The sequence below is a fragment of the Boleophthalmus pectinirostris genome, unplaced genomic scaffold (genome assembly GCF_026225935.1).
Source record: "Boleophthalmus pectinirostris isolate CB_2022bp ecotype Guang Dong unplaced genomic scaffold, ASM2622593v1 HiC_scaffold_15, whole genome shotgun sequence".
In the NCBI taxonomy this organism is placed as follows: Eukaryota; Metazoa; Chordata; class Actinopteri; order Gobiiformes; family Gobiidae; genus Boleophthalmus; species Boleophthalmus pectinirostris.
This window is the reverse complement of record NW_026571070.1, coordinates 34,415,763-34,485,258: the sequence shown is the minus strand read 5'-3', so window position 1 is coordinate 34,485,258 and position 69,496 is coordinate 34,415,763. Positions and strand designations below refer to the sequence as shown.

At 40.9% G+C, this 69,496-nt stretch overlaps 3 protein-coding genes and 1 long non-coding RNA gene across 5 annotated transcripts; all 4 read right to left on the bottom strand.

Annotated features, from left to right (window-relative positions):
• Positions 1 to 17,881: 17,881 nt before the first annotated feature.
• On the bottom strand, positions 17,882 to 38,524 carry LOC110174639 (holocytochrome c-type synthase). Of its 2 annotated transcripts, XM_020940743.2 has the most exons (8): positions 38,392 to 38,524; positions 35,651 to 35,756; positions 26,069 to 26,116; positions 25,277 to 25,386; positions 23,324 to 23,472; positions 20,797 to 20,916; positions 20,107 to 20,193; positions 17,882 to 18,628 (listed from the first exon to the last, which is right to left on the bottom strand). In XM_020940743.2, exons 2-8 carry the CDS (start codon positions 35,754 to 35,756, stop codon positions 18,430 to 18,432), a joined length of 819 nt encoding a protein of 272 aa, XP_020796402.1. In that variant the 5' UTR covers positions 38,392 to 38,524; the 3' UTR covers positions 17,882 to 18,429. The 2 variants fall into 2 exon arrangements, with proteins under 2 accessions (XP_020796402.1, XP_020796403.1); XM_020940744.2 differs by lacking the exon at positions 26,069 to 26,116 and having other exon boundaries at positions 38,392 to 38,433.
• An 11,550-nt stretch (positions 38,525 to 50,074) lies between these two features.
• LOC129408092 (stonustoxin subunit beta-like) lies at positions 50,075 to 53,209 on the bottom strand. The gene is made up of 2 exons (XM_055150841.1): positions 52,915 to 53,209; positions 50,075 to 50,825 (listed from the first exon to the last, which is right to left on the bottom strand). Exons 1-2 carry the CDS (start codon positions 53,207 to 53,209, stop codon positions 50,272 to 50,274), a joined length of 849 nt encoding a protein of 282 aa, XP_055006816.1. The 3' UTR covers positions 50,075 to 50,271.
• Positions 53,210 to 53,718: 509 nt separating this feature from the next.
• On the bottom strand, positions 53,719 to 58,034 carry LOC110174637 (protein NLRC3-like). Its single transcript, XM_055151064.1, has 6 exons — positions 57,992 to 58,034; positions 56,546 to 56,615; positions 56,246 to 56,450; positions 54,373 to 56,158; positions 54,129 to 54,302; positions 53,719 to 53,964 (listed from the first exon to the last, which is right to left on the bottom strand). Exons 1-6 carry the CDS (start codon positions 58,027 to 58,029, stop codon positions 53,757 to 53,759), a joined length of 2,481 nt encoding a protein of 826 aa, XP_055007039.1. The 5' UTR covers positions 58,030 to 58,034; the 3' UTR covers positions 53,719 to 53,756.
• Positions 58,035 to 58,615: 581 nt separating this feature from the next.
• LOC129408140 (uncharacterized) lies at positions 58,616 to 60,334 on the bottom strand. Its single transcript, XR_008631836.1, has 3 exons — positions 60,260 to 60,334; positions 58,776 to 58,923; positions 58,616 to 58,684 (listed from the first exon to the last, which is right to left on the bottom strand). It is a non-coding gene; the product is annotated as an uncharacterized LOC129408140 (long non-coding RNA).
• Between the last annotated feature and the right edge of the window lie 9,162 nt (positions 60,335 to 69,496).

Here is a 69,496-nt window from a genome sequence, read left to right as displayed (position 1 = left end):
ATCAGGACGCCCTTGGGTCATTCAGGGTGAGTCCCATCCCTTAGCAGTTAATTTGTGCTGCCAGGCACTCGTGGAGGGCAGTGAGCTTCTTTAGCCAATATGCATGGATCACGTCAGGGCCCGGTGCGGTCCAGTTTTTCATACCTGAGATTTTTTTTTTTTTTGATGTCTGCCACTGTGATGGTGACTGGATTTATATATATATATATATATATATATATATATATATATATATATATATATATATATATATATATATATATATATATATATATATAATAAAATCTCAGGTATGAAAAACTGGACCGCACTGGGCCCTGAGCCTTCAATTTGAGGTATTTAAATTTAAATTCATTATTACATTATTGTGGCAGACTGATAAAGACTGATATAGAACAAAAAAAAGTGACTTTATAAAGTCATTTATTGTTTAACAAACTTTAACAGATGCAGTCACTTACATTCCACAGTATCATCATTATTATTACTATTACTAATCTGCAGTGTTGGGAAGGTTACTTTTAAAATGTATTCCCCTACAGATTACAGATTACATATCCCAAAATATAATTTGTAACTTAATCCATTTAATTACTTAAAGTAACGTAATTTGAATACTTTGGATTACTTGATATTGTCATGCTTTTTAAAACTACATGAATGTAACACCGCATCCTGCAAATGTTGCTCTTGTTTGTTCTCTTCAAATTGGCTGTTGAGCCCAAGTCTCCGTGAATAAGAAACTGTTTGCTGTAAAGTAGCAAAGACGAGGAAATCTGAACATAATAACTTTTGTCTACTTAAAGACAATAAAAAGTCCAGTCTTTCCTTAACCATATTAAAAATATTATTGATAGAGAAATGCTTTATATATGAGATCACTGGTTTTAGTCCTGGTTTAGACCTGCTTTAGTCCTGCTTTAGTCCTAGTTTAGTCCTGGAATGGGTTAGTCCTGGTTTTAGTCCTGGTTTAGTCCTGGTTTAGACCTGGTTTAGTCCTGGTTTAGACCTGGTTTTAGTTCTGGTTTTAGTTCTGGTTTTAGTTCTGGTTTAGTCCTGGTTTAGTCCTGGTTTAGTCCTGGTTTAGACCTGGTTTTAGTTCTGGTTTAGACCTGGTTTAGTCCTGGTTTAGACCTGGTTTTAGTTCTGGTTTTAGTTCTGGTTTTAGTTCTGGTTTAGTCCTGGTTTAGTCCTGTTTTAGTCCTGGTGTTAGTTCTGGTTTAGTCCTGGTTTAGACCTGGTTTAGACCTGGTTTTAGTCCTGGTTTAGTCCTGGTTTAGTCCTGGTTTTAGTTGTGGTTTTGGTTCTGGTTTAGTCCTGGTTTAATCCTGGACTGGGTTAGTTCTGGTTTTAGTCTTGGTGTTAGTTCTGGTTTAGAGGCGCACAGGAGGAAGCGCGGTTTACGCAGCGTACGCGAGAAAACGTAAGCGGTGCACGGGAGGACAGCGGTGTCCACGCAGTAACTACGGAAGGAAACGTGGTGGTGAAACGTGATGAAGGTGTGTGTTTTGTGTGTGTTTGTGTGTGTTTGTGTTTGTGTGTGTTTGTGTGTGTTTGTGTTTGTTTGTGTTTGTGTGTGTTTGTGTGTGTTTGTGTGTGTGTTTGTGTGTGTTTGTTTGTGTTTGTTTGTGTGTGTTTTGTGTGTGTTTGTGTGTGTTTGTGTTTGTGTGTTTTTGTGTGTGTTTGTTTGTGTGTGTTTGTGTGTGTTTGTGTGTGTGTGTTTGTGTGTTGTGTGTTTGTGTGTGTGTTGTGTGTTTGTGTTTGTGTGTTGTGTGTGTTTGTGTGTGTGTGTTTGTGTGTGTGTGTGTGTGTGTGTGTGTTGTGTGTGTGTTGTGTGTGTGTGTGTGTGTTGTGTGTGTTTGTGTGTGTGTGTGTGTGTGTTGTGTGTGTGTGTGTGTGTGTGTGTGTGTTTGTGTGTGTGTTTGTGTGTGTGTGTTTGTGTGTGTTTGTGTGTGTGTGTTTGTGTGTTGTTTGTGTGTGTTTGTGTGTGTTTGTGTGTGTGTTGTGTGTTTGTGTGTGTGTGTTGTGTGTGTTGTGTGTGTGTGTGTGTGTGTGTGTGTGTGTGTGTGTGTTTGTGTGTTGTGTGTGTTTGTGTGTGTGTGTTTGTGTGTGTGTGTTGTGTGTGTGTTTGTGTGTGTATAGGACAGTAGTGCAGACATCATGAGTCTATGCAGGTTGTTTTCACCAGTGACATTTAAGTTGTAGGCGATTTTATATTTGTTATTTTCTTTTATATTTCACGTCGGGAGAAGAATTTCCAAGACACGAATGTGTTTTTACCTGTGCACTGCTGCCTCTGTTCTACTGGCTCTTCCACCTCGTCCATTGTGCGACTGACGCCGCCACCGTTAACATGACGTTTACGTCGTTCTTACTGCGCGCGTTTTGTGTGGGTTTCAGGCAATGAGTGGAATTACCGAAATAAAAAAAAATTATAAATGTGTTATTTTTGTGTGTGTGTTGTTGTCCCAACAACACATAAAAACAGATTTTATAATAAAGCAACTCGCATACAGAAACAGTAAAGTTAGAGATTAAAAATGAGATTAACGCGATTAAAAAACATAACGCGCTAAATATGACTGTAATTAATTAATCGCAATTAACGCGATAATTTGACACCCCTAATATATATATATATTAAAATTGTTTCACCTGTAGTTAAACAGAATAATTAGAAAAAACAAATTCATGAAACTGTCCTGAACAAAAACTGATGGTACCTATAACTTAATATTTTGTTGCACAAGTTTTGAGGAAAACTCTGTAAACAAACGATTTCTGTAAGTGTCAGTGAGACTTCTGCACTGGTCAACTGGTATTCTGGCCCATTTCTCGTGAGCAAACTGTTCTAGTTTTCTCAGGTTTGAAGGGTTCCTTCTCCAGACGCATGTTTCAGCTCCTTTCACAGATGTTCAATAGAACTGAGATCTGGACTCACAGAACACTCCAGAACAGTCCAGTGTTCTGTTCTTAGTCATTCTTGGCTGTTTTTCGCTGTGTGTTTTGGGGCATTATCCTGTTGGAAGACCCATGACCTATGACTGAGACCAAGTTTTCTGACACTAGGCAACATATTTTGTTCCAAAATACCTTGACAGTTTTGAGATTTCATTGTATTTTGCACAGATTCAAGACGCCCTGTGCCAGATGCAGTAAAACAGCCCCAGAACAAAACCAAACCTCCTCCATGTTTCACAGTAGGACAATGTTCTTTTCTTGCTCTGCTTCATTTTTGTGTCTGTGAACATAGAGCTGATGTGTCTTGCCAAAGAGCTCCAGTTTTGTCTCATCTGTCCAAAGAACATTCTCCCAGAAACTTTGTGGCTTGGCAATCTGCATTGTGACAAATGCCAGTCTCAGTTTTTAATGATTTTCTCTCAGCAGTGGTGTCCTCACATGAAGGCCACTTTGCTCAAACACTGATGGATGGTGTGATCTGACACTGATGTACCTCGCCCTTCGAGTTCACATTTAATTTGTTTGGAGGTTGTTCTGGGTTCTTTGGTTCCATTCGTATGATCCATCTCTTCAATTTGTCATAAATGTTCCTCTTGCAGTTGCGTCCAGGGAGGTTGGCTTCAGTCCTGTGGACCTTAAACGTCTGAAGAACATGTGTAACTGTAATCACAGGAACATCAAGCTGCTTGGAGATGGTCTTATTGTCTTTATCTTTAACCTGCTTGTCTATCATTTTCTTTCTAGTCTCCTGACACAGTTCTCTTCTTCTCTTTCTCTGGTTCATGTTCAGTGTTGTGTCCATCATGTCTCCAAACAGCACAATGACACATGTCCCCCTTTAAACAGACAGACTGACTGAGGACAAGTTTGAAGAACCTGTGATGCAGATTAGAGACACACCACAGTTTAACATGTCCCTATTGTTCAATTATTTACTATCTTTTCTAGGGGAACCATCATCAGACCAGTTTCATTAGTTTGTTTTTTTAAATAATTCTGTTGAACAACAATTCAAAAACTGTGTCTGATTTTCATTGGTTATTTGTCAGGAAATGTTTATTTATTATTGCTTTTCTTATGTTGATTTTTCTTTCATTACCAGAGGAGTACCAACAATTTTATCCACGACTGAATGTAAATATATATATATATATATATATATATATATATATATATATATATATATATATATATATATGCCCCGTGGCACAGCTGCCACAGGGCACACTGACAGAAGAAGCAGTGCTGCCAATCTGTGCCACTGGCCCCTCCCACCACCAACAACGCTCACACGCTCACACACACACACACACACACACACACTCCACTTTCATACTAGGCAATGTGGGTGAAGGGTCTTCCCTTTTTTTTATTTTTATTTTATTTTTTTTTTACACTTGCAGCTCAGGTTTTCAGTAGACTAGCACTGTGTACCTTTACAATTCAGGAGTGTTACACCAAAACATCTGAAAGTTTCCTCAAAGAGTTGAGATAATTTTCAGTACATGAGTAATCAAATTAAGCATTTTGTTGAGTTGAAGCTGTGTGTCAAATATTCAGTGTTTTCTTAACTTCTGAAAGTGTCTTCATAGTCCATGAATGCTCTGCATGTTTGCAGACACCACATTTTCAAACATTCATTTTGCAAAAATAAGGCTGAACATTATCACAAATTTTGGATATGTTAAAAACAGACGTCTAGTCTTTTTAAAACAGTCCATTTGATGTTGGCGGGTGCTGTCATTTTTTTGTATAACATGGTAAAGATGCACCAAATGTATTTTTTCAATTTTTAACACTTAATATCTTGTAGAGCGTCATCACAGAGGCTCAGTTTTAAAATACAAAATACACAGTGTCATGTGTGGGAAGGTGCATGTTCAATATCAAATCTCTGTCTTTGAAACTGCACTTTCCACAGTCCTTCAAAGATGCCCTCACATTTGAAGAGTAAAATTTTTGAGTAAATTCAAGCCCCAGAAATCAGTGATAAATCAAAAGCACATGTGTAAAAGTCCATATTCTACAAGTACATTTTCCAAATTTTAACCCTTGAAAATTCGAAGGTCCTTAAATTGTTTTTTTTAGATATGGCAATCTGAAAGTGGCTCCTTGGAAAACTCTGCTCAGAACAGGTCAGGGCAGAGTTGACAAAATATCTTTTAATGTCAAAACTAAAAGGAGTTGGGAGCTAAAATCTGGGACTTTTCTTGTTGGAAAGTGTGTGAAGCTCCTAGAATTTTTTCAGTCAAATCTGAGATGGTTGGGCGGGGCCATTCGGAGATTTGTTGTGGAATGACCCATAACAATTACTAGAAAAGCACTCAGAGAGCGCAGACCTCCGCCAAGGACTACAGTCCCCCTCATATTAATTGTGTTTTCCATAAATATTTGTCTCATATCTTTCAATTTGGAATATGAAAGAGGATCCGATTGTCCATCCCTGAGTCAAATTTCATGGGGTTTGGTCAATAATTAATTGAGATGTTGAGAAACAAAATTTTTGGCCCCATTTACCACAATGTTAACTAAAATTTCAAAGTGATCCAGAATCCAGGATTTCTTCCAGATCACCCCCAAAATGAAATCAGTTCTTCCTTTTCACATTTCCAACAAATCCTGAAAATTTCATCAAAATCGGTCCATAACTTTTTGAGTTATGTTGCTAACAGACAAACAAACAAACAAACAGACAGACAAACGCCGGCAAAAACATAACCTCCTTGGCGGAGGTAATAAGGTTATAACTGGAGCATGGGGACAATAATTGGTTTGAAGTGCCCCAACAAACAAGGCGACCCCAAGTGTACCATGGATATAGTTATTGTGTCTTCTCTGGGATCCAAACTATAACCTACGAATAAATAACTTATTATTCATGTTGTCATTCTGACTCTGAAGGTCTAACATGTGGAAAACTTCCCAAGATACAAACTTTTTGGGAAAAAATGTGTCAGTCAGTTGGGGTATAGTGTGTAATGAGAGACTGAGAGATTGAATCTTTGATTGGGCTTAACTTTATTACTGTGGTGTATTCATGTTGGTGATCCCTGGAGTGGAAAAACCCTGTAGTTTGTGGCAGCCTTTACTAAATAAATGGATCTGGGTAAAACCTGGTTGATGTATCATCACACAGTGCTCATATTCACTGGGAAAATCCATGTTCCCTCATTGGTTCTAAATTAGAGACATTAGTTGAAACCAAAAGAGGCAGACACAGAGAGCATCCATCCCCTCCATGTCTGTTCCATTGTCCTCCCTCAGTGCTACAGTTAGTCTCCTCCATGCTCTCCTCTCACAGACCCTCTCACAGAGCCTCCCCCATTTGTGTCTCTTCATTTTCTCTAACTCTCCATGCTCACTGATCCTCTCACATCTCTGATCGCCTCAGCATTTCATCTCACCCTGTGGTTCCCTGTGGTTGCTGCTGTACACGCTCATGGGAGAGAAAAGCAATCCTACAACTGTGTGTTCTGCTTCAGTTGTAGTAAGGATGCACAATAATATTTGCCATAATAATTATTGACCAGTGAGGGCAATTATGACATCACAGCGATATTCATTAAAAAAATAAAATAAAATAAAAATTCCCCATCAATTTGATCTAACCATTTTAACTAGTGATGGGCAAATGAGTGGAGCTCTGGAGCACGTCTCGTTCTTTCTGAAACAAATCAGTCTGAAGCACTGCCTCGGAGCTCGTCTCGCAGCAGCCGCTCACGTGACCAAAGTGTGGAAGTGTCGGTCCCTCCCCCTACTGCTTCACTCTGCGTGTCAGTCGCTTCAGTGTATCGAAGCGTTTCATTGGCTCAGCGAATGTTCCGCTCTGTGATTGGTTCAGAGTGTTCAGTGCACTTCTGTGGTTTGACAAGCGCTAAACTGCTACAGTATAAAAGATGCTCCAATATTTCTTCAAAATGTTGGTAGTGAGGAGGATTGTGTGACGTTAGAGGTGATTTTGGCGACTTTTGGCATTTGTTTCATTTTCGATGGCATCTACAAGTGGAAAAAATTATCCATGGTTTGGGATCACTTTGATCTAATTCCACCTAACAAGGTAACACCTATTTTCTTATTTTTGTTTTGTCTTATTGTTAAATTTGTCCACTAGAGGTCAGTGTTTCTTCAAGGTCTCAGACACATCCAACTATTTGAGACAATACTGAGACTGAGGAACACTTCACGAGGCTCCATTCGCCCATCATTAATTTTAACCCTTGGATGCATGAAGTACCAGTACCTACACTCTTCCATGAGTGGGGTCAAAAATGACCCCAATTAGAAACAATGCATTTTTGCCATAAACTTTAATTTTGGTTAAAGTTTTGTATTACATTTTGATCAACAAAAGAGTGATTTCATTTTTGACATTTTCATTTACCACTTTGTATTCACATTTTATCACAAAACAATCAATCAGGTATCAAAAAAATGTCAAAATCTATTGTGTATTTGTCTAATAATAATAATAATAATAATAATAATAATAATAATAATAATAATAATAATTTTTATTATCATTATTATTATGCATGTGGCACCGTTATGGACACCCTTGTGCTCGAACATGGTGATCGTTATGGACAAACTGTGACTAACACAGAAGTCCAATAACAACACTGCGTGGGTTCAGATCAGGGAGGCCGTTCCTCCCAGTCACCCCTCTCCAGGTGTCACTGTCACTGCCCACATGGGCGTTGGTTGGTGCACTGTCTAGTACCCCTCCCAGGGACTCCAAGAAGACCGGGTACACTGCACTGCTGTTTGGCCCATAGGCCGACACCACAGTGAGAGACCTGTCCCTGACCTGAAGGCACAGGAACGTGACCCTCTCGTTCACTGGGGTGAACTCCAATACACGGTGGCTGAGCTCTGGGGCAATGAGCCCACACCAGCCCACCGCTGCTCCCCGCAGCCAACACCAGAGAAATGGAGAGTCCAGCCCCTCTCAAGGAGTTGGGTTCCAGAGCCCAAACTGTGCGTGGAGGTGAGGCCGACTATATCTAGTCGGTAACGCTCAACCTCCCGCACAAGCTCAGGCTCCTTCCCCCCCAGTGAGGTGACATTCCATGTCCCCAGAGTTAGTCTCCATGTTTGGAGATCTGGTCGTCGAGGCCCCTGCCTTTGACTGCCGCCCAGATCTCTCTGCATCCTGCCCCTGTGGATCCTCCTGCAGGTGGTGGGCCCACTGGAAGATGGCTCCACGTCACTTGTTCGGGCTGTGCCCAGCCGGGCCCTGTGGGGAAAGACCTGGAACAATTTTTGATTCCTAAAGTTTCTCCATTTTACCTGTCAATTGATTTACCTGCAGTCCTTTTGCTCCCCTGAGCTGAAAAACATAAAACTATGTAAATTAATTAAGAGGGAGCTCTGATTGGGGTTGCTGCAGTAACGGCTGGACCAGTCACAAGCTCCGCCTTCAGGATGCAGATCATTGTGGTAATGATTTTGTTTATGATCTGTGTGTACTGTCTCAGATGGTGTCCATGTTATGAGTGTGTATCATGTTCTATCTGATGGTACAGTACTAGTGCTAGTCCTACAGTCACACTGTAGTGTTTCTTTAATGCTGTTATTATGGTCTCTGCTCATTATGACACCAAACAAGACTGTAAGTCACATTTTCAGTTACACTACAATATGTCTTAACCTTTAAGAGCTCTAAAATTTAGAGCAGTAGAGCACTCAAAATAGTCTAAAACAGCAGAAGAAACACTGGTAAATTAAAGTACACACTGACTGGCTGAGTGACGAGCACTTAGACAAACTTTATTTATCCACAAGGAAAATTAATTGGACACAGCAGGTCACACATCACAATGTATTACTATAACAAGTAAAATTAAATATATAAAAACTGTAATAATAAATTCTAAATATGTAACAATAAAAATAACAACTAGAGACTGGTGCCAAATAAGGTATAATTATATAAATGTATGTGTACAAGTAAAGTTAAAAAAAAAAAAGAAAATAAAAGAAAAAAATCTGAAATATCATAATGTAAATACAGTATATCACAGTTATATACAAGAAGTTGTAAGGAAAAGAGCACAAAGATGATATAAGATGATATATGTGTTCTATAAAGGTAAACTGTAGAGTACAGTCTGGATGTAGAACTGTATCTGTCTCTGTTTGACCAGAGCTGTAGGAGCCTGTTGGAGAATGAGCTCCTCTGTCCCTCTACAGTCTGGTGCAGTGGGTGAGTTGTTGTACAGTTGTAGGGAGTATTATCTGTCCCTCTACAGTCTGGTGCAGTGGGTGAGTTGTTGTACAGTTGTCATTCATGCATGCATGTGTCTCTCTTAGGTCCTTTCAGAATGTAGGAAAGAGTTACACTATAACAGGGTCAAGTTAAACCTGTGATATTCTTTCAAGTTGTTGACAAAATATGTAAAAACTCATGTTGGTAACGGAGGGAATGAAATATGCAGCACTTTTTGGGCAATAAATCCAAACAGTGATAACTCTTGGTTCTCACTTCCATATCCTTAACAAACTGGTTTGAATATTTGCTTCATATAGTTTTCTACCATATGGTACAAGATTAGGTTGAAAAACCTCTTACTTTCTGAGTAATGAGATTTTTTATTAAGAAAGGTCATGGTAATGGAGGGAAAATTGTGCAAACAAGTAGAAGGTGCAGGATTTTACATAATTTGTCAACTTTTTTCTTCCGAAAACTTTAATATTACTTCAGAATGAAAGGAAACTATTTCTATAAAATATGTCAGTCCTTCCAAGCAAATTTTTATCATTTTAAATACTTTTTTTTTTTTTTAAATCATGTCCCTTCATCAACAGTTCAAAGATGGAATAACACAAGATATGATGAAATACATCCATTTATTGACATGATTTGCAGGTCTTTGAAATTTGGGAAATAATTTTTGTTCCATGTTTCATACATGGTCTGTTTAAAACATATGGAACTTTAGAACCAAAAATGGTACGGAAAAAAGGTCAACAGTTTCATAAACTAGAGTACATATGTATCTGTTGAATATGTTTTTTATATCAGATGCATTAAACTTGATTTTTTGGCCTTGATGTTTACTTTTGCTTGACTGGGCCCAGCTGTAACATTTTTCCAGTGCTCCGGCCACAATTCACAAAAGCCTGATACTGAACATTACACTACAGCTTTACAAATCTGATGCAATGTGCAGTAGTATGATGTGTGATGTGATATGGTGTGAAGAGGGAGTGACTTTTGATTCAGCAAAATCTAAAGTGAAACTTATGAAAATGTATGTACTTTCCTAACTTAACTTTCCTAACTGGTTAACTTAGCAGTTTCACAGCAATAAAAGTGATCTAAATATGTTATCTATTAACAGTTACCAAGTACAGAAATAAAAAATAATAATAAAATACCCCCTCTCTAAAAAAAAAGAGTGGACGTTTTAGATTGAGCACAATAACAGTAACAATAGCAGCGATAATAAGTGATTGTTATATTCAGAAAGAAAGACGGTTCAAAGCCTAGAGGTGCTTGTTTTGTATTCCCTATTAACTGGTCTATCAGCACTATGCAGTAATTGACTGTTCATTAATGACAACAGCATTACCACCATGGAGCTTGGTCAAAATTTCATTAGACTTATTACAAATTAATTTCCCTGCTCACATTGCGCTTCAATGATTGAATTGTGAATGCCTAGTCGTACATTCAGTTAATTGAGATTATTTGAACCCATTGAGCACAGGGCAAAACATGTTCACACCACCAACAAATCCAACTATAATCTGGTTATGGTTATTGTCGTCATGGAAACCAGCGGGCAGGAAGGACATAGCCTATGTCTCTCTCTCTTTCTCTGGGCAGAATGAGAGAAGCACGCCTGCACCGATAACAGTCACCTCATCGCCACACACGCTCCACTTAGAGGAGCTTCAGTAGAGCAAGAGTGCCCTCTCTTGTGCGACTAAAGGTAACTTCAACTCATCAGTATTAGAAACAGAAATTCTGAATTTAAATCAGTAAGCACTGGACTGAAACTGGACTGTTGCTTAAGTGTTCCAAAGTCCTCTTTTCAGATGATAGTACATTTTGCATATCTTTTGGAAATCAAGGTCCCAGAGTCTGGAGGAAGAGTGGAGAGGCACAGAATCAGTGTAGTAAGAATATTCTGTAAAAGTGCAAAAAAACAGGAGGCTCATGTACACGAATCCAAAACTGAACATAACACTAACATAACTCAAAGTGCACTCGTACATGTCTGCATTTACTCTTCCTTTAACCAGGTGCTCAGGTAAACAACCTTATTGACATTTTCAGATGACAGTGCTGATCTCTTTTTTTGTACAAAGTGGCCTGTCAATGAAAAAAGTCTTTCACAAGGTACAGTGGAGGCAAAGGCAGCTACTGTATGTACGTCTGTACAAAATGTGCAAATGTGCCATTTCACTGTAGGCACTATATATATATATATATATATATATATATATATATATATATATATATATATATATATATATATATATATATATATATATATATATACACACACACAAAATAGTTGGTACCCCTCTGGCAATGAAAAAAATGACAATAATCACTGAAATAACTTGAAACTGATAAAAGCAATAATAAATAAAAATTTACTGAAAATTGTCCAATGAAAATCAAATATTGTTTTTCACCTGTGGTTCAACTAAATTATTAGAAAAATCAAAATAATGAAACTGGCCTGGACAAAAATGATGGTTCCCTTAACTTTATATTTTGTTACACGATCTTTTGAGGCAAACTCTGCAAGGAAATTATTTCTGTAAGTGTCAGTGAGACTTCTGCACTGGTCAAATGGTATTTTGACCCATTTCTCGTGAGCAAACTGTTCTAGTTTTCTCAGGTTTGAAGGGTTCCTTCTCCAGACGCATGTTTCAGCTCCTTTCACAGATGTTCAATAGAACTGAGATCTGGACTCACAGAAGAACACTCCAGAACAGTCCAGTGTTCTGTTCTTAGTCATTCTTGGCTGTTTTTCGCTGTGTGTTTTGGGGCATTATCCTGTTGGAAGACCCATGACCTATGACTGAGACCAAGTTTTCTGACACTAGGCAACATATTTTGTTCCAAAATACCTTGACAGTTTTGAGATTTCATTGTATTTTGCACAGATTCAAGACGCCCTGTGCCAGATGCAGTAAAACAGCCCCAGAACAAAACTAAACCTCCTCCATGTTTCACAGTAGGACAATGTTCTTTTCTTGCTCTGCTTCCTTTTTGTGTCTGTGAACATAGAGCTGATGTGTCTTGCCAAAGAGCTCCAGTTTTGTCTCATCTGTCCAAAGAACATTCTCCCAGAAACTTTGTGGCTTGGCAATCTGCATTGTGACAAATGCCAGTCTCAGTTTTTAATGATTTTCTCTCAGCAGTGGTGTCCTCACATGAAGGCCACTTTGGCTCAAACACTGATGGATGGTGTGATCTGACACTGATGTACCTCGCCCTTCGAGTTCACATTTAATTTGTTTGGAGGTTGTTCTGGGTTCTTTTGGTTCCATCCGTATGATCCATCTCTTCAATTTGTCATAAATTTTCCTCCAGGGAGGTTGGCTTCAGTCCTGTGGACCTTAAACCTCTGAAGAACATGTGTAACTGTAATCACAGGAACATCAAGCTGCTTGGAGATGGTCTTATTGTCTTTATCTTTAACCTGCTTGTCTATCATTTTCTTTCTAGTCTCCTGACACAGTTCTCTTCTTCTCTTTCTCTGGTTCACGTTCAGTGTTGTGTCCATCATGTCTCCAAACAGCACAATGACACATGTCCCCCTTTAAACAGACAGACTGACTGAGGACAAGTTTGAAGAACCTGTGATGCAGATTAGAGACACACCACAGTTTAACATGTCCCTATTGTTCAATTATTTACTATCTTTTCTAGGGGAACCATCATTTTTGCCCAGACCAGTTTCATTAGTTTTTTTTTTTTAAATATATATATATATATATATATATATATATATATATATATATATATATATATATATATATATATATATATATATATAATTCTGTTGAACAACAATTTGAACAGTGTCTGATTTTCACTGGTTATTTGTCAAGAAGTTTTTATTTATTATTGCTTTTGTTTAGTTTCAAGTTATTTCAGTGACCATTGGTGAGTTTTCTTTCCTTACCGGAGGGGTCAGTTTCTGTCAGTTGTCCTCAGAGGCCAGAACTCAGATCTTGAAATCAGTACCGTTGTTCCTCATTACGCACATTATGTACAGTGCATAGGGCAAGTGCTTGAGGGATCCACATTTGTGAATCCTCGCAAAACTACTGGCGCAGCATTCGGCGGTGTGGTCCAAGTTACACATCGGATGCTCGTTCCTGTTGGCAAATCGTCCAAAATAATGACCAGTATATTACTAAAGACTTTGGCTCTGTCACAACACTGTCATTTATTGTGAGCACGGAGAAAGGATTTCAATCATGTGTCAAACAAGGAGAAGAGCTTCAGAAGAGAATACAAACTGTACTCGTATAGAGAGGTCTATACAGAGACATCTTATGTACAATATATATCCAGTGTCTTGTCTAATTTTATGTAAAAAAAGTTTCATGCGGCTCTTCAGGAGCTTTCACATAACATGCGTCGAATATGCTTGGCTGGCGTTACCATTCATTCCCCCTACGGCTAGATGGCACGCAATGTTAACTGTTGAAAAACAACTAATATTATCATGTTGGTGTGGTTATTTTCATTAAATCTGGCTGAGCATAGGTCTGTGTGTGCGTGCGTGTGCATGCATACATGATTAAGAAATGGGATGATGTGTACCCATGTGTATGATGTGGCTCTTTGCAGTAACACAGAAAAAAAAGTGGCTCTTAGTCTTCTACTAGTTGGCCACCCCTGGTTTACATCATCAGTCTCCACTGGAAAACATCTGTGTTCACCACGGAATGATCCTTGTCTGTGCTGCTCCTCTCTGCATCGGCTTTTGGATCGAGTGGTTTGTTCTAACTGTGGAGGCATCTCAGGTAGTAATCACCAGGGCGGACAGCACTGCCCACAGCCAGGAGGTCCAGTCTGGTGTCAGTAGAGCTTCTCTGCCTTGTTTTGTTCTGCTGTAAAAGGGACGCCGCAGAAACTACGATAATATGAATCAAGACCCAGGAAATAAAATCACCAGAAGAAAACATTCTCAAGTCTGTATTACAAAGAACATTGTACACCAAAATATTATTCACTTTATCTCGTTATGTATTTATTTTTAAAGCAAACCTAATCTACAGAATTGACTTTTCTCATTTCTCATTTACCCTGGAGTGATGCACAGTTGTGTGTTTGAGCAAACTTTCTTAATCAGTGATAAACATAGTATTTAGATTTAGCTTGTCTCGTCATTTTGGTACAAATAAAAATACAATCTGCTAACTGCTTAGCATGATATGCAGCTGTTCATCAGAGGTGTCGACAGCTTCAAGGATCTTTTTGTGATGACATTTACACTGACGTCACCTTCCACTGGGCACTGCAGTTTTCTAACATAGAAGTCAGACAACTTGATTCTTTCATTAATCTTTTTAAATGAAAATTCAGATTTAAAATGTAAAAAAAATATATAACATTGAACCACAAGTGTCATAGATTATATATAAATAACACAATATATGTGATTTACAGTGTTGTGCATGAACAAGTTCAAAAGAACATGTTTATTGAACAAGTTCATTTTTCAGTGAACTTTGAACACATTTGTAAATCAAGAACTTGAACATGAATTTGTTCAAATTATGTGAGATGAACGACGTACGTCACTGTTGAGTTTAATTAAACGTCTGAATTTGTTTTCACCTGACGAGTGACGATCTGCTCGCACTTAACCTTGTGAAACCACAGCCGCGCGTCAACGTGAATGCAGCTCCACCGACAGCTCTAGCAGAACGTATTGACTCTTGTGTCTCTCAGTGGGAAACCCGATCAAACTTGACACTGAGCGTTTAGCCACTACTTTCTGTACAGGCTGACCACGGCAAACGCAAGGATTTCAAAAGTAAATTTTAAAGCACTAATTAACAGTCTATGTAAGTAAGTAAGTAAGTAAGTAAGTCTTTATTTATATAGTGCTTTCACAGACATTTTCTGTCCCCAAAGACGCTTTACACAGCATTATTCAGCACTATTCATTCAGCATTCATTCATACAGCATTATTCATTCACTCTAAACCCTGATGATGGTAAGCTACTATTGTAGCCACAGCTGCCCTGGGGCTCACTGACAGAGGCGCGGCTGCCATGCCACTCGGCGCCATCGGTCCCTCCGACCACCACCAGCACTCACACACACACCACTTTCATACTAGGCAATGTGGGTGAAGTGTCTTGCCTAAGGACACAATGATTGAATTGAGGATGTGGAGCTGGGCTCTTTCACACGACACAGAACTGCCCCAAGAGCATGATGTGCTGATGGTAAACGCACAAATACAACAATAGATCCATGCTCTGTGTGTATTTTAACGGGGATACACGTCTGCGTTCATCTAGATCAGGGTGCTCACACTTTTTCAGCATGTGAGCTACTTACAAAATGACCAAGTCAAAATGATCTACCTAATACAAAGCCAAACAAACTGCACTGAAACACTCTGTGCTCCTTTTTTGGACCCTCACCCACAGTTTGAGAACCTCTTCTTTAAGAGAACTTCCTCTGGTACTTTACACAAAACTGTGGAAAAAGTGATGGAAGTAGGTAAGATTTTTAAACCTGTTTTTTAAAGTTCCAAACTGGAGTTTCATTCTTTTCTGGTTTTGCAGTGATATTTACCAGCCTCTGCACGTTTACCAAACATATATGCTTCACTTGTTAGTAGCCCCATACATGAACCTAAAGTAGTGACCAACCAAAACACACACTTCTCAATCCACGAGGCTCGTGGACACCAAAACCGAGCAAACAGTGGACAGTGGCTAACAGTGGCGCTTGTAACGATCAACAGCAAATACACACAAGAGCTTTACATAACGAGCCACGACTCAGACCAGGCGCATCAGGACTGGAGGAGCAGTGGTAATATAATAAAGCCATATGTTAAATTATAAACTTGCAAACTGTAAATATAGAACAGAGGTTGCTGTGCACGACAATCCCAGAAGTGAGCTGAGGTCAAAGAGCGAGACACTTTGGGGAGTGCCCTTTTATAAGCCCATGTGCCACCTGGTGGCAGAAGGCAGCAGGCGCACACTGCTACATCAGGAACCATTAGCAGAAGGCATTAGAGAGCATCTAAAATGTGTCTCCAAGTGATGCACCCGCCCTCTTACTCTATCAGAAGTGCATCAGCTGTCAGACAGTGAGTGACAGCACAAGCCTGGGCTACAAGGGTCTGTGTGGCAGGTATCACTCCAGTTTAAACCCCACTAACACCATCAGATACACTTCACAGTTCAGCTTTTGTTTAACACATCAGATAAAGTAAAGTCATTCAGGATTAGCCTGAAATCAAATGCATTTCCTCCCAGCACTATGTTTAAGATTGATGTTTGTGGTAATCATTCAGTGATTCCTGCCACATTTGGAGATTTGAGTCTGTCTGGCTGCTGATAAAGCCTCTCCTAAAGATGATGACTTTATGATTTTATTTGGTCTGTTTCTCAGCTTCAATCCAATGCACTCTGAGCAGTCAAACCAGCCGCTCCCTCACTCCAGATTATCAGCCTTTTAGCCTTGTTGCCCCCTGTGCCATTCATAATGAAAAGCCTGCTGCCTCAGGCCAGTTTGGATCTATCTTTGACCCATCACTGCTGCTCAAACCATGCTTAGAGTCAATCAATAAAAGTGAGGTGTGCTGGGACAGGCAGCCCACTCATCTGTCTACAGTGTCCAGAAAAAGGAAGAGGCAGGCCATGGGGAGAGATCAGAGTTAGTTGAAGGTCTAAACTGGACACGCCAACCATGGACTGTGACACTATTTGTGTCTGTGTCAGTGAATCATGAAGAGTAGATACTTTATATTATCATCCAATCAAACTCAGTTTAAGTGTCATGTGCTTTTCATGCAAAACATGTAGCACACAGTACAAAAAAAGCAGCCTGTAATAAACCAGTCCCATATGCCCTTCCACACAGCCACTCTACCCCCATTACACACACAGGCACAGTCACATGAACATAGAGCTCATATGTGTCTCCCATGTCCCTCCTCAGAAGAGCGGATAAAGCAGAAACACCAAACCTCCAACAGGGGCCCACAAGATGAAAGAAAAGGCCCTCGGTCTTCCTCTTCAGTGTCGGGTGATGTTGTGACGCATCTGCTCAGCTGATTTGAACAGATTGTCTTCCTAGTTGAAGCAGTAGAACAACAGCACCATCTGCTGTGAAAAGTACTGAGGTGATGTGAAATGATGCTGGGCCACCAGCACAAACTAGATTTCTGGTCTTTTTTCTTTTTTTCTTTTGTATAACTGTTTTTATTTACATTATTCAAGGAACCCCTGATAATTTACACAATGATACAAGAGATATTCTTAAATAATCAAGCAAAACAAAAACAATTTACCACATACAACACAGAGACAAGTACGAAACCACCGCACACACACACACACACACAAAGGCAAACATCTTTTCATATTTAAATACAAGATGGCCCCACACACCTGATGATATAGTTTGCTCAATACTTAAATAATATTTCATTAACAATTAAAAGTTCAAAGACAAGCCATGTTCAAATTGCACATTAAACGGTGCATAAAGCAAGTCTGTGGGACTTTAACTGCCCTTTACTGTTAACAAGCTTAACTGTCTTTTTTGTGAGGTTTTGTAAGTGTTTGTTACCTGCCTACAGACAACAGATGGAAGTTACCAAGTTTGCATTAATTTTGCATAATCACACTTCACTAATGAAGTCAATGTTTGATTACAGCTTTAGATCAGAAGACACACATGACACATTTATAGTGAAGCAAAAGATAGTTTTATTTATACTTTTCAGTAAATCCATTTACATCATACCTTCAAATAAATACTCAAAGAAATGAGTGAAGCAATAATTCAAAGTTAATTTAAAACCATGTCCAATGTTAAGTGTGACAGTAAAAGACCTGTGAACATCTGCAATGACGCTCACTTCAAGTCTTAAACATGCATAAACATATTTCTTACTATTTGTAATAATCATTTCTGATGGAATATGTTTTGTGAATGAAGTTACAAAATATAACACATGCACAGCTATAAGAAAAATAATTCACTTTTCAGACACATTCATTGAGCAGTTTTTTTCCTCATATATTACAGTCTGGAGTAGTTTGCTCTGCTATATTTGCAGATGCAGTTAATGTGACAGAATCGTTTTTCTGAAGATGAAAGATTATTAGTTTCATCGCCGAATCAAAGTTCATAATCCACCAAAAGCAGGAACATCATCCTGAGGCAGTGTCTAATTTGTTGAGTTGTTGAGAAGCTTCTGAACACAGTTTCTGTCCACAAGAGTGTGTGATTAGGAGGTCCAGCGCCACCACGCCACCCTCATCCGGTCCCACACTGCCCCAAATGAATCAAAAGCAGGTCGTACATCCAGGATGGAGAACTGGTAGTTGTCTTTGTTAATCTCTCCATCATAGTAGTCGATGACATAGCGCACCTCTTTGCCACAGCGGTCTACAATCCAATCATGGCGGTCAAATGGCAGCTCATACCTACAACAAGAAGAATGTGCATTCAAACTCGGTACTGATTCTAATCTGAACACCAGTTACATTCAAGTATTGCTTTAATTAGTGCTGTCAAAAGATTAAAAAGAGATTAATTCATTAATTAATTATGATCTGTAATTAATTCATCTATTATTTTATTTTTTTTTTTAAATCTCACCTAAAAATTGCTGAGAAAAGCCTCAACTTGAGATATTTTCATCTGAATTCATTATTACATTATTGGGCAGATCAAAAAACTAAACATGTATATAACAAAAAAAATTACTTTATACAGTCATTTATTGTTTAGCGAACTTTAACAGATGCAGTCATTTACATTCTGCTGCATTTTTGGTCAAACTCTAAACAATTAGAAAATACAAATAAAAATATAACCGCACGCGGCAACGATCAGCCCTTGCGTGTGTCTATGCCGTGTCCCTCAAACGCCATGTCCTGCACTAACCCTAATATCCCTAGGCTTAAACCTAACCCAAGTAGTAATCTTAACAACAGACCCAACACTAACCATACCTCTTAACCTAACCCTGTCATTTTCAGGCAAAAGGACCGGCACAGAACTCCGAGTGCCCAATCGCACTTTGCCGACACCTGCTCCGGGTGCTCGTGCTAGGGGTTCTCTCTCTTAAGTCTGCGGGTACCTGAGTCGGTGCAGGACTCTGACCCGAGCTGCCACAGTGAGAGCTGGAGAGATGCAGCGGCACTTGTTCCACTTGTCCCACGCTACACAAGCTATATCCAAACGACAACCAAGGTAGATGTGCATCTGCGCAACAAGCACATCATCGGAGAGAGTTCTCAGTGCCGCTGGAAATACTATAACACTCTTTCTCCCGATGCGATATCATCACATACTGCGCTGTTGAGCCGCTATACTGCACCGCAGGAGAAATTCCCTAACCGCGACAGCCCTAACAAGCACACACTTCAACAGGAGCTTATGCAATCTGGTCAATCTACTTTTCTTGCCTTTATAGCAGCTCAGGTCAGAACAGAGGACAGGACTGGGAGGCTGTGTGCTGTGATGGAAAAGTGAGAAGAAATGCAGCAAGATGTATATCCATTTACCGAGGAGAGCCACTTTAAACATCAACAAGAAGCACCACTGTGAAGCACCACTGACCCATGTGCATCCCTGAACTCGTGAAGAGGCTAAAAGTGAAGGCTTAGAATTGGGCTCAATAACCACTAGTACACTGCTGGTATAAAATAATAAGTCGCACTGTTCCTTTATTACAGTACAGCCACAAAAAAAAAAAAAAAAAAATGTACCCATTATAGAAAATAAATACTGACCAAAATTGTTAAACATCATGAGAAGCCTACCCCTCACCACCAAGCAGCACAGTCAACTACAACACCATCAGTTGCAAGAAGACTTAATTCCAGTCTGAAGAACAGAACAGCCAGGAACAGCTAATGCAAAGGTATGAATGTAAACAGGAATCAAAAGCACTGACCCCATCCAGTGGCGCAAGCGAGCCCTGGGGGAGTACTCTTTGGCCTTCCCTCCAAACCTCTTCAGTGTAGGGCCACACGGGCACTCTCTGTAAAAAGCACAACATTAGACATTAAACATCAAGACTGATTAAAGAGACTGGCTGCAACAACTTAATGAAGTTGTTGTTAATAATAATAATAATACATTTAAATATTACATCTACATATATAGCAAGAATGTTAATTAATATGCATGTAATAGACATTATTCTATTTTGATCTACTGATCTATTTTGGGGAAAAAAATGCTGTATGGTTTTGAGTCATACTCTATTCAAAACTCTATTTAGTTTCACACGACTATTAAAATGGTTAAAATAAGGGTACTATGTGTAGTTTCATTGCAAGAATTAAGTGTTATGTATTAAAACATTGTAATGTCCCATCTTTTAGTTCTGTTTTACCACAGTCCTATAGCACACCCTGGACCCGATCACTCAAAACTGAATTCAGCTGACTGGCTTAAAGAGGCTTAAAGTGGATAATAAAACCGTAAATCAACTCACCAGTACAGATATAGATTCATAACACGGTAAAACAAAACAAAACACTACACATAGCCCCTTTAATCAACAGTCAAAAATAATAGTTAGTTGCAGCCCTACTACAGAATTCACAGCACTGCAGACAGTATATATTACTGTACTAACTGGGAATGCAGAGCCTCCCATTTGAGGATCTCCTCCCAGGCCTGCTCATTGTTGCGATTGTGAATTTTGATTATGTTACTCATATCTTCTTGAGCCAAGTCATCTTCTCTCCAGCGCCACCTGCAGCACACAGAAAGACACATCTTGTTCAACTAAGCCGTAAACTTCTATAGAGCTTTTATTACCCCCCATCCCCCCAAAAAGAAAATGTGGTTGTAATCTTATTTCTGAAATCTTGTTTACCAGGTTGTCATTATCAGAAAACACTATATTGCAAAAGTGTGCAGATTCTTACATAATACATATTTTCCAGACTATAACCCTGCAGCTTATACAACAATGCAGTTAATATATGGATGGATTATTTGTTTGGAAACAGGGCGGATGCGTGCGCAGCCCGAGTGCAGAAAGAGCCACTGTCTGTGCATTTAACATGAAGTTACAGCATTACTAACGCTGATGCTGAAGTGCAATAAAAATAAGTTATCATGCAAAATTAACATTAGTGAGTAAGATAAGCCTTACTGACCCATATGTGTTAAAAATGTTAAATGATGACAAGAAATGTCTTAAACTTCAGTAGCTGGACATCCACCCATACCTGATCGATACAACTAACCCATGGGTGGGCAAACTACGGCCCTTTAAACCTTTTCTGGCCCATCGAACTTGAATAAATTATAGTTATAAACCTCGTTAATGTTTTATTTTTCCTGCATTTCCGGCGTTTCCCAGTAGATGGCGCACTCTAGATACATTGACCTTTGCTGAGATGCGGTGTATTAAGTTGCGTTCATGTGGATGGAGTTCTTTTTCCGACATGTGAAATTCCCCCCCCGGAAAAGTCATTTTTCCGATCATTCTGACACGACATGAACACATCCTGAGAATCGCACAACAAAACTAACTCCAGACTTTGATGCGCTGGCTAAAAAGGGACACCAACAATACTGTTCCACTGAAATCAAAAGCAAGTTTCTCTGCTGTTATGTAAAACAATGCATTTACGTTTCATGTCATTTCTGTTAAGGTGTGCATGTGAGTGGTGTGCAGGTGCATGTACGTTCTCATTGAGTGCGTACACATGCACATCAGTATTCCAGTTATTGCCATATCCCGGTTATGTCAGTATTCGGGATACTGGGTATACATGCGCGCTGAGAAACCAGGGCACTCATATCCCTGTGTACGTGATTAAATGGAGTATTCAGCTGCTTTAGTAGAGGAAGCTCTGGAGGTTCTAACCTGTGGTGAGGAGCTCTGATCCACTGCCCAGATTAGACCCACAGATCAAACCCAACGTTTCCAAACATTGTACAAGTTACACACACACACAGACGTAAACTCAACTTTACAACATATTAGGGCCCGACAGATATGGGTTTTGTTGTTGCCGATATGAAACCGATAAAATGGGAGTTGGAGCTGCCGATAGCCGATATAATCGCAGATATATTTAGTGATGTAAAAATTAACTGTAAATCTTGAATTGTTTAAAAAACAGAGCCAGAAGGTTTGGCTCTAGTGGATTTTAAATTGGGTTTACTTACACAACATTTGTTGTTATTGTGACTCTCTACGTCATATTTACAGACAGTAGTTCGGCCTAATGGCATTTTTGCATCACATTCTAGACACTAGTGAGGGTATTTCAGTTCTTTTTAGAGAACTGGCTCTTTTGGCTCGACTCACTAAAAGCAGCAAACTCTTTTAGAAAGAACCAAAACTAGCTTCAAAGTCGACACATTTCCAACACTCAGCGCTCACCCAGGCTCCTCTCACATCACAAGTCTGCACTAATAAATGTGATGTAAACAAGCGCACGTGAGTGACGTGACTCTGGATGTGTTCAGGGACAGTACTGACACACACACAGACAAATGACTCCGCAGATAAATACTGATGTGGAGTCACATACTAGGACATTTATCTGTCTGTAAACTGGATTAAATGAACATAATGTAGAGAGTCTAAGATTTATATTTATAACGACATATAACATGCCCACGTGATATATCCGCAAGATTTTCGGCAAGATCAGCCAATCACCGCCAATGATATCGGTCAACTGATATATCCAGGCCCTACTGCTAAGTCCCCTGACCTGAACCCCACAGAGAATCTCTGGGGTATTGTAATGAGAAATGAAATGAACATCGTTTTCAGAAGATTGATATTTCAGTTTAAAATTTTTTATTATGATTATATATAATAATATATATATATATATATATATATATATATATATATATATATATATATATATATATATATTACATACACACAGAACTATTATCTGTGAACTGCAATCAATATTCACAAAATTCAAGAAATAAACTTCTATTTCACTCTATGTGTCATGAGTCTATATAATATGAATCTGACTTTCTGAAATGAGTGAAAATATTGAACTTTTTCATGCTATTCAAATAAATTGTGATGGACTAGTAGGACTTTCATATACTTCCTTCATGTGACTTATACTTTTTGGCAGCACTAAGGTGACAGACGGTGACGACAGGCATACCCTTTGCGAAGCATGGCGTTCCAGAACATCTGCTCTGAGGGGTAGACCCACTTGTTCTCAGTGCCATGGCGGGGGATATTGGACTCCTCCCGAACCACAGACAAGGGGAAAGGTTGGTCTGGGGCAGGGCTCTGATTGGGAGGGGGCATCTGTGAGAGAAGAAAAATAACTTGGTTATATGAAACACAATACATCACAATAATGACGGCAAAGAGAATTTTTATTATAATTCTGAAATTTCTAGCTGGTGAAATGGTCAAAAATGTGTTAAGACAAAAATGATGTGTTCATGGATCGCCCAACGGTGGAGAGGAAGAACCCAATGCGGCGTCTTCCACCGAGTGAACCCTCTCTCCCAGCACATGTCAGAAGAACTGCAGTCATGGCTTGCCCAGCAGAGCAGCGGCCCTCTCAACAGCTCATTCTGCAGTTAATCCTGCCTCACCAAACCAGGAGACAAATGCACGAGTGGACACAGCCCAAAACTACAGAAATCTGACTTAAAAAAAAAAAAAAGCTAAGCTTTTAACCCTAGGGAAAAAAACTCTCTGGCCTTGTTTGTTATGAAAAGTTAATGAGTTTTGACCTTATTGAAAACGGTTCTTGGGTTGGTGGTTGTTCACAACAACAATTATGCACAGTGTAGTGCATAATTCAACACCAACACAGCTGGGCATATTTCCATGAAAATCCGCTTCAGCTGGACAGAGGCTAAATACACCATAAGAACTACGCATGCTGGTGAAAGCACAGAAAGTTTTTTTTTGTTTTTTTTTACAATACACAGACAGACCCCCACCCACCTGAAGTCGATTCAAATTTTCTCATCAGGTGAACTTGTCAAACAGCATTCATACAAATATACATGAGCAGAGTGTTTTTGTTTGTTTGTTTTTTGCCTAATTCCTAGTACTTTTACTTGCATTGCAGACTGTGTAGACCGGCCCAAGGTGTGCTACTTTAAAAAATTCTGTTGTAATGCGAGTAGGGCAGAAATGTGCCCTACTATATATCTATAAAATACAACACAATAAATGTACTGTGTGATAACAGTAGGGATTTCCCGATCACATTTTTTTGCCCTTGAATCCGAGTCCGAGTCCTTTGATTTTGAGTATCTGCTGATACCGAGTCCCGATCCGATACTTCTATAAAACATTATAAAATGAACTAAGAGTAAAGAATAAGATCCAGGATGTGTGCAGGATCAGACTGTGTTGATTTCAATGTGTTGTATTTGGACTGAACTTGTGAAAAATCAAATGTCCAAAACTTAATTTTTTAAATTAACTTTTCTAACCATTCACCATCATTGTTGAAAATCTAAACTTTTCACAGTCTGGTCTTGGAATGTGTAACTTAGTAAACATAATGAACTGGACAAAACGGGAACCAGACCAGAATCAGATCAGACCTGAGACTCGACTCTGCACAATCTACACTTTGTACATTTGATATTATATGTTTGCATGTGTATTACATTTGAAACATTTAGGCTCGTCCATGAAATCAAATAAAAATGAGATGACAGAAGCCCCACAGCCTCTCTCCCCCTGCCGTCCTCACTCCCCCACACCGCCACCACAAACCCACAGCGATGCGCATCATAACATCGGTCCCACCGCTCAATACACACATGCCCCTGGACGGACCCTCACCGCCAAAAGCGCCAGTTCCGCTGCACAACATGCACACATACAACGACGCTATCGGCCGCGCAGGTGTGAACACGGACCACAGAACCACAGGTAACAGTGCCCGAGCACTTCACATCCCAAAAGTCCCAGCTTTCCGGTCACGTGATCCGATCGGGACAACCCTAGATAATAGTGTTTGAGTTTCAAACCTATTCATATATCTCTTGGCCCCAAGGTCTGTCCAATGCCAAAGAGGACTGAGGAGACATGTGAATGAGTAACTTGAAACACACAGTGAGTACTTGCATGTAGTTACCATGTTGGCCGGATCAATGTCACTGGCTCCTTTAACAAAGTCATAGGCACGCTCCTGGTGGGCGGGGCCTGATGATGACTGGTGCATGGGACACTCTGAGGGAGGAGGAGCTGCAATAAGGAAACAGATATGTACATGACCAATTATTACTGAAATCCAGATACAGAGGGCCTTAGTTATCAATCCAGGTGCTAAACTGAGAGTATAAATTGAAAGATATTATGCCATTTGTGAGCATGTTACATGTGACTTACTATTTGGAAGTGTGAGTTTTATTTTGGCTGCTACTGCTGATACGTGAATGACAGTATACAGTGAGTGCGGGAGTGGAAATGGCAGGTGAACCTGCGCTGTTAAACTGGGAAGAAATTTTTGCTTTGGTCTTTAAAACAGGATGACTGATCATCTTAATACATGTCTTTACTGGTGTAGCAGCTATCCAGTGTAGAAAGTTTGAACCTGTCTCTAACATAATATCACAGTTTTAACCTGATACTTTTGATAAATCTGATCACTTGTAATCAACTTCATTTAAATTTCAGCAAAGCTGCTCTTCTTCAGAATACACATGGAATCGTTAAAACATTACAAGGAGGAGAGGTTTAGTAACTTTACATGCGGGCAGCCTTGCACTGCATTGGCAGTATGAATCAGAAGCAGAGCCATGCCTCAAAAATACATTACTTGATTATTCTAGCAGATGTAAAACAGGACAAAAATGCATGACTACTAAATTCAGGACAACATTCATACTACACTCCACACAAGTGTACAACAGGCCTCATCACTTACCTCTGACAGCATGGGCCTGATGCATGGGACACTCTGACGGAGGAGAGGCTGTGACAGAGACATGTTGGTATTAATATAGAGGACTGCAGTATTCTTACCTCCTAAACATCATTAATGCCTCCTCTAGGAGACTATTCAGGGTTAACAAGGTGAACTGTCCAAGAAAAACTGTTTCAGTGGCCTAGAGAAGGTACCGTATTTTCCGCACCATAGGGCGCACTCTTAAGCCTCCAACCTCATCCTACAATCCAGAGTGTCCTATACACGAAGCCACTCGGGTGTCCAAGCACGACTTCAGTAAACTACAAAGCCACACCACCCACAGAACACACAAACACACACGGAGCAGACAGCGACCGCACAGCGACAAACACCCACAGACACACTCATCACTCCACGCCGATGAGGAACGAACGGAGGAACGAACTGAAAAAGCTAGTGCAATGTGCCACTTCTAGACACAACTGAACAACTGAGTCACTGCGAACACACCGATAATCCGTTGGTCCCAGACAGCACCCTCCCTACACACCACAACTGAACAAAGCCCAGAGTCACCGTGAACACGACAAACAAACAAAACCACTCACCCAACACACTGTTGAGTTTCCTTTAATGTGCCTTACACCCAATTCACACCAAAGCGCAAAGGCGCATAAGCGCAGCAGCACAGCACACGAGCAGCAGACACGCTGCTTTAGAACTCCATTTTAACCGGTCTGACAGTGTAACACCGACAGTGTCATACGCGCGTCCAACGAGCGTCTGACGCTGACGCGCTGCTCGAGATAGGTTGGAGTTCTAATTTTGCAGTGTCAACGTCTCCAAGGTTTTTTAGCAGGGGAAAGACAGGAAATAAACACGCGGTGTCAAAATAAACTTCCGATGCCCTTTCAAAATAATTTAACCAAAGTCAAGACAGCGACGTAAACAACGCGCGCGTGATTTATGATGTCAGACACCAATTCTACAAGGACCAAGGACTCAGGACTAAACCAGGACTAAACCAGGACCAGGACTCACTGTCGAAATGTGCTCGGAGGTCCTTCCGTGTAGACCCCAGTGTCCGGGGGTGAAAGGACCGGTGCAGAGCTTGGAGAAGAGGTACGCGCAGCCGTCGCGCTTTTCGGACACCTGCTCCGCGGGGCTCAGGGTTCGATATCTCTCTCTCTCTCCAAGATTAGACCTGATTTAGTCCGGGTTTAGTCATGGTTTAGTCATGGTTTAGACCTGGTTTAGACCTGGTTTAGACCTGGTTTAGACCTGGTTTAGACCTGAATTAGTCCTGACCCGCCCTTAAAATTCCAGAACTTTAAAACTCGCCCGTTTCAGCGACTATTTTCCCTTATCCATCGGTGCAGGACTCTGTATCAACATATAAATGTATAGGCCTTATTACCTGGACGGACATATGATTTTAATCACACTCATAATGTATGTTAATTATACGTGATTTTACCTTATTAAGGGAAAAAACTGAGGTGTTTAATGTGCCTGTTAATAGATTTAAACCTCATTAAACGCAAATGCGTTGCAGTTGTACACTTAATTCATAATACACTTAATACACATTCTAACTTAATACACTTTAACATAAAATAAATGATAAAAAGCAAGTACAAAATGTGATGTCTGAAAACAGTGAGAAGATGTGCAGGCTGCGTAGCAGGAGCGTCTCTGATGCTCTGGTGTGAATTGAAACTTTGAAATTTACGCGTACGCGCAGCTCCGCCTATGTTAAGCGCTGCTGCAGCTCCTGGTGTGAATTCGGGGTTACAGTCTAGTGCGGTTTATATGTGAAAAAAGTTTGAAAATAGACTATTCAATGACAGTGCACCTTATAATCCAGAGCGCCCTATAGTGCAGAAAATACGGTATTCAATATTTGAGTATGTGTTAACTCTTCTTCACTTCTGAAGTAAATAAACCCATTGCTATGCATTAAGGCACCTTTTTATAGAGGAAATAGTACAAGCTAGTCTGATTCATCAGCCAGTTTCACTTTGTGGAAACCATCTGACCTTAAAGCATTAGGATTCGTTCCCTCAACGTTAGGAGGATACTTTTTGGTCGTGACATATGTAATCTGCCAAATCCCATAGGAAGGAGAGCAATAAAGTCTTTCCCCTTGATAAAATTCACCAAACATTTTCTTTGTTCCAGCTTTAAATCCTCGATCTGGGGAATCGTTGCCAACACTAAATGTCTGTCTTCGTCTACATCCATCTCGACACTTTGTTTACTGTTGTGCTGTTCCACAAAAGGGACACAGAGAGACACTCAAGTTTGACATCATGGCTTCACAGCTCTTGGCTGATTGGCCGGTGCACGGTCTACAACTTCCAGAGTTCTTGCAAACTGCCTAGTGTATTCTGATTCCTGACCTAGTCACTGGAGAGAAATTAAATTGAGCAGAGCTACAAGGTGGCACCAGCCTGGCTAAGTAAAAGCCCTGAGGATGTGAAAATATCCTAAAGCCCTCAGATGATTAATTCCCTCCTTTAGGTTTTCTATCTGCAGCTAAACTACTGCTGGGACCTTTGTTTGTTTCTCTAGATAACTCTACACTGCCTGATGATGTGTGTAAATGATCACACTCAAATCATACACTAACCAGGCTTTACTCCAAAATGATGTGCACAACTAAATCAACCAACCACATTAAAAGTACCTGAGATGCCCAAGATGTCATTTAGTATGAATGGAAAATAATCTGTCAAAATCTCAATTGAGAAGAATCAAATAGAGTTCAAAATCACTTTTATTGGACACCAGCTAGGTTATATAAACTTCACTGATACAGACCATTAAAACCTCTAAAACTGTTAAATATTATACAAGGCTCCATACTATTTTTTTCTCATTAGTTTAGTATTTAGTATTTACTTCTTCTAAGTGAAATTAACTGAACAGGGGACAGAGGAGGAGCTGCTGCTTTAATAGAAGAGGTACAGAACAAGACTGATAAATAACCTAAATAAAATAAGAAAATGACAGATGGTGATGATGATGAAAAACACATATTATCATCAGCCTGTAAACATACTGGCATTGTAAATGTGTTCTAAATGGTTTTATAGAAGTTATGTTAGAAATTAGGATAAAAATGGGAAAAAGCGGTGGTAATTGGTTTGAACAATTAAACCAATTACCACAGCTATTCACCACTACCACAAAAAGGAGGAAAAAAAAAGACATTATGCGGGCACTACTAGAAAATAGTAATATTTCGACATAATTCTCATAAAATTACGACTTTAAAGTCACAATTTTACCAGAATAAATGTGCAATTTTACAAGAATAAACCTGAGTTTTTATGAGGATACAGTTGTAAGGTTGTAATTTTATCTTTAATGCTGAAGTGCAGAGAGACAGATTAATGCAGAAGAGCAATTTATCATCATGACCAGAGTGTAAAAGAATGGTACTTATTCAAGGTAAAAGTTTAAATACAAACCTATGTATGATGAATGTAGAACATTATATTGCTGGTCTTTAAAACTGCTGAATCATTTTCCACCAAGTGCGCCTCTGCACACAGCTGACTGCTCCTGGGCAGAACACCAATGGTGCTCCCACCCATAGCCAAAGATGAGAAGAAGGAGACTAGGCACAATTTTCACCATTATATGAAGACTGAGTGCTGCCTAACCTACAGTACAGTCAATTAAAATTGAAAAAAAAAATTGTATTTTTTTGCTTTGAAAAAAAAAAAGAAAAAAATAAAGGCCTTAGTTTGGTCATACTTCATACTAGGCATTTGTGACTCACTACACTCATTGTTCAAGTTGTTGGCAAAAACTGTGTAGAATTTCAGACCTCTCGGACAAAGGGTTTTGATGCTGTGAGCCTTTGTGTATACAAAATGACAATTCGGCACAAGATTGCCAAATTTGTGCCAAAATAATAATAATAATAATAATAATTGTTATTATTATAATACTAATTCTTCTGAGCTTTAGGCATGTTTTCTCAAGAAAAAAAAAAAAAAGTAGCCAAAATTGTCCTCCAAGTGGCAGATCTGCCAACTATGGCCCCTCCCGAACCGCTTGTCTGTGTCTCTCTTGTTGCGCTTGTAAACACAGCACCTGTTTCAAAGACTGTCTGCATGTCCCACCCACCGTTTGAAAGCTCTGGTGATAGGCTAAAACAATATGTCAATCACTTTCTGGAAGATCCAATGACTGAAGAGATTTCCCGTAAACAAACTGATGACGCGTGCGTAAAGCCAGGAAGTACATGGGTGCGTTAGCTTCTTCAGCGGCTTGTCCCAGCTAAACCCCGCCACCGACAACAGCGGGGAGGGTCTCATTTTGAAGCTAAGAGTGTGAGGAAAACAAGCGTACCCAAGAGCACCATGAGAAACGGAACTCAGAGAGGGAGAAGGCTCGGAAAGGCAACATATCATATTCATTCACGCTTTCATCCATTCCTACGGATGAGGATTTTCTGGATTATTTACCCACATGGAATTATTTTATGGAAAAAACAAGTTGATATTCTTTTTCTGTGGATTATTACGGACTTATTGAGTACAACTTTTCATGGATTGAACGCGTTTTGGACCGATAGAACTGGCTCAAAGGTAAGAAACGCGTATCTTATTCATAAAATGAATGATATGGATGTTTTATTGAGAAATTAAGCTTTCAAACGATGTATGGCATGCCAGTAGTGAAAACAATAATGAAGGTGAATATACAGTGTGAACATTTTTTATTGGAAAATCGCCCGCCGGCGGGCGGGTGGATGGTAAGTGGTAAGGCAAGAGTAAATCCTCATATGTGTCTGTTTACAGAAATGAGGATCGGGGTGAAGGGGTAATTGCAGATTAGTGACGGTAAACACAACTATTTCCTGTGTCCAAGTAATTGTTGAACTCTTCTGTGCACTGAAAGAAAATATTTCCCCACATTTCACAAATAATCACAGTTTTGATTTGCATATAAATTAGAGGTGCAATGATCTGGTCTTTTGAACATTTTAAAGCCTCAAAAGTGAGTCGTTCTACTGTTGACAAGAAGCAGCACACACAAGGTATGCTAGCTTGTTAGCTCACAACCTTTAGTTTATGTAAAGTCTCATTTTTGCATTTGGAGATTTTAAGATCTTCAGATGCTCTTGATGTTTATGGTTTTCTGTCACACATTTAAAAATCATAGTAACTGTGTAGTAGGCAATGAATGCAAATGTTTTCCACTACTTTGAAGGCCTGTCTGCCAAAATACAGATCAGAGGTCTTCAACATTTTTCAAGCCAGGGACCATATATATATATATATATATATATATATATATATATATATATATATATATATATATATATATATATATATATATATATATATATATGATCTGTAATTAATTAATCTAATTAATCTCATTTTAATCTCACCTAAAAATTGCTGAGAAAAGCCTTCAATTTGAGGTATTTTCATTTAAATTCATTATTACATTATTGTGGCAGATCAAAAAGACTGATATAGATTAAAAAAAGTGACTTTATAAAGTCATTTATTGTTTAACAAATCTCTCCAAATTGTCTGTTGAGCCCAAGTCTCCATGAATAAGAAACTGTTTGCTGTAAAGTAGCAAAGACGAGGAAATCTGAACATAATAACTTTTGTCTACTTAAAGACAATAAAAAGTCCAGTCTTTCCTTAACCATATTAAAAATATTATTGATAGAGAAATGCTTTATATATGAGATCACTGGTTTTAGTCCTGGTTTAGTCCTGGTTTAGACCTACTTTAGTCCTCGTTTAGTCCTGGAATGGATTAATCCTGGTTTTAGTCCTGGTGTTAGTTCTGGTTTAGACCTGGTTTAGACCTGGTTTAGACCTGGTTTAGACCTGGACTGGATAAGTCCTGGTTTTAGTCTTGGTGTTAGTTCTGGTTTAGAGGCGCACAGGAGGAAGCGCGGTTTACGCCGCGTACGCGAGAAAACACGATCCACACGCGGCTCACGGGAGGACAGCGATGTCCGCGCAGTGTCTACGGAAGGAAACGTGGTCCGCGCGTTCTCAGGTTAATGACGATGATGAAGGTGCGTGTTTGTTTGTGTCTGTGTGTGTTTGTGTGTTTGTGTGTGTTTGTGTGCGTGTCCCCTCATGTGGCAGGTCACTATAGGACAGTAGTGCAGACATCATGAGCCTATGCAGGTTGTTTTCAGGCGATATTATATTTGTTATTTTCTTTTATATTTCACGTCGGGAGAATAAATTCCAAGACACGAATGTGTTTTTACCTGTGCACTGCTGCCTCTGTTCTACTGGCTCTTTGACCTCGTCCATTGTGCGACTGATGCCGCCAACGTTAACATGCCGTTTACATCGCTGTTACTGCGCACGTTTTGTGTGGGTTTCTGGCAATGAGTGGAATTACCGAAATAAAAAAATGTATAAATGTGTTTTGTGTGTGTGTGTGTGTGTTGTTGTCCCAACAACACATAAAAACAGGTTTTATAATAAAGAAACTCACATACAAAACACTAAAGTTAGAGATTAAAAATGAGATTAACGCGATTAAAAAACATAACGCGCGCTAAATATGACTGTAATTAATTAATCGCAATTAACGCGATAATTTGACACCCCTTATATATATATATATATATATATATATATATCAATCATACAACTTGTTTTATATTATATTGGGCCTAGTGTCATACATAAACATAGCTACTCTGTTGTACATTCAATACTGGGGGATATTCCATAAAATTTGCTTAACAAGTCCAGGCTTATCCTGAAATCCTGGGCTGAAACTAGCTCCAGCTCCAGTTTAAGCCTCAACTTGATCCATGAGAGAAATAAGCCTTGAACCAAAGCTAATTCAGGGCTGCAGTTTAAGATGCATTTTGTGAGCACTCCCGGTGACTTTGAGAAGGCCAGCTCAATGAGTGCATATACATGCACATCAGTATCCCTGTATACCGGTTTCAGTATCCCAAAGAAGGAAGTATCCCGGTTATCCCGATAGTAACCAGGGTACTGTGACATGTAAACGCACTATCCCAGTTACTGCAACATAAAGTTGAGTGTGCATGCTTCCAAAAGACAAACACTTCTCAGTCTTTTCACCACAACAGTAGCCAACATGAATAAAGTGACCATACATGAGTGAAATCACTGCGCTAAACCTGCACACGAATCTGCATTCGTATGACCTGCACACGTCTGATTGCTAAAAAATTAAACATGAAACATCTCCTATGATATACACCCAGAACAGACTCACAATCATCAGCACCTCCTCTGTCACAGAAAAAAAACACATATTCCACTGAGCCATGTCCTTTAGTCTGACAGAAGCTGGGCTGATGTGGTTATGGTTTATATGTTGTAAAGCTTAGTTTATTTATGCAGAAGATTTAAATTAATCTTCTGCATAAATAAAAGTACAGCTGTAACGGACTTCACATGCACACAAACAAGAAACGATAAAATCCGGGCCAACATGTTTGCAGTCTGACAGGGAGCGAGAGATGAGGGAATGAAGAGAGAGACAGACGTGATGAAGGAGCAGCCAGAACCCACTGAAAACGACTTCATCCTCACCTTCAAAAATGAATATATACATAGTAATATATACATCTAATCAACCAAAGATTTTGCGACCCCCTGTTGAAGACCTCCATATATTATAGATGATAAACAGTAATGTAAAGGTTATGCCACTGACACAATAATCCAAAAGGGCTATCTCAAAAACTATTCTAAATAAATACAGATCAGACTGAAACACTTAAGGAGAGTATTTTACTTCTATGTGCTAACACATAATATATGTAGATCACCTTGTTACCCTTTATTGTTTTGAAAATACTATAGTCATCAAAAATAACGTATTGACATATTGAACATATTGAAAAGTTTCACTTTTGACCTTTATTTAATCAGGATAGTCCAGTTGAGATTAAGAAACCGGAGCACCAGAAGAAAACCTACACAGACTAGAGATGCGCGGATGGGCTATTTTTTCATCCGCAACCGCGACACAAAACTCATCATCTGCCCGCTGTCCATTTTGCATCGAAGGTTTACAAAACCGCACCCGCCGCCATCCGCCGATTGATTTTAGATTTTAGAACAATCATACAGCAAACAAACTAAGGAGCCTCGATAAAAATGCAAACTCTATAGCTCATTCATTCCAAAATTCGCTCAGCGTGTATATTCGCATTCTTAATTGTCCGTAACAACCCCAAACTTACCTGGTTTTCTTGTGCAGCTAATTAACTGACAATGTTTTCCGATTAGGCTATTTTTGCACCTTCTTGCCTTCCTGTTGGATGTTGTTACATTCTGAACATTCTGCAATTGCCCGATGTTGTTTCAAAGTCATAGCCTCACTCCATCGGTCTTTCTTTAAGTTTTAAATACCCCGAGTGGCAGTCTACGCTATAATGTCTGCGTGTTTTAAAATATAACTGATATCGAAACAAAATAGACAGATCATCTCATCCAGATGAACCTTTATTGAAATCAGGCAATGCCCTCTTCATATTCCAATTGAAATAGGCAAGAAAAAATATGCATAACTAAATAAATATGGCCCTATAGCCACTTATGTGTTGGCAAACAGCTGAAATAAATTAGAAATAATAAAATAAACTGCATATAATATGTGCCTCCTAAACCTTAGGCTATCAATAACCCGACACAACCTGAACCTTCAGAACATAAAAACGAGGTCAAATGGGCTAATTAAGGATATGACGTACACTTCATACTACAAGCACAGACAATGAGACTCATCTTTTCAGATGTAGGTAACAATACTAACAATAACTTTTTTTTTTTAGTAGTTAAACCGCCACCCGCCCGAATTTAATTAAAATCTAATTTTTCATCACATCATCCGCGGATACCGCGGTTGTAACCGCAATCCGCGCATCTCTAACACAGACACATAATTTTTGCTCTTCTCTCTTTGCTCTTTGTGCTCAGTTACTCCCACTTCAAAACTCCCACTCACAATTAGCATGCATTCCACTAATTAAACTACAGCCCATTGCATCAGGTTGTGTACAGTTTTTCTCATCCTGTTTTTATATATTTATGGAGAATTGTCCTGTGGATGGCACACACTTGTTGGCTGAGCATCGCACAGAATCTTCCAGCTCTCTACAGTAAGGAGTGTTCAAATAGTGCCCGGGAGAGATATTACTAAAATACTCAAAATCGCATGGAAGATATCAGGGAACAACCTTATAACATGGCAGAATACTCAAAGTCGATTTTACACAATACCTATATTTAACTGGTTTGTGCCTATAATGAGTTGTAGAAGTTTTGGTTTTATTTATTCAACTCTATACAGAACAAAGAAAAAGCACCCAAGATAAAAGTTGCCTGCCCCCCCCAAAAAAACAATTGTTTCATCTATCATGTATGAAATGATATGTGGATAATGGAAGTGGAAAGCCCTAGAACAGGAGTGTAGTCCCGGTCCCTACTCTTAGATCACGCATCAACTGGGAACTGGTATTAAAATAAAAAACTATGTTAAAAAAAAAAAAGTTACAGTGTGAAAACTGCTACTGTTAGGATGTCAACAGTGGATGTACAAGCTCACCTTTTACAGTAGGAGAGTCCTGGTGCATGGGACAACCCTGGGGGGGAACTGCCATGGCCTCGGCTCGGACAGTGGACGGTGCTGGAGTGGTCAGGGATGTACCCATCTGTACAGAGAAGCCAGTTTAACACACAGCATTATAACATTTTCAAGTTCATGTCCCTTTAACAAAAACAGCAGCTTGCAACCGAAACATGTCAACAAGGTAAATACACCTCCAACTGTATTGTCTTTAAAAAGAACCCAAGAAGTGAATGTACATAAGAAAACCAAATAAATGTTTTTGGATACATTTTACAGAGTCAAATATTGACAGGGTCAGTGGCAGCTGGTCAAAAGAGGGCGCAAGTGCATCATACTCCCTAACTTGACCTAGATTAAAAAAAAGAAAAAAAAAATATATGTATATATATATATATATATATATATATATATATATATATATAGTCGTTATTTTGTATTAGTCTATAAGTTTAATATTTTGTTTAAAATTGAATGTGTATCTGCATAGACATATTTTTATCACGTTAAATGTGCTCATGTCACTTTATTTGAGTCATATGCTTTGAATTTGAGTGTGGTGGGTTGGAGTGACTTAATGGGAGTTTCTATGGAAGAGCCTGAAGTTTTGAGAAAATCTGATGTCATTATGTTGTTTCTGCCCATGACTTTACATTAGTCCAAAAAACTGAGTTGGGGGTGCAGGGCGGGGGCGCCATGAAATCAAGTGATTGGTCTGAATAAACATTAACACACACCTTGACCTATTGTGGTTCAGCTGCTCGCTCTGTCGCTCAGCCCAGACTCTGTACTGACGCATGTTACTGCTACAGGCTAATGAATGTAGCACAACAGAGCTGTGTGCTGTACAGTTATGGCGAGTTCATACAAGTACGTCCGAGGAACAGTTTTAGGGAGTAAGAGCAAGAAAAGAAGCATTAAGCTGGAATGAGTGCTTCTGGCTGTGGTGAGATACTACAGCTCTTATTCTGATTTACACAGTGGCTAATGACGGCTAGCGACTTTTGCTTAAACCTCTCGACAGTAAAGCCCGAGAAAAGATCCGCCGCAGGGACCCAGGACCCACTCGCTGCCTGAGCCAGGGCAGTCGCTCACTGCTCTATCCGCCTCTGCCTGCTTGTTTTTCAGTGTAAAAGTTTCACTGGGCGTAGCGCACAGAGGGCATAAATCCACCTGGAGCCCTAGTGCTAATATGAACTGGTGTAACTTTCAGATTTAAGTGTCTTGTCATGGACCTCACGGGACTGGGATTTGGACCAGTTTGATCTCTTTGTATTGGACAATACACTTTTGGAGACAGAACAAATGGAACAGGGGATAGAGGAAACTGCTTCAGTCTCTGGAGAAGGCAAGAGGCTGGTTTTCATTATTCTGGGGCAAATCTGAAGATGGAGCCTCATAGGTAATTAGTGTTATAGTGTTAATAGTTAAATAGTGCGTAAATGAGCTCATGGGTGCGTTGGAGCTGCTCTGGTTGTTCTGTCGTGTGCTGTAGGAGCGGTAGTTCTGCTGACGTTGTTGGGGCTGGGTGTGAGCGCCGTGTTACGTTGTGTTGATGGGGGCTGGGTGTGAGCGGTGGATCAGGTTGTGCTGCTGTGTAAACTTGGGTAAACTTGTGTAGAACTGCGCTTGTTTGTGCATTGTGCTCTGACAGTTCAGCCAATAGTGACCAAAATGACTGTCTGTTTCTGTTTCGTTATAATACTATATAGTCTATATATAATACATATATTAATAATATATATTTATAATTTTGGCCTTGGCGCACCCCCCAAAAATTCTACTATCAGCTGCCAGGGCGCAAGGTTACTTGACATGACACCCATTTTTGGCATAATCACTTAAATTACTTTGTAAATAATATTTTTCTTCCTCAAAATTCAATTCAACCGAGCATAAATATGTATTCCATAAATTACATACAGTTTGACAATAACGTTTTGTTGCATTTGTTTGTAACAAACACTAAAATGTCCAGCTCTGTAAGTAACTCTTCCCTTTTTAAAAAAAACCTCTAAAGAGTAGAGTCTCTTCTGTCTCGGTTGCTTAGCGACGGGAGAGGCTCGTGGACTACACCTGTCCCATTTCGGCGTGGCCTTTACGCTCCGCGGAGGTTACATGGAGGACTGCAGCCTTCGACATGGAACACGGTTAGTGTCAACACAGTGTTTGAAATGTGTTACACACCTTGAGGCCTCATTATCCATCACTACTTGTTACTATGGCAACTCTGATTAGCCACTTTAGATCTCTTCATGGAATTTCCGAATATTTTTAATTTGTTTTATTTTATTTACAATGACTCGGAGATTATATTTATATTATGACTTGTACTGATGTAGTCACGTGTTTACGTGAGACTGGCAGGAGTAAGTTTATGGCCGGTGTTGTATGTTCGATGTGCTGGAACAACACACGTGAGGAGACTGAACGGAACACTGACAACATGAGCGAGTACTGTCCAGCTGTTACTAAGAGTAATACTTGATAGTAATAATAATAATATTTCATAATAATACTGGATACTCGTACCCGCTCCTGTTCTTTCTGCTCTCCTTGTCTGACCCGGGCAATGCGTGTATCTAACCGGGTTAGCTTAGCCTTCTTAGCAAATCCGATGTACTTCAGTATTGTCTTTGCGAAGTTAGTTTACATGTCACTGCGGCTCTAGCTGGACATAATGACAGTTCACTGTTACACAAAGACAAGTGAGATGTTACCTGAAAGCTGCGTTCAGTGCGGTGTTAGAGAAGCGTGTTTACTGCCCAATGTCAGAGTGCGCTCCGCTCGGGCTTCAATGCGCATGTGCGGTGCGCTCTTACCAAACGGACGTTTCGCAAGCGCAACGTCTTCTTCTTTGTTTCACTTCCGTTGATATCGAGCTTAAATGAACATTGCTGCCCCCTCATGTTCCGGCGCCCTGTCAAACTGCGCTTCTCCGTCGAGATACACACCCGCCCAGGACTGGACTGGCAGAAGAAACTGGCTCTGGACGTTTTTGGTCTGGACTGTCCGGTTGGACAAATGTTAATATTATTATTATTATTATTATTATTATTATTATTATTATTATTATTATTATTATTATTATTATTATTATTATTATTATCAATAGGGTAAATGGTATTTGCTACACAAGGCCTAATGCTTTTCATTGTTTTTAATAAGCCTTATAATTAATGTTGTTGGTTATCATTCATTAAATGAAATAGGTGATTCTTGAGAGTCAAGACAAAACAGGTCCAAGCAATTTGTAGAAAAATATTTTTTTAAATATTACAATTGACATAGGCCTACATATACTGGAGCTAATTATTTGAGAATATTATTGATGTTTTTGGGAGTACATTTGGATGTAAATGCAAATGAAATTTTTTAGGTCAATGTAATTTTTTGTGTCCTCCACAAGAGATCAGAGTTGTCCTGCTCAAAACATTCAAAAACTTTTGTTTGAATAAAATTGCAATAAATTGAATTGAAAGGCTTTAAATATCGAAAATATTAACAAAAGAACAACTTAGAATTAAATGTTAAGTTTTATTTAACAATCAAAATTACACATCATTTTCTGCCAACATAAAAAATGTTGGTCGAAAAATGTTGATGAAAGCTATTTCTGCAGTTTGGAAGTGTAGTCCACTAAACACTTTTTGGTACTGCCTGTATACTGTATCTTTATTATAGATTTTGTCTCTACCTTACTGGGAGACACACATAGATATCTATATATATATCTATATATATATCTATATATATATATATATATATATATATATATATATATATATATATATAGAGAGAGAGAGAGAGAGAGAGAGAGAGAGAGTGATAATAAAAAATTAAAAAAAAAAGAAAAGTATATAAATAATAATAAATAAAAATTTACTGAAAACTGTCCAACAAAAAACAAACATTGTTTTTCACATGGACTCTGTTCTCTAGGGACAGTGATGTAAAACAGTGTCTGTGTAAAAACAGTGTCTGTGTAAAAACTGTGTCTGTGTAAAGACAGTGTCTGTGTAAAGACAGTGTCTGTGTAAAGACAGTGTCTGTGTAAAGACAGTGTCTGTGTAAAGACAGTGTCTGTGTAAAGACAGTGTCTGTGTAAAGACAGTGTCTGTGTAAAGACAGTAGTGTGGTTGTTGTGTTGTTGTAAAAACATTTGAGTGACCTTTGTGTTTGTGATGTTCCAGCTCCAGAGAGAGGACAGCCCTGGACCCTCCACCTCTGGGTCAGCACTGGCACCTCAGCGGGTAAGGCTTATTTACACACATGTTGGATGGACATATATCACATTATTATCTGTGTATAACTTGTATATGATTACATTAAAGCTCTATTTAAGTTACATAATATGTCTGCATGGTTTAACCTGACATGACCTTCAGCTGTTCATGTACTGGAGGAATATTCTGTATGTAGCTCATGTTTATTACTGACTCTGCAGACACCTCCAGAGCAATGTGGAAGTAGTGACATCTCACTGTGACGAGTGCACCCTCCGCTGGACATGCTCTCAAAGTGCACTAGTTTCCAGTCCACCCAAAAGTTCCACACAATTCCCTTGTTTGAGCTCCTGATGAGTAATTTCCAGAGGAATAGTGAAAAAACAATTAGTTTTATCCTGTTCAGAGCATCTAGAACAACCAAATACACAACAAAACCTGCCCATGTTTCTTCGATGCTACTGAAGTCAGTGACATAGCGTCCCCGGTGTCATGGCGGCATAGGTACCGTTGCTATAGGGGTCACGTGACGGTGCAAAGCCTCTGTACGACACTTGATGTTTCTATCAATATATAAAGCCACACCTCCTCCTCTCTTACGCTCTCTATTTGTACTAGGGGTGTCAAATTATCGCGTTAATTGCGATTAATTAATTACAGTCATATTTAGCGCGTTATGTTTTTTAATCGCGTTAATCTCATTTTTAATCTCTAACTTTAGTGTTTCTGTATGCGAGTTGCTTTATTATAAAACCTGTTTTTATGTGTTGTTGGGACAACAGCACACACACACACACACACAAAACACATTTATAAATTTTTTTATTTCGGTAATTCTACTCATTGCCGGAAACCCACACAAAACGCGCGCAGTAACAGTGATGTAAACGTTATATAAACGTTGGCGGCGTCAGGACGAGGTGGAAGAGCCAGTAGAACAGAGGCAGCAGTGCACAGGTAAAAACACATTCGTGTCTTGGAAATTCTTCTCCCGACGTGAAATATAAAAGAAAATAACAAATATAATATCGCCTGAAAACAACCTGCATAGGCTCATGATGTCTGCACTACTGTCCTATAGTGACCTGCCACATGAGGGGACACGCACACAAACACACACAAACACACAAACACACACAGACACAAACAAACACGCACCTTCATCATCGTCATTAACCTGAGAACGCGCGGACCACGTTTCCTTCCGTAGTTACTGCGCGGACACAGACGCGTGTGAACCGTGTTTTCTCGCGTACGCGGCGTAAACCGCGCTTCCTCCTGTGCGCCTCTAAACCAGAACTAACACCAAGACTAAAACCGGGACTAACCCAGTCCAGGACTAAACCAGGACTAAACCAGGTCTAAACCAGGACTAACCCAGTCCAAGACTAAACCAGGACTAAACCAGAACTAAAACCAGAACTAAAACCAGAACTAAAACCAGGTCTAAACCAGGACTAAACCAGGATTAAACCAGAACTAAAACCAGAACTAAAACCAGGTCTAAACCAGAACTAACACCAGGACTAAAACCAGGATTATCCATTCCAGGACTAAACTAGGATTAAAGCAGGTCTAAACCAGGACTAAAACAAGGACTAAAACCAATGATCTCATATATAAAGCATTTCTCTATCAATAATATTTTTAATATGGTTAAGGAAAGACTGGACTTTTTATTGTCTTTAAGTAGAAAAAAGTTATTATGTTCAGATTTCCTCGTCTTTGCTACTTTACAGCAAACAGTTTCTTATTCATGGAGACTTGGGCTCAACAGACAATTTGGAGAGATTTGTTAAACAATAAATGACTTTATAAAGTCACTTTTTTTAATCTATATCAGTCTTTTGATCTGCCACAATAATGTAATAATGAATTTAAATGAAAATACCTCAAATTGAAGTATTTTTTCAGCAATTTTTAGGTGAGATTAAAATTAGATTAATTAGATTAATTAATTACAGATCATAATTAATTAATCTCTCAATTTTTTTAATCGCATGACAGCACTAATTTGTACAAAACATTTCATACCCCTTCAAATTCAACTCTGTCCCTTTATCCCCTTTTATCCACGACTCTGAGATTTAATTATGTTAAAAGTGATTTGAATTGATTCAGATAATCTTTAATGCATTTGAAATTGGAACATAAACTCCATCCATCCATCCATTTTCGTCCGCTTATCCGGGGCCGGGTCGCGGGGGCAGCAGCCTAAGCAGGGACTCCCAGACTTCCTTCACCCCAGACACGTCCTCCAGCTCCTCTGGAGGGACCCCTAGGCGTTCCCAGGCTAGCCGAGAGACATAGTCCCTCCAGCATGTCCCGGGTCTTCCCCGGGGCATCCTCCAGGTGGGACATGCCCAGAACACCTCCCGAGGGAGGCGCCCAGGAGGCATCCGGAACAGATGCCCGAGCCACCTCAACTGGCTCCTCTCGACGTGGAGGAGCAGCGGCTCTACTCCGAGCTCCTCCCGTGTGACTGAGCTCCTCACCCTATCTCTAAGGGAGCGCCCAGCCACCCTGCGGAGGAAACTCATTTTGAGCGCTTGTGTCCTTTCGGTCATTACCCAGAGCTCATGACCATAGGTAAGAGTAGGAAAGAAGACTGACCAGTAAATCGAGAGCTTCGCCTTTCGGCTCAGCTCCCGCTTCACCACAACGGTCCGATTCAGCGACCACATCACTGCTGAAGCTGCACCGATCCGCCTGTCAATCTCATGTTCCGTCCCCCCCTCATTCGTGAACAAGACCCCGAGATACTTGAACTCCTCCACTTGAATCAGGGACTCTCCACCCACCCGGAGAGGGCAAGCCACCTTTTTCCGGTCGAGAACCATGGCCTGGGACTTGGAAGAGCTGATCTTCATCCCAGCCGCTTCACACTCGGCTGCAAACCGCCCCAGTGCACATTGCAGGTCCTGGTTCGATGAAGCCAACAGGACAACATCGTCCGCAAACAGCATCGATGAAATCCTGTGGTCCCCAAACCGGACCCCCTCCGGCCCCTGACTGCGTCTAAAAATTCTGTCCATAAACACAATGAACAGAACCAGTGACAAAGGGCAGCCCTGGCGGAGTCCAACATGCACCGAGAACAGGTCTGACTTACTGCCGGCAATGAGAACACAGCTCCTGCTCCGGTCATACAGGGACCGGACAGCCCTTAGCAAAGGGCCCCGGACCCCATACTCCCAGAGCACCCCCCACAGGACACCACAAGGGACACGGTCGAATGCCTTCTCCAAGTCCACAAAGCACATGTGGACTGGTTGGGCAAACTCCCATGAACCCTCGAGCACCCGATGGAGAGTGTAGAGCTGGTCCAGTGTTCCACGGCCAGGACGAAAACCACACTGCTCCTCCTGGATCCGAGATTCGACTATCGTCTGGATTCTCCTCTCCAGTACCCTGGCATAGACCTTACCGGGAAGGCTGAAGAGTGTGATCCCCCTATAGTTGGAACACACCCTCCGGTCCCCCTTCTTATACAGAGGGACCACCACCTCGGTTTGCCAGTCCAGAGGTACTGTCCCTGACCGCCATGCGATGTTGAAGAGGCATGTCAGCCAAGACAGCCCCACAACATCCAGAGACTTAAGGTACTCAGGACGGATCTCATCCAACCCGGAGCGGAGCCTTGCCACCCTTTCCAACCACCTCAGCAGTTTCAGCCAACCGCCAGCGAAGCCAAGGTGATTCAGTTCATTCCAGCCTCCGACTTGGTCAGTGAGGTCTCGAGCCAGGGTGATGGATGCCTGCCGAGTCCTGCCCGAGCTCCCCAGTCCTCCAGCTCTCGGCTCCTCTCCTAGGAAGAGAACGTCGTGAGGAGGACGGATCCTCCAACCCCGGAGTAAGGAGCTTCCAACGTCCACCAGGGTGATGGATGAGTCCGAGTCCGCCTCGGCTTCCTCCTCGGAACGTGACGGTGGGATTGAGGAGATCCTCAAAGTCCTTCCACCGCCGAACAACGTCCCCAGTCGAGTTCAACAGCTCTATCCCCGCACTGTAAACAGTGTTGGTGAAGAACTGCTTCCCCCTCCTGAGGCGCCGGACGGTTTGCCAGAATCTCTTTGAGGCCGTCCGATAGTCCTTCTCCATGGCCTCCCCGAACTCCTCTCAGCTCCGAGTTTTTGCCTCCGCGACCACACAGGCTGGCCCGCCAGTACCCGGTGTCAGCTGCTTCAGGAGTCCCCTGAGCCAGCAAGGCCCGATAGGACTCCTTCTTCAACTTGACAGCATCCCTTACTTCCGGTGTCCACCACTGGGTTCGGGGATTGCCGCCGCGACAGGCACCACAGACCTTACGCCTACAGCTCTGAGCAGCCGCATCGACGATAGAGGCCGAGAATGAAGCCCACTCAGACTCCATATCTCCAGCCTCCCCCGGAATCTGGGAGAAGTCCTCCCGGAAGTGCGAGTTGAAAGTCCCTCTAACAGAGGGCTCCACCAGACGTTCCCAACAGTCCCTCACTACATGCTTGGGCCTGCCAGGTCTTTCCAGCTTCCTCCTCCGCCAGCGAACCCAACTCACAACCAGGTGGTGATCAGTTGACAGCTCAGCCCCTCTCTTCACCCGAGTGTTCAAGACACGACTATAAAGTCGATCATCGACCTCCGGCCTACATACTCCATAATATAACATAAACTCCTGCTGTTAAAATTCAATTCAATTCAATTCAAATTTATTTATATTGCACATTTAAAACAACTTCAGTTGACCAAAGTGCTTCACATACAAGTCAACAGCAACAGCATAGAAGAAACAGTTACATATACAAATATACAGAAAACATGTAAAAACTACCAAGATAACCTGACTAGCTCGTACTAAATGCCAGGGAGAAGAGGTGAGTTTTCAGTCTTGTCTTAAACTGCGTTACAGACTGAGAGGATCTGACAGCAAGAGGAAGGCAATTCCATAGTCTGGGCGCTGCCACAGAAAAAGCTCTGTCACCTCTTGTCTTGAGACGAGTTTTGGGCTCGACCAACAGGAGCTGGTCGGCTGATCTCAGGCTCTGGGGGGAGTATAGGGCTGCAGTAACTCCCTCAAGTAGACTGGACCCATGGAGTGCAGACATTTGAAAACAATTAACAACATTTTAAATTGCACCCGGTATAGGACAGGGAGCCAGTGCAGGTCACACAGAAGAGGTGTGATGTGTTCACATTTTTTAGTATTTGTCAGCAGACGAGCTGCAGCGTTCTGGACGTGTTGTATGCGTTGCATGGAGCCCTGGTCTAACCCTACATATAAAGAATTACAATAGTCCAGGCGTGATGTCACGAAAGCATGGATCACTTTTTCGAACTCTGCCCGTGGGAGGTCGGGCTTTACTTTAGTGAGGAGCCTTAACTGAAAGAAGCTGGACTTAATCACAGCGCTAATGTGCTTGTCCAGTTTGAACTCAAGATATTTTTTGGTCCAGTATATTTTCTTTATTAAATGTGTCCTCTGTGAAATAGAAACAATGATTCTTTGTACTCTGAGGAATGTTATTATCTAGATCAGTTTCCTTAGTTTATTGTACTTATTTAGTGTCATGCACCATTTAACTGCTGCTCAGCCTGCAAGGGCTTATAAGACACATAAAACAATAAGCAGACAGATCACACATCAAATATAAAGTGTCCTCTTACAGACATCCCAGGCTTTCAACACAAACTGAGCCAATTTAAAGACATTACATTTAAACAAATACTTCAGTCTCTCCTCATCAGACACAGCAAACCAAGAGTAAGAGTAAGAGTGGAATCGTCCCGTCTCCAAGGCCAGAGGCAGAGTCCCACACCTCAACTGGGCACATACTGACCTCTGACCTCTGCTCAGGTTCAGGGTGTCATATGGCTCAGGTCCAAAACAGTCTTTAATTCAGATATATGTTCTTAATTTTGGTTTACATAAGATTTCATTGTGCCACTTTTGTTTATGCTTATCAAAGTAAATGTTCCTCGCTTGTCTGACACTACAGATTAATTTATTTCTATAAATAAACCAGAGATCTGCAATCTCAAAAATTTTCTCCATCTCTCTATTCCAGGACGATTTATGTAACAGACTCCAATTAAATACATGTTTGGTTCATCTTGTGTCTGTCATATTAACCAATCTATTCCATAACCGCACCATATCAACAAACTTCATGTTAGTTTGGGCTTTGTGCTCAATATAATCTGTGTCATTCACCTGGAGCTCGAGGTTCTGTGTTCTAGGTGTTTATAAAATGGTCAAAGTTATCATTATTTTTTTTTTACATTTTGTTCAAAGGTCCAATAAAGAGTTAAATATGAAAGAATCAGAATGTTGTGTCTATTATTTCATGTGTCAGGCTTTTTAGGGCGAGGTGTTATTACTCATGAAGAACGTCATTGGAAAGAACACGTACAATATATACAGAGTCAAATATCCAAAAACAGTATTAGGTAAGGCCAAATATTTAGTGGACAAAGCTCTACAGACACTTTATTGTTCTTCAGTTGCACCATATTCGTACTGTGCTGAGATCTGGGCTAATAATTCTAAAACAATATTGCACTTTTCATATGACAGAAAAGAGCACGAGGAATAATTCATAAGGTTGGTTTTTATGAGCACACCAAGCAGCTTTGTATCACTTCAAACATGTTCAAACTTAAGGATAAACTCATCAAGTTCCAGAGCGCCAAAATAATGTACAAGGCAAAAAGGAAAGAATGACCAAAACATATTCACAAACATTTGATTGAGGGAGAAAGTTCTTGTCATTTAAGGGGAATGCGTCTCTTTAGAATGTCCAGAGTCCGAACAACAAGGAAAAGTTTTTGTGTTTCAGTTTTTGTGGGTCAAAATGTTGTGATGAGCTCAAAAAATGCCCAAATCTGAAAATGTTGAAAGGAAGATATAAAGAAATGATTATAGCTAAGTGTGCAGAAGAAGGAACTGAAGTGAATTTGTCATCTGAATGTAAACTAGAACATATTTATTTTGTATCTGGAGTAATGTGACGTACGATTAGAAGAGTCTGGCAGAAGCACAGTATTGCTTTCATGAATTATGGCTGTATATTTTTATCTGGAGATTATATTTGTAACGAGTGATGTAAAATAATTGTCTTTATGTATCTGTCGATTGCTGTTTATTACGGTTACTAGAAAAAGTATGTGAACCCTTTGGATTACTTGGATTTCTGCATAAATTGGACATAAAATGTGTCCTGATAATCCCTGTATCGTTCGTTCATTCATTTCTCAATATAAAACCAAAAAATAAGAAAATGAAAAAAACAACAGTTTTCTTCATTATTCGTCTCCAAAACCAAAATGAAAAAACAGATAATGATTCGTTTTTTCAGTTTTCTATTTTGTGTTTAAATGAAGAATGGAAAAAACTGTTAATGACAGTCCATATGCAGAGCAAAAGTCCGACATCGCAGTCATGGGAGTCACGTAAACAGGAAACGGTCGTTATCAATTTTATCCATTCTTCATTTAAACACAAAATCTAAAACTGAAAAAACGAACATTTTCTTATTTTTGGTTTTATACTGAAAAACGAATGAACGAACGATATTGTTAAGGAATTACTGGTCGGACCCAAATATGCAGTAACAAAAAGTATTTATTAACAAAATAGTCGTGGACAGGGGGATTGATTCCAGGGGAGGTAGGACGGGTCCAGGTTGGCTGAAGTGCAAAGGTGAAGAGGCTGACCAGAGGCTTGAGGAACAGGTGGTAACGGGATGAGGCTGGCTCCAAAACAGTTGAACTGGGGAACGGACAAAAGTAAACAGGTAAGACACAAAAACCTTCAAAAAGCTCAAAAACACAAATAGCCTGAGTAGTTCACCACTTGGTTGACAGAACGATCTGGCACTGGAGAGCAGGTCAGCAGGTCTTTTATTGCCAGAGATGATTACTGACGAGGATCAGGAGTGGAGCTCAGCAGGTGCATGATTGGGGCCCGCCCAGGAAATGCCAAACAAGGTAAGTAAATACAGAGAGAGGGAGCAGGGAAAGGAGGGGTAGGAGGAGCAGGATGAAACACACACATACACGGATTCCTGATCTTCATCTAAGTCACAACAACAGACAAACACATTCTGCTTTAACTAATACTGCACAAAACTGATATGTTTTCAGTTTTTCTTTGAATACAACATGTAAAAACTCACAGTGCAGGGTTGAAAAAGTCTGTGAACCCCTGGGCTAGTGACTTCTCCAAGAGCTACTGGGAGCCAGGAGTCAGCCAGCCTGGAGTCCAGTGAATGTGATGAGTTTGCAGGTGTTGGTTAAAAGTTGCTCTGTCTTATAAAAACTCACAAGTTTCTCTATTTGGTCCATTTTTTTTTTTCATTCTCAGACTGACTGTGACCGCCCTCTGGTGGACACAACACAGAACACAACCTTGACATGACAAACATTTGGAAGTATAAAGACAGAGAGAATGTTTTTTTCAAATATTTCATGACACTTTACAGAGTTGTGGTCCCGTACACATATAACACCCACACACATCTCTCACACTAGACATTTGGGTCATTTCAGGACAAATCCCCCAAAATGTTATCTCCCAAATTCTTATAGTTTTGTCATTAAAAATATTTGGTCATCTCCCCCTTGACCTGTTTTGAGCAGAGTTTTCTGAGGAGCCACTTTCAGATTTCTGTATCTAAAAAACTATTTAAGGTCCTTCAAATTTTCAAGGGTTAAAATTTGTCAAATGTCAAGTACATTTGACAATCTGGACTTTTACACATGTGCTTTTGGTTTATCACAGATTTCTGGGGCTTGAATTTGCTGGAAAATTGTCCTTTTCAAATGTGAGGGCGTCTTTGAAGGACTGTGGAAAGTGCAGTTTCAAAGACAGAGGTTTGATATTGAACATACACCTTCCCACACACGACACTGTGGACTTTGTATTTTAAAACTGAGCCTCGGTGATGACGCTCTACAAGATATTAAGTGTTCAAAATGGAACAAAATACATTTGGTGCATCTTTACCATGTTATACCAAAAAAATGAAGCACCCACCAACAGAAAATGGACTGTTTTAGAAAGAGTAGACATCTGTTTTTAACATATCCAACATTTGTGATGCTGTTCTGACTTATTTTTGCAAAATTAATTTTTTAAAATGTGTCTGCAAACATGCAGAGCATTCATGGACTATGAAGACACTTTGAGAAGAAAACACTGAATGTTTGACACACAGCTTCAACTGTGAGATTCCGTGCCCGGAGAAGTGAGGAGCAGGGGGAAGAGCGGAACGGGCAGCGGGGACAGGAGCAGGAAGGGGTGCAGAGAAGAGTGCGCGGAGATTCAGTGCGAATGAACTAGCTCCAACACGCAGCAGCAAGCGGACTCTTTCTTTGCCTTGAAAATTACGTTTTCAGACATAGGATATCGCTTTCGTGTCCTGAAAAACGTTTGACTAGCTCTTGGAAATAAAGTACGTTTTCATAATAAGCAGAAGTTACCTGTCCAGGAGTAATTTGGCGACCAATGTGTCAGTCTTTAGACCCTGCGTCTGCTTCAGTTGCGCCATCGCTGGAATGAATCTATAAGAATCACCTTAGTTTGGCTTCGCTGCTTTTCCCCTTGTCTTCTTCTTTTAGCGACCTCAAAAACAGACTTTCTTTTGCGGCGAACTGCTCCTGGATTCTTGTCGCCATCGCAACAAACTTTGTGCTAACTGCGAGGAAGATATAGGTCAAAAAAAGCCGCTAAGAACTGTTGCGTTGGTGGAGTAAACAGCATCTGTGCGTCTTGCGTCTGTGGACTGCGTGACAGTCGTACGTAAGCCACGTACCGGCGGCACGCAGGCAAGTCAGTTACACTAGAAACGTAGGGAGTTTGATTGACAGCCTGTCAGCTAACAGATAACGAGGCAGTGTCGTTATCTATTGGCAAATGTTTAGCCCCACCACGTCCAGAGTTGATGAATTTTTATTCTCTTTTTTTTGGTCATCATAATTACAAGGCTGCTGCATCTCTATAATGCTATCATTGACAATTTGAAACAAAAAAAAAAATCCTCCATACAACCTTTAAATAGTTTATTAGATACAGAAATCTGAAAGTGGCTCCTCGGAAAACTGCTCAAAACAGGTCAGGGGGGAGATGACAAAATATTTTTAATGACAAAACTATAAGGAGTTGGGAGATAAAATCTGGGACTTTTCCTGTTGGAAAGTGTGTGAACCTCCTAGAATTTTTTCAGTCAATCTGAGGTAGTCAAGTGGGGCTTTTGGAGATTTGGCATGAAATGATCCAATTATCTTCATCCAGATGCTGAAGTGAGGCTCATGTCTGCACTCTATTCCTGTCAAACTCCACTATTAACATCACTTTTTTTGTTCAACGATGTAAAAATGGATGAAAAATGTCAGACTGTTTTACAACGAGGAGAGTGAGTCTGTCGGAGCACACAGAGACACTGAGGAGTCTTCAGACCAGAGTCTAAACCCAGTGATCAGAGTGTGAGTGAATGTGGTGGTGAAGGTGTGGAGGTGGGTCAGCTGGTCAGAGGAGACTGTGTAAAAGGACAGAGAGCCAGCAGGACAGTCCACAAACACTGCTACTCTCCCAGAAGAGGAGCGGGGCTGAGGGAGGAGGGTTTGTTTCTTATTATGACAAACATAGAAACCACCTTCAGAACACTCCAGACTCCAGGACTGATCATTCTGTCCAAATAAACTGTCAAAACCGACTCCTTTCCATCTGACTGTTCTGTAAGACACTGATATAGAAACCCTTTCACTCCACTGGACCTCCCAGTAACAGCGACCAGTCAGACCAGTGGAACACAGAATCTGAGACCAGATGTTAAATATGTCCCGATGATCTGGATATGGCTGCTTCTCTGTCACACGTGTCACCTTCTTGTTGTTGTCAGACAGTTTGAGGTTTCCGTTCACTGTGTTTGGATCCAGAGAGAGATCACAGAAATCTGATGGAGAGAAAACAACACAACGGCAGTTAGTCTCCTGTCCACTCTCATCATTCCACTCTTCTGTTTGACTCACATTTATGTGAGTGTAAAAACTAGGGGTGTCAAATTATCGCCTTAATTGCGATTAATTAATTACAGTCATATTTAGCGAGTTATGTTTTTTAATCGCGTTAATCTCATTTTTAATCTCTAACTTTACTGTTTCTATATGCGAGTTGCTTTATTATAAAATCTGTTTTTACACGCACAAAAACACATTTATAAATTTTTTTTAATTTCGGTAATTCCACTCATTGCCGGAATCCCACACAAAACGCGTGCAGTAAGAGCGATGTAAACATCATGTTAACGTTGGCGGCGTCAGTCACAATGGACGAGGTCGAAGAGCCAGTAGAACAGAGTCAGCAGTGCACAGGTAAAAACACCGACACCGACTTGCTCCCGTGCGCCGCGTACGTTTTCTCGCGTATGCTGCGTAAACCGCTTCGTAAACCGCGCTTCCTCCTGTGCGCCTCTAAACCAGAACTAACACCAAGACTAAAACCGGGACTAACCCAGTCCAGGACTAAAACCAGAACTAAAACCAGGTCTAAACCAGGTCTAAACCAGGACTAACACCAGGACTAAAACCAGGACTAACCCATTCCAGGACTAAACTAGGACTAAAGTAGGACTAAAGCAGGTCTAAACCAGGACTAAAACAAGGACTAAAACCAGTGATTTCATATAAAAAGCATTTCTCTATCAATAATATTTTTAATATGGTTAAGGAAAGACTGGACTTTTTATTGTCTTTAAGTAGACAAAAGTTATTATGTTCAGATTTCCTCGTCTTTGCTACTTTACAGCAAACAGTTTCTTATTCATGGAGACTTGGGCTCAACAGCCAATTTGGAGAGATTTGTTAAACAATAAATGACTTTATAAAGTCACTTTTTTAAATCTATATTAGTCTTTTGATCTGCCACAATAATGTAATAATGAATTTAAATGAAAATACCTCATATTGAAGGCTTTTCTCGGCAATTTTTAGGTGAGATTAAAATGAGATTAATTAGATTAATTAATTACAGATCATAATTAATTAATCTCTCAATTTTTTTAATCGCATGACAGCACTAGTAAAAACATTTCCTTTCACAGCCCCACACCAGTCTATTTCAGATTATTCTCAGTGTAAATCTGGATTTCTCTGGAGTTTGTTGCAGCAGTGACAAAGTGCAGCTCCAGTCTCTGACGTCACTCCACACATTCCTACACTCCTCTGTGCTCCAGGACACACACTTTCTCCTTTAAAGAGGGGGTGTGTTCTGAGTCTCCCCTCTCTTTCCTCCCCATGCTAAGTCCCTCCCCCTTCAGAGCACTATCCCAACACCCACAACCACTAATGAAATTCCTGCACATCACATCAGGTTTGTCCAGTTGCTGTGTACAGCTTTGTGTCATGTTTTTGTGTATTTATGGAGAATTGTCGTGTGGGAGCATGGGGGACGTAGGCTTGTGGGTGGAGCCTCGTACAGACTCGTACTGCTAACAGTAAGGAGGGTTTGAATAGGGCCTGGAAGAGATCGCTAGATTACTCAAACATGGATGAGTCTTCAGGGAGGTTTGTTAATCATTGCATTTATACAGCACCTTTCAAGATGCCCAAAGCGCTTTACAGTCCATTATTCATTCACTCAACACTGTTGGTGGTAAACTACTAATGTAGCCACAGCTGCCCTGGGGCAGACTGAATGCAGTCTGCATGCATAACAGAGGCAAGGTTGCCAATCTGCGTCATCGGCCCCTCTCACCACCACCATCTCTCACACATACCACTTTCATATTTGGCAATGTGGGTGAAGTGTCTTGCCTAAGGACACAAGGACAGTTTTTGCCACTGGCGCCTCCCGTGACTCCTGGAATTCCCATTGTCTCCATCCAAGTACTGACCAGACCCAGCCTCTGCTTATCTTTTGAGATCTGACGGGATCAGGCTTTGACAAGCCGGTATGGCAACAGACGAGTCGTTATAATGTGGGAGAAACCTAAAGAAGACGTTTTTTGTATCATTCCCTCTTTAAATGTCTCCATGTGAGATCACAGTCCTGTGCTGAGTCCAACAGCTGTGACTGTGTCCGTGGCTCCAGAGCTACAACCCCCAAACTTTGCTCCTGCAGCAGTAGTTCTGATGGGGTTTGGTGCTCCTCCTTTGCTCCTGCAGCAGTAGTTCTGATGGGGTTTGGTGCTCCTCCTTTGCTCCTGCAGCAGTAGTTCTGATGGGGTTTGGTGCTCCTCCTTTGCTCCTGCAGCAGTAGTTCTGATGGGGTTTGGTGCTCCTCCTTTGCTCCTACAGCAGTAGTTCTGATGGGGTTTGGTGCACACAGGGGTTGAGACATGTGGCTCTGTGTTGCAGGAGCTTGTTCAAAGCTGTTGTCCTTTTGCCAGTGTTTGTGTGAGATCTGCTGTTGTTCTGGTGATGAGGAGGACTGACAGCAGAGGCACAGCTCAGAGGAGAACAGGGGACTGGTTTAAATCCACTGTCTCCAGAAGAAGAATGAAGATCATTGTTGTACATGTTTCAGCTGAAACATGAGTGCAGTTCCACAGCTCCAGACTGGACTCTTCAGGATCTGCTTTAAGTACTGCTCTGGATTTAGTCCTGGATGTAGAGTTGGACTATTGCTGATAATAAAACTATAAAACTGGACACTAAACTCTCCATGTGTTCTTAATGTATTAAATTCTGAGAACAAAAAAGCATAACTGTATTTGCATTTATTTTATACTCACTCTTCCACGGGCAAACTGTTAACCAGTGAACACCTGCAGGCTCCATTCTGAAGGAGAACATGTTTTATTACTGTGGCTCATTAAGGCTTTAAGTTTAATCTGTTCAAATGGGCTGATTCTTTATGACACTAGGTTTACACTACAGTTCCTGCTTCACAGGAGCCACGGTGTGAGGACAGGTCCATACCTGAGAGTGTCCAGTGTGCAGTGGGGGTCCTCCTGTAGAGCACACAGGAGCTTTACTCCTGTGTCTCCTGGATGGTTGTAGCTGAGGTCCAGTTCTATCAGATGGGAGGGGTTGGACCTCAGAGCTGAGGCCAGAGAAGCACAGCCTTCCTCTGAGAGCAGACAACCTGACAGTCTGAGGACACAGGTTATTGGAATGAGCCCATTCATTAGGAACATTCAACCCAAATGAGACAAAGAACAAGTCCCATATCTTTATGTGACTTTATCAAACGTGATTTTCCAACGCAAATGCCAGCAGGTTATGTAATAATAGTGCAGAATATGAACCCCTCTGACCTGAGCTGTTCCAGTTTACAGTGACGACTCTTCAGTCCAACACACGACATCTTCAGCCCCGAGTCCTTCAAGTCGTTGAGACTGAGGTCCAGGACTGTCAGACTAGAGGACTGGGAGCTGAGGACTGAGGACAGAGCTTCACAGCTTCTCTCTGACAGGTTACAGCTGCTCAGTCTGGAGACAGAAAACATTGTTTATGTAGAAGTTGAATCAAACCATCCTTTGTTAAACAAAGGAGACTCACAGAGCTTTGGTGGAGGCCTTGACCACTGGCAGCAGCCTCAGGAGAAACTCCTCTGAAGCAGAGTATTTCTTCAGCTCAAACTGGTCCAGATCTTCTTCTGATGACAGTAAGATGAAGGCCAGAGCTGACCACTGAGCAGGAGACAGTTCACCTTCAGACAGACGTCCTGATCTCAGGAACTGTTGGATCTGCTCCACCAGAGAACGATCATTCAGTTCATTCAGACAGTGGAGCAGGTTGAGGCTCCTCTCTGCAGACACATCCTCACTCAGCTTCTTCTTGATGTATTCAGCTGTTTTCTGATTGGTCTGGGAGCTACTTCCTGTCTGTGTCAGCAGACCTTGTAGAAGGCTCTGATTGGTCGACAGTGAAAGACCCAGGAGGAAGCGGAGAAGCAGGTCCAGGTGTCCGTATGGACTCTGTAAGACCTGGTCCACAGCTGTCTGGTAAAACTGCTCTGATTTGCTGCTAAAAAAATTTGTCCATGATGATGTTTGTTTCTCTGAGAGCAGGTTGATCCCAGTGTTAATGAAGGTCTGATGGACGTGAAGAGCAGCCAGAAACTCCTGCACACTCAGATAGATGAAGCAGTAGACCTTGTCCTGGTACAGGCCTGGCTCCTCTCTAAAGACCTGTGTGAACACTCCGGAGTACACTGAGGCCGCTGCAGCGTCCAGCCCACACTCGCTCAGGTCACTCTCGTAGAAGATCAGGTTTCCTTTCTGCAGCTGCTCAAAGGCCAGTTTTGTCAGAGACTTCACCATCTTCCTGGTCTCTGGACTCCAGTGTGGGTCTGTCTCAGATCTTTCTTCATACTTAATGTTCTTGACTTTGGCCTGAACCACCAGGAAGTGGATGTACATCTGAGTCAGGGTCTTGGGCAGCTCTCCTCTCTCTCTGCTTTTCAACACATGCTCCAGGACTGCGGCAGTGATCCAGCAGAAGATCGGCAGGTGGCACATGATGTGGAGGCTTCTGGACGTCTTGATGTGGGAGATGATTGTGTCGGCCTCATCTCTGAACCTCTTCCTGAAGTACTGCTCCTTCTGCGGGTCAGTGAACCCTCTGACCTCTGTCACCATGGAGATGCACTCAGCAGGGATCTGATTGGCCGCTGCGGGTCGTGTGGTTATCCAGAGGCGAGCGGAGGGAAGCAGACTCCCCCTGATGAGGTTCACCAGCAGCACGTGCACTGAGGCGGACTCTGTGGGGTCGCTCAGGGCCTCGGTTTTGGTGAAGTCCAGAGGAGGTCTGCACTCGTCCAGACCGTCAAAGATGAAGAGCACCTGGAGGTGTTCAAAGCTGCAGAGTTCTGCTTGTGTTTGACGAAAGAAGTGACGAACAAGTGTCACCAAGCTGAATCTTCTCTCCTTCAGCACATTGAGTGCTCTGAAAGTGAACGGGAACAGCAGCTGTATGTCCTGGTTGGCTTCACCTTTAGCCCAGTCCAGACTGAACTTCTGAGTGAGCACTGTTTTCCCGATGCCAGCCACTCCTTTTGTCAGCACTGTTCTGATGGCTCCATGTGTGTGAGCTGGGCCTTTAAACATGTCTTCACATGTGATGGGTGTCTCTGCTGGGCCTGGTGTCCTGGAGGCTGTTTCCATGTGTCTGACCTCATGTTCCTGGTTGACCTCTGAAGACCCTCCCTCTGTGATGTAGAGCTCTGTGTAGATCTCATTCAGAAGGCTGGAGTTTCCTGCTTTAGCGATGCCCTCAAACACACACTCAAACTTCTGCTGCAGGTCAGACTTCAGTTTACGCTGACAAACTCCAGAATAACTCCCTGAATGAAGACAACAGATACAGACCTGAGTCTCAGAGAAGATAAAATGACTGTGAGCACCTTGTTAAATGTGTTAAATGGTCCTACTGCTCCACAGACGCTCAGCCAGCTCCTTCTGCTTCATCCTCTTCAGGAAGTTCAGTGTGATCTTCAGAACAGCCTCACTGCAGCTCCTCTGCTCTTCATCCTCATCCTCCACAGGATCTAAACCTTCTGGCTCATCTGTACTCAGAACCTTTTGGAACTTCTTCAGCTCCTTCTGGACAAAAGTGAAGATGTCCTCCTCCAGAAGCTGAACAGACACATTATAAACAACACAAATGTAGTCAGTGTCAGATCTGTGTGATCATTCATCTGAACATTTCCAAACTTTAGTGAATGACAGACCTTAAATATGGAGTCCAGCTGTGTGTGATGGTGCTGACCGCTGGAGACCTCTGGACCCGGCTGCTCCCCTCTGTCACAGAGACACATGAAAGATGCATCATTATAATTGATTATTTATATATTGTTCTTATGATCAATGCTTTTGAAAATTTGTGGCTCTGTGGCAAAATGATGTGTCTCTCCCAATGAGCGGTCACTCCTGAGGGACTCACAGGTGGGGGGACGCTTCAGAACACTCTGTTCTGTGCTGGAGTCTGCTGGATTTAATTTACAGGAAAATACATTTGGACTTTGAATTTATATGATAAACCAGAGCACTGTTATGGACAAATATATTAAATATAGTTTTACCCTAAACTTTAACTTTTTAATTATAGTCACCGAGTCTTTACTTGACAAACTAAGGAAACTTTCACCTGAACAGAATTCGTGAGACACTAAATAACCTGTATACCAGATCTAAGTCCCCATATACTTCTAAAACTTGAACTTGAACTAAAATATGAGTGTTGGGCATTTTACTTTAAAATGTAATTAGTTACCATTACAAATGACTTCACCTATAAAGTCACTGAGTTCCCGTGCTGTAAAACAAAATAATTACTCAGCAAAAGAATTATCTAGTTATTTTTCATGTTATGTGCTATCTCCCCAAAAATGGAGTTTGTCTTTATTGCAGTGTGTTCGTCTCCATCTTGCTCAAACTCAGGCTCACTGTACCGGGGCTCGACGTGTTACAGGTGTGTGTTACAGGTGTGTGTTACAGGTGTGTACAGGTGTGTGTTACAGGTGTGTGTTACAGGTGTGTGTTACAGGTGTCTGTTACAGGTGTGTGTTACAGGTGTGTGTTACAGGTGTCTGTTACAGGTGTGTGTTACAGGTGTTTTGCAGGTGTGTGTTACAGATGAGTTACAGGCATGTTACAGGTGTGTTACAGGTGTGTTAGTGATCATGTGAGGTGTTTCAGTAGATTATTTTTCCCAGGGCACAGTTACACTTAACATATACATTCTTGCCCTTTATTTAAAAAAAGATTGTATCAGTATTTCCAATTTGAAAACAATACCTTTGAATGTCCCTGGCTCCTCGTTGCTATTGTCACATTCTTGTTGAGTTTGTCTCATTTAGCTGAAATGTGCGGAAAGAAACAACAAGAGACTCCGCCCATCCAACTTCTTATCCAATCATGTTGTCCCTGCTCTGTCCCTCGCTCTCCTCGCTCCTGCTGATGATGTGTGTCTGTCCGCTGCATGAAGCCTGACACCGCGCCGCCTCATTCAACCCAACTGTGACACTTTGCTTTCCCAGTAACGAGAACGGCATCGTAACGATGTGGAGTGGAATTAATTAGATTACTCCGCTACCAAAAATGTAGCGCCGTTAGTAGCACCGTTATATTTAAAAGCCCTTTTCCCCAACACTGCATAATACACAGCGGACACTCACAGCTCTCTCCTGAAGGTCATTCCTTCATCCTTAGACATGTCACTCCTGAAGAACTCACAGCTGGCACCAGGTTCAAACGGAGGATGTTTCTGGTGGATCCTGAGACACAGAAGAAAACACACTTCAGTCACAGTAAAACACATGGGACTGTTGTGACTCAGGTCAGATACTTCAGGACGTTCTACAAAGTGTTCATGAGGCCTTCACCACAGACGCTTCAGTAGGGCACATTCAACAACAAACACATCCAGTTTAGATATTTTTAAAGTTTGAATTATGGAACAAAGAACAGACTTGTGTGTGTCATTCTGATTTGAATGCGATTCTCTGTGAACTGTGGACCACTCCTGGACATGTTTTTATTTCATTCAAACCACGTCACCCACATTATATCCAAATGTTTGCTGACATAAAGTGGTGACGTTATAAGGTGTTGTGAGTGTGACTTACTGTGGACCATGTTCTCTTTTCAAATCAATCCCTCCATCATTAGAGCGATCACTGTTGAATGAGTGGGCGCTGGTCCCAGGTGGACACAGATGGAGCAGTGGCTTTAGTCTGAGCTCTGACATGGAGAACAGTGGTGGAGCGTTAGAGACGGTCCCTTACCTCTGAGCTCTGGGGGAGTGATTGTTTTAGTGGGAGGGGCTCCGTCCTCTCTGTGCTCTCTCTGATCCATGCTCTGTTCATTTGCTTCAAAAGGAAAAACACACAAAACATTCATCCCAAACAACACACATTTTTAAACATGTCACAAATGTTTCTCTCCTCAACACACACTTACATTATTATGTCAGCCCCATTTGGAAACGGACTGGTTTGGTCCAGATCAGAGTTTGTTTGTCTTTATTCACACCCGAAATAAAGTCCAGACTTTCAGGGGAATCGAGCTCTCGTCCGTTTGAATCAGATTGAAGCCCAAAGGCAAAAGTCTGATGAGTTAATAGAGCAACTTTAACACCGAAGAGTTCAACACTGTGTTTACAAAGAACAACATATAAAATATCACTTTACAAAGAACAACATGTAAAATATCGTCCAGTTTGTCTCTAAGTTTAGAGCAGTGCTTCTCAAACTGTGGTGCGAGTCCCACTAGTTCAGATATTTGCTGAATTCATTGACTCCACATTTTTGTTCTCCTTTGGGTCAGTCCTTGGTTGTGTTTGTTGCACTTGAAAAAGGTTTTAAAAAAACCTGCATCCTTATTGTGAGTGGGCTTGCCTCTCCACAAACCTGACTCTCATTTGTCCTGAAGGAGGCTCTCCTCCTCCTCATGCCTCCTCCACAAATGCACACAGTGTTCCTCTAATGAATGCATTTGAACGGTAAATGTTGTAGAACAAAAGCTGCTACCAAACGTCCCAAATGTGAAAAGAAGTTGATTGTATTTGAAAGTATTTTTCACTCTCCACAGTTTGAGGAAATAAGACACAGGAATAAGAGCCACACCTTTGGACTGGAGCAGCACATCACCAGACCAACGCCTCACACTGCACAAGACAAAATACATCTGTGTGTGGACTATTTCCTCACTTTGTTTCACTCTTTTCTTTGCTTTATATTTGACTTGTTGCCTCTGATTTCTTGTTTTCTGTGTTATTAGTTTGAATCGTGTCCATGGTTACAGAAAGTGATCAAAGTGTTGAACAGTGCAAATGGACTGACGTTCTACAGCACACAGTGTTGGCTCCAACTTACTCACTTCTACTTAGTTACTGTCATTGGATTACAAGTACCTCATGAGGCCGGTCCCTCCTCAGAGGCAGAGAAGCAGCTTGGAGCTGAAATCACCCAGTAAAATCTCTGTGACGTCATTTGAGACGTTTCAACAACTCCTGTGTTTCTCTCCATTGAAACGTCTTGAATCAAACACAAAAGCTCCACATTTGATTCATTTAGACAAACTGCAAACAAGTCGTCCCAAACTCATGGAACTAAGTGACTTTACTGAGCCACTAAATAAGTAGTGTAATAGATTACATTTTGAACAAGTAACTAGTAATGAGTAACTCAAGAGTTTTTCAAAGTCACTTCCCCAACACTGAACAACACACAACGTCACAATGAAGTGTTGACATGATGAAATAAACAGAATGATGTTTGAACGACTAAAAGGAGCTCTTGGTTTCTTCATTAAAACTCAGACAATAAACTAGAGCAGGAGACAAAGACTTTTACACATCAGTTACTGCAAACCTGAAGGAAAATCCTGCTTTTATAACCAAACACAAACAATACAAATGCACTTTAGAAAGAATAAAGTCAAACCTTGTTTGAAACAGCTGAAAGAGGCAGAGGGAATGAGTCTTTAACACCAGCAAATGTTCAACTTTTATTATCTACTTCCTCATGTTTCACAGACGACATGTAGAAACATGTGTGTGTGTGTATGTGTGCATGTGTGTATAGTGTGTGTGTGTGTGTGTGTGTCGACTGTCAGCGTTTTGCGGAAATGTTACATAAGGGTGAGTTGTACAGTTGTAGGGAGTATTATCTGTTACATAAGGATGAGTTGTTGTACAGTTGTAGGGAGTATTATCTGTTACATAAGGGTGAGTTGTTGTACAGTTGTAGGGAGTATTATCTGTTACATAAGGGTGAGTTGTTGTACAGTTGTAGGGAGTATTATCTGTTACATAAGGGTGAGTTGTTGTACAGTTGTAGGGAGTATTATCTGTTACATAAGGGTGAGTTGTTGTACAGTTGTAGGGAGTATTATCTGTTACATAAGGGTGAGTTGTTGTACAGTTGTAGGGAGTATTATCTGTCTCTATAGCAGACATGTCAGACTCGGGGGCCACATTTGGTCGGTGATACAATTATATTTTTTATTTGAGATCATATCAAATACATGTTAGAGCTGCCACGCCAGTGTGGTGCATGCACTGTTAATACTACAAATCCCAGAATGCTTTGCAAATGTGTTGGCACATTTTCACTGGTTGTTGGCTTGTGAAAAAACAGGGGCAGATTTTTGACATTCAAATGTCTCTTATTCAGAAACTAGAGGAACTATTGAAATAAGTAAAGTATCAGAATGTAGGAAAGAGTTACACTCCAACAGGGTCAAGTTAAACCTGTGATATTCTTTCAAGTTCAAGACAAAAAATTAAAAAACTCATGTCGGTAACGGAGGGAATGAAATATGCAGCACTTTTTGGGCAATAAATCCAAACAGTGATAACTCTTGGTTCTCACTTCCATATCCTTAACAAACTGGTTTGAATATTTGCTTCATATAGTTTTCTACCATATGGTACAAGATTAGGTTGAAAAACCTCTTACTTTTTGACTCATGAGATTTTTTATTAAGAAAGGTCATGGTAACGGAGGGAAAAGTAACGGAGGGAAAATTGTGCAAACAAGTAGAAGGTGCAGGATTTTACATCATTTGTCGCTTTTTTCTTCTGAATACTTTAATATTACTTCAAAATGAAAGGAAACTATTTCTATAAAATATGTCAGTCCTTCCAAGCTAATTTTTATCATTTTAAATACTTTTTTTTTTTTTTTTTAATCACGTACCTTCATCAACAGTTCAAAGATGGAATAACACAAGATATGATGAAATACATCCATTTATTGACATGATTTGCAGGTCTTAGAAATTTGGGAATTAATTTTTGTTCCATGTTTCATACATGGTCTGTTTAAAACGGATGGAACTTTAGAACCAAAAATGGTACAGAAAAAAGGTCAACAGTTTCATAAACTAGAGTACATATGTATCTGTTCAATACATTTTTATATCAGATGCATTAACTTGAATTTTTGGCCTTGATGTTTACTTCTGCTTGACCGGACCCAGATGCACACAGACACAGGGCGGGGCAAACAATCTACAGACAGGAAGTAAAACTGAAACTACAAGCAGACAGGACAAATGTCAAAATAAAACACCAAGGGCACACAACACTACAGGAAAAGATACACAAAAATAAGCAAAAACAACAACTACAGAACATGAACCATGACAACTCTGTCCTTGCCTCGTGCAGCAACTAGTCTTTTTTTTTTTTTTTTTTTTTTTTTTGAGCCACCACCAGCCAGATGGGATCCTACAGAAAGAGAGAAGGAGGGCAAAAACAGTGAAACTGACAAAACCAACTAAAATACAGCACAGGTCAGTTTTTTATATTGATAAGTATTAAATTATTGAAGAACTGTTTCATTTATTTGTCTGTTTTGCCTACAGTGAGATGGAGTTTTGCAGTGCAGAATGGTGAGGAGGAGTGAAGAAGGAGGCTTATATCCATATTGTCATACAAAATACATGTACACAGGAAACGACTATGAATTGTATTTGTCCCTCTTCCAACTATCACGTATTGTACATTTGTGTTTGGTTTTCATAGGGACAGAAATGGATCTTTTGGACATTTGGGAATTCAGAGGGAAATCAGTGTACACACAGAGCCTCATGTTCCCAGAGTCCACCCCGAGGTCCAGGCTGGGTCAGGAGGACTGCTGAGGTCCTGAAGTGGGACTGTCTCGTGTCCAGCTCAAGAGACAAAGCACCATGGCCTGTGTGCTCTGTGCTTCTCCATGACGACCTGTGTGCTGTTCACCAACCTGCAGGAAATACCTCTGATGACCCCTGTATCCCCGAGTAACAGCCCCCGCAGCAGGTCGGCTGTACACTGTGTGCCCACACTGATTTCCCACTGAATCCTCACAGAGCACACGGAGCCACACATCACTGCTTGGTTGGTTTGCAAGAGCGAGGGGATAGTTGAAGGGATTTCTTCAGTTTAATGAGAGACAAAAGGCACTTATTGCACAGATTAAGTTAGACACATCTCCAAAGTATGACTAAACATTGTTCAAACTGCTGTGGAGCTAAAGTACAGTATAACATGCTGCTTTTTAGGACAAACGTATGGGCCTTCTGCGATTAAATGACATTCTATTAACTCATAAAGTAAAATAAAATACTATATAAAAATCTCCAAAATAAATGATTAGCATTGGTATTAGTAATTCAGTTGCCAAACATGTTGTTTTGGCTCAGTGTTGCTCAGTGGGGTTGTTACTCGGGGAAACTACAGAAGAATCCATCGTTCACACGTTTGGACCTGACTCCGAGCTGAGCCACAGTGAGGAGCGAAGGAGGAGACAGAAGAGTCCTCCACGGTTTAAAGGAACAGCAGGAAGTAGAGCGTCCAAATAAGGGCTTTAGGGAGTGTGTCTTACATATTCATATTCATGCTTACGTGTCTCTAAGTGCAAAAAGTCAGTCGACACCAAATCAAAAGTTGTGTTCATGTAAGTGGGACTCTGTTGACTTTATGGGGCATTTTCTTTTTAACATTCCCAGGCGCATTACAAAATGCTCTACATGTTTTTGCATTCTTGTTCAGTCAATTCTGACCTTGATTAACCTCAAAGTCTCATTTTTTTGTGCAGCTCTGAAGACAGTGTCATGTTGTTCCTTTGGGAGGAGCTGAGCTGTTGCATTGACTCGCCTGTAGAGGGCGTCATCCCCATTCATATAAAGTTTGTTCCACTGTCTGGGGGTTTTTTACATCTGGTGCCTCTTTTTGAAAAAAACTGGCCTTTGGGGAAGTACTTAGTGTTTTTGTAGAGCAGGACAGGGTCAACACAGAGTCTTTTTCTTGACTTGATTTCTGTGTTCGAGAGCGACTTGCCTGGAGGATCATGTGAACTTAAAGTCAAACTCAAAAAACTGGAGAACAGGCTTCAGAAACTCAAGACTGTAGAGCTGAGCTCTGTGAGGTGTCAAAAATTACAAGCTTAAAATTATACGTTAACATTTTTTTCTTTTGTAGCTGAAGTTTGTCCATATTTTTCTTAGTTGTTTTTCACTTTAAGCTTTCAGCTTTTTATGTATATACTGTGCGTGTGTTTATTTATTTATTTATTTAATTAATTCTGGTTGCTGCTGACTCTTGTTAGCAACCCTCAACAGACTCTTTTCATGTCCAAAATCTGAAAATAAAGTCTGTTTTTTTTTGTTTTTTTTTTTGTTTGTTTGTTTGTTTGTTTGTTTTCCCTTTTTTTTTAAATTTTAGACCATTTGTTCATGCTTGTCTTGTCTTATGTCTCACATTTGCATCGAGGAACTTTGGACATGAATCAAATCTCCACACACAAAAAGCTGAGAACCAGTTTGAGCTTCTTTCAAAAACTGAAGCACTAAATGTCAGTCAGAGGTAAAAGACGTCTGGAGCTGCTCTGAATGACACAGAATAGACATTGAATCCATGTACTGTTCATATACACTTTGTTGAGACAGAAATGATTTTATTTTGATGAAATATTTGAAGTTGGACAAAGTGAGACTCTTTGAGTGGAGAGAGAGAAGAGCCAAAGAGACAGACACATCTGAGCTCAAGAAGACACATCTTCACTTCATGTGCTCAATAGAATGTTTGATCTTTTGTAAAATGGGTCATTCACATTTATTGTTCATTGCAGTGAAGACTTCTGGTTTGTAAGTCGAGTCAGATGTTTTCAGCATTCAGACTGATTTTATGGTGAGGCTTGGATGTTCATGTAATCCTCTGTTGTCCAGGGAGAAATTCAACTTTTGTCCAGTTGGCTTAAATTTCTCTTTTGCTGTGGGGCTTGGATGATTTTAGTGAATAATGGACACCTCTGTCTAGTGCCTCTGTGAAATAATAGATTACTTTAAGATTAGAGTTCATTTGAACTCATGTAGATATTTGATTTTTGCCTCTGTCTTCACTGGTGATGTATTCCAATAAGGTCATCTGTCATGTGCGTGCAGACAAGGCAGACAGCAGCAGGGAAACGGCAGGGGGTCGCTGACCAGGGACCAGCGGTAGCCCACTCACTCTCCAGGTCCCACATCAATTTTACATCCAGCAGGCCCACCCTGAACACTCACCACAGTCTGACAGGTACATGCCCTCGCAGCGAAATCATCAGCTTCATAGCCTCTTGTACCACCTGAGGGCCTGGTGACACAAGAGGCACTGGTCACTGTTACCACAGGAAGGTCACAATACATTTCCATCTGCATCGCTAATGCAAATAAGCAAGAACTTACATTGTCTTCTTGGCACCATTCTGGGTCACCTAGAAGAAATAAATGCTGTATATCCAGTCAGAGTCCAAGAGCCCGAAAAGCCAACAGAAAACACTGACACTGGTAATAACACTCAGCCCCACAGCAAACCAAAAAAAGATGTCATTTTTTAGTTGCAGTTCTCTTTCTTTACATTTTATTATATGGGAAGAGGAAGCAAACTCCGGATTCATCTTCTTTTCAGTTCCTTTATGAAGACAAACCTGAACAATTTCCTTAAACACCAAAACGTAAGTATTGCAATGTTCTACACACAACTCATGTAAAGTAACTCTTTTCACATTGTATCTTCTGCACATAAACAAGCACAATTTGGGTTTTGGAACATCCATTACACAACAGTTCTGAAATCTTATTGATTTCTTGGAGACAGTCGCAGACCAGGAACTATGAAAGTCCGACGATTGCTCATCCCCCCGCCCGTCCTGAGAAAGCACAGGCTCCACCCTCCAAACGTGACGTAGGCGACGAGTGAGCCGCCCTTCCTCCGCCTCCGTTCCTTTCAACGGACGTTGCTGCTGCTGCCCCACAAAACACCACGGCCAAAAACCTCGTCCTTCTCCTTCTCAATCTCCTCCTTAAAACAAGTAATTTGTTCATGTTCGGGCTCCGGTACGAGAGGAACTTTAAAATCTCCAGGTGCTCAATGCTGCGTCCATGTTTGGACAACTTCCGTAAACACAGAGACGCTCGCTGCGGTTGACGTCACCGTGTCTCCAGTGCACATGTGGGACACTTTTGGGCCATTTAATGTTCACACTAGAGATCACACACAAGTCGCATTTAATTGGAAATGTGAACGACCTCACAAAAACATCGAATTTCACAAAAAAATTGGAATTGAGCGTTAAGCCCTGCAGTCTGAATGTAGCCTTATTCATCATGGAGATACAGCGCGTTCAGCCGCATGTGTTGGACCCGGAATCGGACGAGGACTTTGAGGAGCTCAAGCACCTCGTTCACATCAGCTGAACATTACTGATTGGTAAAGTATTAATAAACACTAGTAGATCAACTTATTATATCATGTAACTGCAGTGTAGAACAATGAGCTTAATTATGCTGTCGCTTTTGTTTAGGTGTTCATGTGGGAACTGTCAGCTGATGCGGGGTGGAGGCGGCGGAGGTGGTGGAGCACTTTCTGCTACGTCAAACACTTCATAGGTGTAGCTGCCGCATCATCGTTGTAGCAGCTTTAGTTCATTGTCACGCGGGAGGGTGACAGAAATACACTGCAATTTGTTAAAAAAACACAGAATCAATCTAAAAACCACTTCAGCGACAAATACAAGGCTCACACATCACTCTTAGAATGTAGAAAGCTCTGAAAAGTTGATTTTGCATGAGATGGGCCCTTTAAGTGGACAACAAAATGTATTCTGTTTAACTTTCTTCTGTTCTGTTGTCTTCTGAGATTCAGGAGCAGGATCTCGCCTCAACCTCCCCCTGCTCCTCTCCAGCGAACCACAGCTCAGCTCAACCACACCTTCAATGACCCAGAAGCCCTATTGATCCAGGCCTATCCGGACACCTCGACCACCTCTCACCCCGTGTCTCTTGTTCATCCTTCAGCCTGAAGACCTCATCGTCTACAGAGGGAGGGTCCTGAATCGTCCGAGCTGACACCTGGGACAGAGCCCCCATCCTGACTGCCCCCTCAGCCATCACATCGATTCATCTTCATCGTATTCCCTTGTTGTGGCGTGGTCCTTGCTAGTGAAATATTGTGTGGCTGAAGATGAAGAGTTTCTGTCTGATATTAAGACATGTATTAAGTGCCACAAACTAAACTTGACAGCATAATGTTTACTTTTGTATGTCCTTTTTGAACAGCTCCTTATTTATCCTATTTAACTTGACTTTCCTTATTCCATTTTTTTTTTTTTAATCTATTGTTTTTTTTCTATCTGAGAATAATAAATGTGTTTGTTTGCATAATGCAGTTGTTTTTGCATTTCTACCACCAGATGTCACCAAAAGATATTCAAACTCAAGATTCTTATTCTTGGCCCACTGATCCTGAATCACAATACAGATTTTCTCCTCCACCAGCCATAATGAAGCCGTTCTCCTGAGTGCGGGCGTCTCTCTGTGTGCTGAAGCAAGTACAGAGCAGTGGTTTTAACGTAACAAAGTTAAAGAAGTAAAGCACTCTGCTTAGATAAGGTACAGATACTTAAAATGTATACTTAAATACATTTAAAAATGGGTACTTTTTACTTTTACTGCACAACATTTGGGAGCATGTATTTGTACCTTCTACTCCACTACATTTTTGAACTAACTAAAAAGTTTATGTTTATTTTGCTCTGAGACCTGCTGAGCTGGAGGTTTTAGTTTTAACGCATTTGAAAAGTGAATAAACTCAAATATATAGAAAATATATATATATATATATATGCAATTGTTTCTATTGAACAAGTCAGCACAAGTCAGTATCAAAATCATCATTTGAAGCTTTATTAGATCTCAAAATATGTACGAAATACTTTTACGTTTTACTCTGTACGTAGATTTTTAAACTACTACTTTTATATAGTGTAATGTTTTGTCAATTGTGCAATCACCTTTTGTATGTCCCTACTGCTATCCGTAGTGGCTCCCGCCTAGTCCATGTCTCGGCTAAACTTATAAACCATATAAGACTATTATATATAGTAGTTTTTTCATGTGAGTTTTGCTTTTTTTTTTTTTTTCTCTGCCTGTTTTGAGTGTTATTTAACATTCTGGGGGCTGGATGGTCATTGGCTGAAAATAATAGCTTAATCGAACAAAAGAAACGAAACAAACCTTTTTGCAACACAAAATAAGCACAAAATGAACAACACCCTTTGTTGGCGTTTAGAGAACCTTTGTATTTACATGTCATATTAACACTTTGGAGTAATTTTACCATTTTATGCATTATTCATTCATTCCATATTAAGTGGCAGGAAGATACATTTGTAGCCACAGCTGCCCTGAGGCAGACCATAGACTGTATAAAGAAGTGGATTAAGGGAGTGTGACATCACTCACAGTGTTCAGCTCCAGTCAAATAAAGCTCATGAGGCCAGCAGTTACAGGGTGAATTTGGAGCTGAGTTCTATATTAAAAATAAGAATTGATTTACAGATAAAACCACAAAATAAAAACACCAGAATCACGTAGAGTGGGTTAATATGAACATTTAAAGAGCAAGCAATGAAAAGACTCACTGTAGCAGTTACAGAGAAAGGGACAACTCAATGTAGTGTCAGTTGGGCCCAGAGTCGGTGGAGCCAGAAGCACCCCCATAGTCACTTTCTATTTGGAACACGGTGGAGAGTCGGTTATTTAGTGTGTACAGTGTGACTGACACCACCGACATTCACACCAATGTAATACGAGGCGAAATGTGGGTGAGGTGTCTTGCCTAAGGAAACAGCGACAATTTTGCCACACGTCCCGCTGTGGCACCTGGTGTTCCCAATGGTCTCCCATCCAAGAACTGCCCAGGCCCAGCCCTGCTCAGCCTCTGAGATGTGACGAGCTCAGACTTTGAGAAGGACGTGTGGACATGTTTCAGTAGCAGAAACATCCCAGTGTGTGAGGACACAGTAGAACACACACACTGATGTGCTGCAGTGAACTACACAAAGCTGACACTTCTAGACTCTCACATCTCCACTCTCTGTCCACATTGTTTGTCAATGAATCACATGTTTTTACAGTATTATGCTCCTGTGTTTGGGCCACTCTCTCGGTGCTCTATGGGCTGTACAGTGTGTCATTAAAAAGCACACATCCCTGTGTGTGCCAGGTCTAAGTGTGTGCAGCTGTGAGACATTACTCTGAAGTGTGTAACCTCTTCTCTCCCACACTCTGCTCTTTAAACAGGAACTAAACACTTAATTAACGCCTTTCAGACTAAACTGTGTCCATGGAGTTTGAATATTATTGTCTATTGCTCCTAGTCTTTTTGGACATTTTAGGACATACTAGCTACATTTGTAGTCAAGTACTATGTCACATCACACATGACATCTCTTTTACAGTCAGATGTTTCTGATACAAACACCTGAGTGCAGGGCTGGAGTTTGGAGTGTGGATGTTAGACCAATCACACTGTTCCTTATACTCTGTGGAGTTTACATGTTTCTCCCTGTGTCTGGATGGGTTTCCTCCGGGCGCTCCGGTTTCCCCCATCAACCCAAAACATGCTACACAGCTCTGTAGGAAGAATAGGTGAGAGCTAAGGTCAATTAACACACTCAATCAATGAACCTGCCCTGGGACGACAGGTGGAAATTTGCACTGGTACCACAACCTGGAACAATGCATCTCTCCTGTTAACCTTCATGTAAATTGTGCACTGTCCCCGTCTCATTAAATAAATAAATAAATAAATAAATAAACTCCCCAGACCCTGCCCCTCCTCCCCCCTTCACTATGATGAGCGCCGCAGAGGTTTG

What these genes read in the sequence shown, in the direction of transcription:
- LOC110174639 (XM_020940743.2), bottom strand. Translation starts at nt 35,756, where the DNA reads ATGGGTACATCCCTGACCACTCCAGCACCGTCCACTGTCCGAGCCGAG. An exon ending in GGACTCTCCTACTGTAAAAG is followed by an intron (nt 26,117 to 35,650) that starts GTGAGCTTGTAC and finishes TCTCTGTCACAG; the next exon opens with CCTCTCCTCCGTCAGAGTGT. An exon ending in CGCTTGCGCCACTGGATGGG is followed by an intron (nt 18,629 to 20,106) that starts GTCAGTGCTTTT and finishes TTCTTGTTGTAG; the next exon opens with GTATGAGCTGCCATTTGACC.
- LOC129408092 (XM_055150841.1), bottom strand. Translation starts at nt 53,209, where the DNA reads ATGTCTCAACCCCTGTGTGCACCAAACCCCATCAGAACTACTGCTGTA. An exon ending in GTTGGACTCAGCACAGGACT is followed by an intron (nt 50,826 to 52,914) that starts GTGATCTCACAT and finishes TCTCTCCATCAG; the next exon opens with ATTTCTGTGATCTCTCTCTG.
- LOC110174637 (XM_055151064.1), bottom strand. Translation starts at nt 58,029, where the DNA reads ATGTCTAAGGATGAAGGAATGACCTTCAGGAGAGAGCT. An exon ending in ATGACCTTCAGGAGAGAGCT is followed by an intron (nt 56,616 to 57,991) that starts GTGAGTGTCCGC and finishes TCTCTGTGACAG; the next exon opens with AGGGGAGCAGCCGGGTCCAG. An exon ending in AAGGCCTCCACCAAAGCTCT is followed by an intron (nt 54,303 to 54,372) that starts GTGAGTCTCCTT and finishes TTCTGTCTCCAG; the next exon opens with ACTGAGCAGCTGTAACCTGT.